The following is a 72,089-nucleotide window of genomic DNA, read 5'->3' as shown; positions in this document are numbered from 1 at the left end:
GATACGTCCCATGAATACCTAATTTATTGAGAGTTTTTAGCATGAAGGTTGTTGAATTTTGTTAAAGGTCTTTTCTGCATCTATTGAGATAATCATGTGGTTTTGTCTTTGGTTCTATTTATATGCTGGATTATATTTATTGATTTTCGTATATTGAACCAGCCTTGCATCCCAGGGATGAGGCCCACTTGATCATGGTGGATAAGCTTTTTGATGTGTTGCTGGATTTGGTTTGCCAGTATTTTACTGAGGATTTTTGCATCGATGTTCATCAAGGATATTGAGCTAAAATTCTCTTTTTCCTGTTGTGTCTCTGCCAGGCTTTGGTATCAGGATGATGCTGGCCTCATATAGGGAGGATTCCCTCTTTTTCTATTGATTGGAATAGTTTCAGAAGGAATGGTACCAGTTCCTCCTTGTACCTCTGGTAGAATTCGGCTGTGAATCCATCTGGTCCTGGACTTTTTTTGGTTGGTAAGCTATTAATTATTGCCTCAATTTCAGAGCCTGTTATTGGTCTATTCAGAGATTCAACTTCTTCCTGGTTTAGTCTTGGGAGGGCATATGTGTTGAGGAATTTATCCATTTCTTCTAGATTTTCTAGTTTATTTGCGTAGAGGTGTTTATGGTATTCTCTGATGGTAGTTTGTATTTCTGTGGGATTAGTGGTGATATCCCCTTTATCATTTTTTATTGCGTCTATTTGATTCTTCTCTCTTTTCTTCTTTATTAGTCTTGCTAGCGGTCTATCAATTTTGTTGATCTTTTCAAAAAACCAGCTCCTGGATTCATTGATTTTTTGAAGGGTTTTTTGTGTCTCTATTTCCTTCAGTTCTGCTCTGATCTTAGTTATTTCTTGCCTTCTGCTAGCTTTTGAATGTGTTTGCTCTTGCTTCTCTAGTTCTTTTAATTGTGATGTTAGGGTGTCAATTTTAGATCTTTCCTGCTTTCTCTTGTGGGCATTTAGTTCTATAAATTTCCCTCTACACACTACTTTGAATGTGTCCCAGAGATTCTGGTATGTTGTTTCTTTGTTCTCGTTGGTTTCTAAGAACACCTTTATTTCTGCCTTCATTTGGTTATGTACCCAGTAGTCATTCAGGAGCAGGTTGTTCATTTTCCATGTAGTTGAGCAGTTTTGAGTGAGTTTCTTACTCCCGAGTTCTAGTTTGATTGTATTGTGGTCTGAGAGACAGTTTGTTATAATTTCTGTTCTTTTACGTTTGCTGAGGAGTGCTTTACTTCCAACTATGTGGTCAATTTTGGAATAGGTGTGGTGTGGTGCTGAAAAGAATGTATATTCTTTTGATTTGGGGTGGAGAGTTCTGCAGATGTCTATTAGGTCTGCTTGGTGCAGAGCTGAGTTCAATTCCTGGATATCCTTGCTAACTATCTGTCTCGTTGATCTGTCTAATATTGACAATGGGGTGTTAAAGTCTCCCGTTATTATTGTGTGGGAGTCTAAGTCTCTTTGTAGGTCACTAAGGACTTGCTTTATGAATCTGGGTGCTCCTGTATTAGGTGCATATATATTTAGGATAGTTAGCTCTTCTTGTTAAATTGATCCATTTACCATTATGTAATGGCCTTCTTTGTCTCTTTTGATCTTTGTTGGTTTAAAGTCTGTTTTATCCAAGACTAGGATTGCAACCCCTGCCTTTTTTTGTTTTCCATTTGCTTGGTAGATCTTCCTCCATCCCTTTATTTTGAGCCTATGTGTGTCTCTGCATGTGAGATGGGTTTCCTGAATACAGCACACAGATGGGTCTTGACTCTTTATCCAATTTGCCAGTCTGTGTCTTTTAATTGGAGCATTTAGCCCATTTACGTTTAAGGTTGGTATTGTTATGTGTGAATTTGATCCTGTCCTTATGATGTTAGCTGGTTATTTTGCTCGTTAGTTGATGCAGTTTCTTCCTAGCCTCGATGGTCTTTACAATTTGGCATGTTTTTGCAGTGGCTGGTACCGGTTGTTCCTTTCCATGTTTAGTGCTTCCTTCAGGAGCTCTTTTAGGGCAGGCCTGGTGGTGACAAAATCTCTCAGCATTTGCTTGTCTGTAAAGTATTTTATTTCTCTTTAACTTATGAAGCTTAGTTTGGCTGGATATGAAATTCTGAGTTGAAAATTCTTTTCCTTAAGAACATTGAATGTTGGCCCCCACTCTCTTCTGGCTTGTAGAGTTTCTGCCGAGAGATCAGCTGTTAGTCTGATGGGCTTCCCTTTGTGTGTAACCCAACCTTTCTCTCTGGCTGTCCTTAACATTTTTTCCTTCATTTCAGCTTTGGCGAATCTGACAATTATGTGTCTTGGAGTTGCTCTTCTCAAGGAATATCTCTGTGGCATTCTCTGTATTTCCTGAATTTGAATGTTCTTGCCTGCCTTGCTAGATTGGGGAAGTTCTCCTGGATAATATCCTGCAGAGTGTTTTCCAACTTGGTTCCATTCTCCCCGTCACTTTCAGGTACACCAGTTAGATGTAGATTTGGTCTTTTCACATAGTCCCATATTTCTTGGAGGCTTTGTTCTAAAGCTTCTTAATAAACTTTCACTCCTGCTCTAGAACTTGTCTCAGTCTCTCCTTCTGCCTTACGCCACTTGGTTGAATTCTTCCTTCTGAGAAGGCAAGAACTCCTCAGAAAGAATCCACCTCCTTGTGGGTTGCTGCAGACCCATACATATTCTGTGCCCATAACATGATCATCAGGCTCTGTTCCTCTTTCTGTCACCCCTGACCCACAGGAAGCACTTGTCAGGTTTATCTCCTGGTGCTTGCTCTGCCTTTAACCCTTTCTTCTCACAGGGCCTTTCTTTCTGTCTTTCTTCCTTTTTCAGACGGAGTCTCACTCTATTGTCCTGGCTGGAGTGCAGTGTCACAATCTTGGCTCACTGCAACCTCCGCCTCAAAGGTTCAAGCAATTCTCCTGCCTCAGCTTCCTGAGTAACTGGGATTACAGGTGTGCACCACCATACCCACACCAATTTTTGTATTTTTAGTAGGGACAGGGTTTCACCATGTTGGCCAGGCTGGTCTCGAACTCCTGATCTCTAGTGATCCACCTGCCTTGGCCTCCCAAAGTGCTGGGATTATAGGCATGAGCCACTGTGCTCAGCCTCACAGGGCCTTTCTTAGTGCTGGTTTCCCTCATTTTCCACCTTCTCCATCTTGCTTCTAGTTGAGCTCTTCTGTGACAATGCTGCGGCCACCTCAGGTAACCTGAGTGGAAGAAGGAGGAAAGCAATTCCATCTTCAGTGACGTGAGTAAAGCCGTCTTCCTTAGCCACATGTGGAGAATTGTTCTCATTATGACGATTTGAATGTCATAAATCTTTGTGCTTCTCCAGTGACATAGAGTAAAGCCTCATTAATTAAGGCCTCACTGAATTCAGAATTTAAGGTAATTTGTTCATAGGCCAAGCTGAAATTTACATTTGCACTATCTATGAATAAAAGGTTCATTAAGTAAATCAATAAAGTAAGGAAGATTGTAGGAAGCCTGTTTAATCTAATTAAGAAAACAAACTATTTTCAAGCACTATGTAATACCATCGACTTATAAACAATGTGCTCATTACAAATGACTGTTATGGGATCATTAAAGCATTTTGAGGAAGATTCCTATTTGACACCTTTTTTTTTTAATTGAATGATTACTTCAAGTAAATGTATTTAATCGAAGATAATGAAACTGCTTTTTAAAATAATTTGTGGTTTCAGTCTTTCCTGTAAGTGGACATATCAGTAAGGTATTGGTCAAGAGAGAAGCCAACCTGGGACTCTGGCGTTTGCATGTTGGCTCTCTGACTGTGAACTTGGGCAAGTCATTTCCTTCTATAAGCTATGATTTTGCCTTCTCCAAGCAATTTTGAGAGGATTCAATAAAATATGTAAGGTATTTTTCACTGTCTTAGACATTGAATGATAAGCAACAAAAAGCAGTTGTTTCATCTCAACCCATATAACAGAACCTGAGACAATTGTCATTATTCTCATTTTCCACATGAAGAAACATGGGCTCAGAAACATGGCCTCATTTCTCCAGGTAGTAAGTGGAAGAGCTGGGATGCAAGCTGGGGCCAGCCTGGTACCATGCCTACCTCTCTTGCCTCGGTTCTCTGTGTCATATCCTGTCTGATGGCTCTCAGTGGGGTAACCTGTGTCTCGTACACACCCTGGAGATACTGGTGCTTACTGTTGCACAGGCTAACTCTATTATGTTACTTATTTATTTTTTTTTAAAGAGACAGGGTCTTGTTCTGTCACCTAGGATGGAGTAAGTGCAAGAGGTACTATCATAGCTCACGGTATCCTCAAATTCCTGGGCTCAAGCAATCCTCCTGCTTCAGCCTCCAGAGTAGCTGGGACTACAGATGCACACCACCATGCCTGGTTAATATTTAGAATTTTTGGTTTTTTTTTTTTTTTTTTTTTTGAGACAGAGTCTCACTCCATTGCCCAGGCTGGAGTGCAGTGGCATGATTTTGGCTCACTGCAACCTTGACCTCCCAGGTTCAAGTGATTCTCTTATGCCACAGCCTCCTGAGTAGCTGAGACTGCAGGTGCATGCCACCATGACTGGATAATTTTTGTATTTTTAGTAGAGACAGGGTTTTGCCATTTTGGCCAGGCTGGTCTCAAACTCCTGAGCTCAAGTGATCTGCCCACTTTGACCTCCCAAAGTTTTAGAATTACAGGCATGAGCCGCTGCACCTGGCCATGAAAAAATAAATTTTTAGAGACAGGGGTCTCACTATGTTGCCATGGATGGTTTTCAACTCTTGGCTTCAGGTGATCCTCCCACCTCAGCCTCCCAAAGCACTGGAATTACAGGTGTGAGCTACTGCACTCTGCCAGCCATGATTCTGTAGCTGTTTTTCTTCCTTTTAGTGCAGTAGAAAAAATGAAAACCTTTTTCTGATGCATGTATTTTATTTTCAAATTTTAAAGCATAATTAACTTGACAGTGAGAGGAAGGACAAAATTAAGGGTATCTGAAATGGGGCTTTTGAAAGATGCAGAAAATTTCTGGTATCTCAGAGAAGGGAGGGGAAAGAAAACCAACCATGTCGTCCTGAAGGCACCAGGCTGATCTCAGCCACGCACAAATCACTCAGAGGAGACCAAGAGCCGCTGCTTTTAATACTGAAGCCAGAGCTTCCAAAGTGATGGAAATCTATTGTTGACAAGAGGGAAGAAATATGGATTAAGCCTATAACTCTGTTTAGAGCATCAGGGGATGAATTAGCCTAATTGGAATATTAGTCTCAGTTACAGAGAGTAATCACTACAGGCTGCCTCTGTTTTCATTAGAAATTTAATTAAGTTTATCAATGTTTGGCTTCTCTGGCCTTCATTTTCCAGATTCTCTCTGGACAGCCCTATTGTTTAAGGGGAATTTTCTTTCATTTTTATATGTTTCCTAGGAAGGGAGTTGGGCTGGCATCCGAGCAGAGATTTGGGGATGGAAAAGGGGTTGGAAAGACAGGAGGGTGATTCTTAAAGGGGCTGGCCCTTCTTGGGGAGCTCAGCTGACAGGCATCAATGGTGAGGGCTAAGGGCTTGGTTCTCACAGGTAGCACTGGGGGCTCACCAGCATTAAACAGAACTTAAAATGGAACAGTCTAAGTCCAGGAACCAAGCATTTTCTAAATCTACTTGACAAAATGCCAAAGCATTTCTTTAGATGCCTCCAGTAAGAGCACAAGCATGGGCCTCCATGATTCTGCAATTTAGGCTTTGACAGGCAAATCTCCTCTAGGAAAATAGGTGATTTTATCTAATCACACGGTGTCTGTGTCCACAATTTATAGGAAGCATTGTGTGCACAATGTAAATGCTTCTAAGAAGAATGTGGGTTTTTCAGTTCAGCAGAAAGTGTTCCTTCCTTCTTCCTTCTCTGTTATCTTCCTATTCTTCTCCTCCTTCTCTCTCTACCTTTCCCTCTCCTTCATCTTATCCTCCTCCTCCTTTTGCAATGAGTTTAGGTCTCTTCTCTAATGCAGACATTTCTTTCTGCTTGTTGTTCTCTTCCCACCCTGACCCCAGCCACATCCAAACTTTTATTTTAAAAATGTTCAAATCTATGGATTGTTATTTTAGCATTTTTGTTTCCTTTCTACGTGTGTGTGTATTTATACATATGTGTATAAGACTGTATATTCTTTGTTTTTGTTGAATTATTTGAAAGCAATTTGAAGAAATGATTATACTGTACTCATAAACATTTTAGCATGTGAAAAGTCTTGTTTTGACATGAATTTTGTCATAAATGATTCTGAACATAGAGTGCAAGAACCCTTTCTGTGGAGGAAGAACACTTTAAATAGGGTTCTTTTGGGAGTCAGGGAGAAAGAGGCAACATGGTGGAATTAATTGCTGATGATAATTTGTAACAAACTGACCTAACAACATCTCCATCCCTACACCAAAAAAAGTTTTTTCTCCCACCCCAAAGAATAAAACCCAAGGCTTTTTCAGTATCTTTATTTCTTCTTGCGAATAAATTTATTTTTTTGGATAATTGGTCTGTTTTGTCTTTTTTATACTATTCCATGTACAGTTGTAAAAAGCACTGTGTTCTATATTCAGCTTTTAAGCATAATTCTCAGCTTTATTTGAAGGGCAATGTGACAATGGTTAAGCCATTTAATCTCTCCGGTCTTTAGCTTTCCCTGCTGAAAAATGGGGTGGGGGGTTAAGGATCTTATGGGACCTTTAAAGAATTCAAATTTAGTTATAATTTACATATAATAAAATGAACCGATTTTAAGTATACAGTTCAGTGAATTTTGGCAAATGTATATGTCCATGGAACTCAAATCAATTCAGAACATCTCCATTACCTCCAAAATATTACCTAGGGCCACTTTGCAGCTAATCCCCATGATGCAATCTTGACCCTAGGCAACCTCTGATTTGCTTTAGCATATTTTAGAATTTCATACAGTATATACTGTTTTGTGTTGGCTTTTTTTGCTCAGCGTAATGCTTTTGAAGTTCTCCATGTTGTTGCACCTAGCAATGGTTATTCTTTTTTATTTTTAGTGTTCCACTGTGCAGAATCTGAATGGAATTTCCATTGTATGGCTTTTGCGTTATTCTTGCCACGCAGTTTTCTTCTACATACATTGTAAACTCCACAACATAATGTTGTAATTTTCCTTTTTAATTATATTGTAAAAATATTTTTAAAGTGAAAAAGTAATTTTTAAATTTACCCTAACATTTACCATTTTCAATATTATTCATTCCTTTGCGTAGATTCAAGTTTCCATTTGGTACCATTTTCCTTAACCAGAAGACTTTCACATTTCTTATAGTGCAGGTCTGTAGATGGCCACACTTCTTAGCTTTTGGTTGTTTGAAAAATATTTATCTTTTTCTTGAAATATATTTTTATTGGATATACTAAATTGATCATTTTGTTTGTTTTTGTTCTTTCAACACTTTAAAGATATAATTCCATTTTCTTTTGTCTTACCTTTTTCCTAACAGAAACTCAGTATATAATTCTTATTGTAGTTCCCCTTTATGTAATGTTTTTTTCGCTCTGATTTTAGGATTTTCCTTTTTATTACTGGTTTTAGCCACTAAGTATGGGTTATGTACTTCTATATGTTTCTTTATGTTTATCTTGTTCAAGGTTGAACTTCTTGAAAATTTTTCATCAAATGTAGCTTTTCTCAACTATGGAAAATGTTTAGACCTTTAATTTTTTTCCCCATTCTCTCTATACCTTCTCTCCTTCTGGGAGATATTTACGTGTATGTTAGACTTAATATTGTCCTGTAAATCATAGAGGCTCTGTTTTTTTTTTATTATTGTTGTTGATTTTTCTCTTGCTGATAGTTTGGCACTGTGTCCCCACCCAAATCTCATCTCAAATTGTAATCCTCATGTCTGGTGGGAGGTGATTGGATCATTGGGGCGGTTTCCCTCATGCTGTTCTTTTGGTAGTGATGGTTTAAAAGTATTTGGCAGTCCCACCCCTTCTCCTCCTGCTGCCATGTAAGACGTGCCTGGCTTCCCCTTTACCTTCTGCCATGATTTTAAGTTTCCTTAGGCCTTCCTAGCCATGTGGAACTGTGAGTAAATTAAATCTCTTCTTTATAAATTACCCAGTCTCAGGTATTCTTTATAGCAGTGTGAAAATGGACTAATACACTTGTCAGTTTTAGTGTTTATTGCTATGGTCTTAGATTTACTGGTTATTTCATCTGCAGTGTCTAACTTGTATATCTCATTTAAATTTTTTTTTTTTAATTCAGACATTGTACTTTTCAGCTTTAGAAGTTTGAGTTTTGTGACTTCTAGACTATAGACAGTGCAAGGATTCTTGAATCTGTGAGCAGAGTGGTGCATAGGCTGGATACAGTCTGTGGTGGTAGAATCCAGTTGAGGGTACCACATTGCATTTAGTTGATTTTTTTTGTTTTGTTTCCCTAGCGCTTAGCACAGAGCCTGGCAATAGTAAAAATACAATGAATGTTGGGTGGCCAAGGCAGGCAGATCACAAAGTCAGGAGTTCAAGACCAGCCTGACCCGCATGGTGAAACACCGTCTGTACTAAAAATACAAAAATTAGCCAGGCATGGCGGCACATGCTGTAATCCCAGCTACTCAGGAGGCTGAGGCAGGAGAATTGCTTGAACCCAGGAGGTGGAGGTTGCAGTGAGCCAAGATCACACCATTGTACTCCAGGCTGGGTGACAGAGCGAGACTCCATCTCAATTGAAAAAAGAAATGGAGAATACAAAGGATGATTAGAAGCATTTCATGCTCTCCTCATCCACTTAGAAGACTCAAACTCCTGTGCAGGCAATAATGCTTTGAGTATGTTATCCAAGAGAGAACATGAGAGTTCAATAGAAAACACCAAAAACTAGGAAGGAGAAGGAAAAGAAGCAGCCTGCTTGACTGGGACTGTCCAGGAGCTTGGAGTGACTCTCCAATATGGGGAGAGTATGAAGTGAGAGTCTCTACAGTCTACTTTACCTCTGGGGAATTGTCCAATCTAGGCCATAGGAGAGTACCTTAACCCTTCCAAGCTCTAAATCTAACTTGGGGAGCTACTGGGAGATTGTGAGAAAACACTGCTCCAGGGAGGAGCTTGCCCTGGGTCCCACACATGCCCTTTCTGAAACCTAACTGGTTACAACAAAATGCCATTTTGATCTTAGCTTTTAATAGCATCTAAAGTGTTCTGGAATCCAATAAGGTTGGTCCTACACATTAAAAAAAACCTGAGCTGTTGTTTGCAGAACTGGGGCATAAGCAGCAGGTGGGCTTCTACTGCCAGGAAAGAGAAGTGAATGTGTCATGGACTGCAGCCACAAATGCTGGTGCTGGGAAACGAGTGCCACCCCTAGGACTTGAGCAGGATGTGATAATTGCAGAGGCTTGGTCCGGAGCTGGGCAGAAGCTCCTATGGCTCAGGGCTGAGTTGCAGGTTACGTGTGTGCTGGGTCTGACAGATTAGCTAGGTCTGCTGATTAACAATCTGATGATGCACCTCAAGAAACTAAAAAAGCAAGAACAAACCAAACCCTAAATTATCAAAAGGAAAGAAATAACAAAGATTGGAGCAGAACTAAATAACATAAAAACAAACAAAAAATATAAAAGATTAATGAAAAAGTTGATTATTTGAAAAGATAAATAAAATCGCTAAACTACTAGCTAGACTAACCAAAAAGAGGCAAGACCCAAATGAATAAAATCAGAAATGAAAAAATGAGACATTATAACTGATATCACAGAAATACAAAAGATCATCTGAGACTATTATGAATAGTTATATGCTCACAAACTGGAAAACCTAGAGGAAATAGATAAATTCCTGGAAACATACAACCTACCAAGATTGAACCAGGAAGAAATAGAACTCCTGAACAGATCAATAACAAGTAGCAAGATTGAATCGGTAATTTAAAAAACTCCCCCAAATGAAAATCCAAAGACCAGACAAATTTACAACCAGATTCTACCAAACACAGAAAGAACTGGTACTAATACTCCTGAAACTATTCCTAAAAATTGAGGAAGAAGGAAAATTCCCTAACTCATTCTACAAGGCCAGTATCACCCTGTACTAAAGCCACACAAGAGCAATGAGAAAGAAAACTACAGACTAATATCCCTCATGAACAAAGACCCAAAAATTCTCAACAAAAAACTAGCAAATTGAATCCAACAGCACATTGAAATGATAATACACCATAATCAAGTGGATTTTTTACTGGGGATACAAGAATGGTTCAACATATACAAATCAATAAATGTAATACATTGCATAAACAGAATCAAGGACAAAAACCATATGATTTTCTCAATAGACGCAAAAAAAAAAAAAGCATTTGATGATTCAACATCCCTTCATGATAAAAACTCTCAACAGACTAGGCATGGAAAGAACATACCTCGAAATGATAAAGGTTATTTATGACAAATCCACAGTTAATATCATACTGAATCGGGAAAAGTTGATAGCATTTTCTCTAAGAACAGGAGCAAGGTAAGAATGCCCACTTTCATCACTCCTAATCAACATAATATTGGAAGTCCTAGGCAGAGCAATCAGGCAAGAAAAAAGCAATAAAAGGCATTCAAATTGGAAAAGAGGAAGTAAACTTATTTCTCTTTGCTGATGATATGATCTTATATCTAGAGAAACTTAAAAGACTCCATCAAAAACGCACTTAGATTGATAAATGAATTCAGTGAAGTTTCAGGACACGGAATCAACAAATAAAATTTAGTATTGTTTCTATATGCTAATAACAGTCTTACTAAGAAAGAAATCAAGAAGGCAATCCATTTACTATAGCTACAAAAAAGCATAGAATAAATTTAACCAAGGAGACAAAATATTTCTACAAAAAAACCTACAAAACACTGAAGAAAAATATTGAAGATGACACAAATGGAAGACCACCTCATGCTTGTGGATTGAAATAATTAATATCATCCAAATAACTTTACCGCCCAAAGCAACCTACAGATTCAGTGCAATCTAAATCAAAATACCAGTCATCTTTCACAGAATTAGAAAAGACAATCTTAAAATTCATATGGAACCAAAAAAGTTACAAGTAGTCGAAACAATCCTGAGCAAAAAGAACAAAGCTGATGACATCATGTTACCTGACTTCAAATTACATCACAAGGCTATAGTAACCAAAACCACATGGTATTGCTAGAAAAAGACATATAAATCAATGGAACAGATTAGAGAATCCAGAAATAAAGCCACATATTTACAGCCAACTGATCTTTAGCAGAACCAACAAGAACTTACACTGGGAAAAGGATAACCTCTTCAATAAATGGGGCTGGGAAAATTGGATTGCCATATGCAGAGGAATAAAAGGACTCTTATCTCCCACCATATACAAAAATCAACTCAATATGCATTAAAAACTTATATTTAAGACCCAAAAGTATAAAAATAATAGAAGAAAAGCTAGGAAAGACTTTTGTGGACATTGGACTAGGCAGAAAAACTATGACTAAGACCTCAAAAGAACAGGCAACAAAAACAAAAATAAACAGGACTTAATTTAACTAAAAGTCTTTGCACAGCAAGAGAAATAATCAACAGAGTGAAGAGATGAACTGTTAAATAGGACAGAATGTTTGCAAGGCATTTATCTGACAGGGGACTAACATCCAGAATATGGAAGAAACTCACAGACTCAACAACAACAAACCCAAATAATTCCATTAAAAAGTGAGCAAAGTACACGGATAGACATTTTTCAACAGAAGACAGGAAGAGGGCCAACAATGTATGAAGAAATGCTCATCACTAATCATCAGAGAACTGCAAATCAAAGCCACAATGAAATATCATCTTACATTAGTTAGAATGGCTATTAATAAATGACAAAAAATAACAGATGTTGGTGAGAATGTGGAGAAAAGGGAACTCATACACAGTTGGTGAGACTATAAATCAGTATAGCTTCTATGGAAAACAGTATGGAGATTTTTCAAAGAATTAAAAATAGAAATACCATGTGATCCAGCAATCCTACTACTGGGTATCCACCCAAAAGTAAAGTAATCGTTATATCAAAAAGATACCTTCACTCATACATATGTTTATTGCAGCACTATTCACAATAGTAAAGATATAGAATCAACCTAAGTGTCAATCAACAGATGAATAAAGCCGGGTGTGGTGGCTCAAGCCTGTAATTCTAACACTTTGGGACGTCAAGGCGGGTGGATCACTTGAGGTCAGGAGTTTGAGACCAGCCTGGCCATCATGGTGAAACCCTGTCTCTACTAAAAAAAATAACAAAAATTAGCAAGGTGCGGTGGCACACGGCTGTAGTCCCAGGTATTTGGGAGGCTGAGGCAAGAGAAGTACATGAATCCAGGAGACGGAGGCTGCAGTGAGCCAGGATCACGCCACTGCACTCCACCCTGGGCCACAAAGTGAGACTGTCCCCCCCCCAAAAAATAATAAATCAACAAAACACCAGATGAATGGATAAAGAGACTATGGCACCCACAGTAGAATAAAATTCAGCCATCGAAAGAATAAAATCTTGTCTTTTACAGCAGCAACATGGATGGAACTGGAGATCATTGTCTTAAGTGAAACAAACTAGACACAAAAAGACAAATAACTGCATATTCTCACTCATAAGTAGGTGTTAATAAATGTATTCTTGTGGACTTACAGAGTTGAATGATAGATAATGAAGACTCAGAAGGGTGAGGGAGTGGGACAGGGGAGGATGATGAGAAATTGGTTAATCAGTGCAATGTATTTTATTTGTGTGATGAATACCCTAAAAGCCCTGACTTGGCTACTGTGCAATCGAGGCATGTAACAAAATTGTACAGATAAGCCCATAAATTCATACAAATAAAAAGGGAAAAAAGGCAGTTTTCTTTTAAAAAATCAACTTTATTGAAATATAATTATGTACAATAAACTGCATCTATTTAAAATATACAATTAAATATATATTTTCTTCTATATTCATGTCTTTCTATTCTTAATTATATTTCTAATAACTATTTTAAAGTTCGTTTCTGTTAATTCCTTTACCATTCACTGTTATTTCTAGGATGCTTCTATTGATATGATTTTGTTCTGGCCATGGGTCAAAATTTCCTGCATTTTTTGCATGTTTAGTAATTTTTTATTGGATTTTAGATATTTTTATGTCGTTGAGTATCTGGATTTTTTTTTTGTCTTCCTTTAAATAACTTGAGTTTGTTTCGATAGGCAGGCAAGTTATTTGCATATGATTTGATTTTTTTAAAAAATACTCATCTGTAAGTTTATTAAAGGCTGAAGTGTAGTATTTGCTCTGTGGCTACTTTAACCTTACTACTAAAGCCTGATTGAGTATCTTTACTGAATGCCCTGGATGTTAATGAGATCTCTTTTTTTCTGACTGGTGGGAACTTGAATGGTATAATACTTCTTTTCCCTGCCTCATAGAGTTTCTGTCTATATATGCATAGCTTAGTATTTAGCACCAGTCTTATGAGGTTTTCCTAGGCAATTTTCTGGGTCTCATTTTTTGCATAACTCTCTCCTTGCCACTACCATGTCTCACAAATTTCAGCTGCCTCAATCTCCCTGAACTCCCATCTCCATCTTCTCACCTTCTTAAGACTTCTGTGCTCTGTCTGCATTCCTCTTCCCTGAGAAACAGACTAGAAAGTGCCATAAGAGAGAAAGCAGGGGCAATTATAGGACTCACCTCATTTGTTCTCTTTTCTCAGGGATCACCATTCTGTGCTGCCTGTTGTTCAATGTCTGAAAACTCTTGCTTTATATATTTTGTCCAGTTTTCTAGTTTACAAAAGGCAGAGTGTCTGGTGATAGTTACTCCATCATGATCAGAAACAGAAATTTTCCTAATCCTTTGTAATCTCCAAATTCCACCACTTCTAGACCTAGTCATATGGATTAGTCTTCATATCCTGCAGAACTTTATTTTTTGTTTGTTTTTACAAAAAATATAAGCAAACACAAACAAAAAGTCCCAAATATAGAATCAAGCTTCTGGAATGAAGAAACACATGGTAGCTTCTGATGTTCCCAAAATCTTTTCTCCCAGTTCTTTTTTTTGCTGACCTGTGTCTACTCTTTTCTCTAGTGGCCTATTAAGATTTATGTCCATATTTCTGTATCAATAACCATATCTAAATTTGTATCTATATTTGTTTCTTTATTTGTATTTCTATATCTACATTTTATTCTTATTTATGTGTATATCTGTTTGAACCTGTATTTTTACCAATTTTCCTTTTCATCTATGTTAATATGAGATGTAGAAAGGCCGTCTAGTCTGCTATTTAAGAGCAAAGACACAGGATCCAAACTCCCTGGATTTGAATCTTATTCCACCAAATGTTGTGTGTCTCTGGGCAAGTTATCTGATATGGTTAGGCTTTGTGTCCCCACCCAAATCTCATGTTGAATTGTAATCCTCATCATCCCTATAATCCCCACATATCAAGGGAGATACCAGGTGGAGGAAATTGAATCACCGGGGTGGTTTCCTCCATGCTGTTCTCGTGATAATGAGTGAGTTCTAACAAGATCTAATGGTTTTATAAGTGTTTGGTAGTTCCTTCTGCGTGCACCCTCCTTCCTGCCACCTTGTGAAGAAGGTGCCTTGCTCCCCATTTGCCTTCTGCCATGATTGTAAGTTTCCTGAGGCGTCCCCAGCCATGCTGAACTGTGAGCCAATTAAATCTCTTTCCTTTATAAATTACCCAGTCTTGGGCAGTTCTTTATAGCAGCGTGAAAATGGACTAAATAAAACATTATCTAATCTTTACGTGCTTAAGTTACTTCACCTGTAAAATGGGGATAATATTAGCATCTACAAGTCTGTAGCAAAGAGTAAAAGAGTTAATATACGTGAAGCACACAGAATAGTATCTGGTATATGGTAAGTGCTATATAAGCTGTAAATATTATTAGCTATGTCTGATTATGGAGAAAGGTCTTACTGAGTTCCTGGGCTAAATGCTTACTCGCGTTTTTTTTGAACCTGCAGCACTTGGGCTTGCTTTCAGAAACATTTGGAGGTAAATTTGCTTTTTCCTGAAATGAATAGAAATGAATGTGACTTGGAAAAAAAATGAAAATTTCTATTCAAATCAAGTCATGTCTTCTCAGGAGCAGTAGCCTTTCTATGTAAGCAGCCTGGTGCCTAAGAAGAATCATGCCAGAGGGCATGTAGAATACCTAATAGTGATTCTATAGGGCTTTCTGAGGCCCTTTTATTTACAACCTGATGTGGTGGAATTCATGGTGTAACCCAGGAATCATTTGCCTCTTCCTGAAGCCTCTTTTCTCTCTCCACACCAGGCTTACCACTCAGCCACTGCAATTTCAGTTTGTGCCTTACATGGTCTTCCCCAAGGCCTCTCAATCTATTACAATTTGCTTATGCAGAGCAATTTATCTCCTTTCCTGTTCCTATTTCCTCATTTACATGTTCTCCCTGGCCACATTTCTCATCAAAAAGGCTTCTTTAATGTAAAGTGCCACCTTCCTTTTAGCTCAGTGAGGAATGATTAATAAATAGGTTTTTAAAAATTACATTAGTACATCTATTTCAGAAATAATAAAATTATTAGGAATAACAATTCCTGAAGGAAGAAAGAACATAATCAGGGTCACACAGCTGGTATTATAGGTTGCAGAACAGGAATTGTATTTCAGCTTGCTTGTCTCCAGATCTGAGTGTTTTTCCCCCACATCACACAGTTCAGATGGTTTCATTAGGCCTGGAGGAATCCATTCATCTAGGAGAATCCAAAGAAGTTGAACCCTACTTTCAGCCTTTGTGTGGGTGTGTGACAACTTTTTTTTCTCACCACCTGCCTCATGTAGAAGTCACATTTGCAGAATCATATTTTCTTTGTTTCTTCTGGTTACTATAAAGAGAGGAAGTTAGAGTTTTATATTTCTCTCTGTCCTTGAGTCATCAGAGTGAATGCCCAAGGCAATGGAAATTGTTTCTCCTTATTAAGGCTGCTGGACACCAAGTAAGTGGCTATTTTCTTCTAGTGTCTTAATTTTGGTGCTGGTACTCTCAAGATACTTTTCTCTTAGTTGAACCTCACAGAAGAGAATAAAGGGATGGGAAAAAAATGTTAGAATTTTTCAATCCATTGCCTGCAGATATTTAGAATCTTGAATATTTTTTCCACGTTACACTGAGGACTTGAAATACAGCCCATTTTCCTCTCTATGATGTGGGTTGAACATATGTGTATTAGAATCATGCTATTTTTAATGCAGAAATCAACCCATTCTGTGCTTTTTCTGAGGGTTATAGGGTTTTGCTTTATGCAGTCACAATGGTGAGAAACAACTGGAAATTGGACTTGTCCCAAAATACAGAAAGGTGACTGCTGGGCCCTGACAGGTTCACTGTTGCTTTCAAATCCTGTAAATGACATCGCTTATGTATGGGGTTTGTAAATGTAGACAATTAAATAATAGCTAACATTCCCCTATTTTAAAATTAGAGCCCATGATTGACTGTCTTGTGTCTGACTTTGGCCCTGCCAGGGACCAGAGAGGGAACTAATGTGAATTGCATTTAGTGTTTGTCAGATATGGTAAGCTGGTCTTGGTTGAAAAGGTAAAAGTGTGTGTCTATTTTATAGTAAATGCTTTACTGTAAGCAGATATTAAAAGATGACGTTGTTGATCGATCTTCCTGGTTCTCTAACAGTAGGACATATGCATCATTGGGATTCATCTTGTTAATGTTGGGGTCTGAGGGTGGCACCTTACTTTATCATCACACCTTAAAAACCTAATACATATGCACAAATATGTGGCATTGCTTAGCATTTGTCATTAGAGCAAAGGGGCCTGGCAGTGGCTATATGCCCTGATGCGTTGTCTAAACTAATCCATTGAGGGATATTGAATCACTTAATCACAACACAGACTTGCTGCCTTGGTAGGCACGCTCTCCCTTCATTAGATTTAATATATTTCTCATTATACAAATCTGCCGCTGTGACAATAAGTCTTGTTCACAAATCAGTTTGCCCTTTTGCTTTGCAGATGTGGAGAACTTTCATCAAACAAGACATAAATGGGGCCTGTTAGACAGGAGGTCAGAGCAGTCACTGTCAGATATTAATATCTATTCATTAAGATGATTTTTAATATCATGTTTTAATGGGCAGAGGTAAAACAATTATGATTCTAACTTCTTGCTTGCATTGTAAACAAGAAAAAGGAAATGTCATGACAAGGAATACTTGGAATTCCTCAGATAAGTCACAAAACTTCTTCCCCTCATTCCCTCTGAATGCAAACCAAATGCATGGGGACTCCATTTGTACATGTGGTCTTTCAGGTTACTGCTGATTTGAGTCTAGTTGATTTAAAAACCAAGGCATAAAGAACACTATGCATATAAAGATAAGCAAAGTGTTTGGAAATCAATTAAAAATGGATATTAACCAGTGGAGCTAAAATTATAATTATTGATTTCAGAAAAATATCTACCTTTTTTCTTTTTTTGCTTTCTATGGTAGTATAGTGCTTGGTAGAGCTGAAAGTTTGAATAGCATTTTTGTAAGTCAAATTCTAATTTATTGCACATTTAGTATATATCCTGGCACATTATTTACCTCCTTTCTTATTTTCTTGATTGTATTCTCCAAAGGATTGTCTCTGTTATTGATCTTTCCCGGAATATGTTTTCTTTCCCATTGATCCTTTCACTTGTTTTCATTTTGTTATTATTTTATTTTGCTAATGTCTATTTTTATCTTTATTAATCTTTCTTCCTCTCCTTTCTTTGGATATTGTTCTTTTATTAACTTTTGTGAGTTGAAAGTTTATTTTTTAATTTTCTGTTTGTTTTCTCTAGATTTCAGATGCACAGAAGTGAATTAGTCATAGTTTTTGGTTCACGACATACCGTCAACTCATATTTCTTTGTTGATGCTTATTTAATGTGAAAAGAACACATAAAACTACCATTCAAAACAAAATGTAGAACCGTGACATTATCTTCATTTAATCATATGGACTCCTATGCTATTTTTCTTTCTCCCTCTTGCTGTTGACGTAAACATTATCTTGAGTTCCAGATCTATCTTTCCTTTTTATATAGTCTTCTTGCATCTATATGTAAACCTAAAATTACATATTTTAACTTTAGTAGTTGTATACTTTACGAGAAGAGTATCATGTTGTATGTAATCTTTTGGGACTTTTTTTTCCACTTCATGTAAGAATACGTATCAACAATGGTCTGGATACAGTGCTTTGTATGTATCAATCAAATCATGTGTATCAATACTATCATTTATACCTTTTCTACTTTCAGTGACTTTTTTCTTCTTAATCACTTACAAGAGAGGTGTGTTAACATCTCTCACTCAGATTATGGGTTTGTCTACTTTACTTATTTTTTTTACTTTATGTATTTTTAGGTTATATTATCATATGAATGCAAATTCAGAATTGTCAAATTTTTCCAAGGTAAAATGGATCACGTACCATTAAGAAATATCTCTTTATTATTTCTGGTAATTTTTTGTCATAAAATCTACATTGTTTGACATCCATATAGCAATATTAACTAAAAAAAAGACCGAAACCATGATTTTTAAAAAGTCAAAAGACATAAACATTTTACAGATAAAGCAAGGCAAATATCATTTAAAAATATGAAAAGATTTTAACCTCGTTCATAAAAGTAATGCAAATAGAAATTCCGCTGAGATACCACTGCTCATCTAAGATACTTTAAACAATTCAAACACTTACAAAACAGTGTGTTGACAAGACTATGGAGAAACAGGCACTGCTACATGGCAGGTGATAATCTCAAAAGGTAAAGTACAACTCATGTGGTGGGGGATTTAGCAATATCTAACAACATTGCATATGTATTTATTCTTTGATCCATGGGTCTACCAGTCTATCCTGAGACTACTCCCAAAAAATATAAAGAACACATGCAGAAAATTATTTACTACAGCATTATTTGTAGTAGCAAAAGATTAGAAACAACACAAACCTCCATGAATAGAGGGCTGTTTGAATAAACTCTATTATATGGCCAAAATAGAGTGCTATGCAGCTGTTAAAATGAAAATGAGGAGGATCTCCTGAGCTCATGTCTAGTGATTTCTAGGAGAGAGAGAGAGATATATGTGTATCATATAATATAAATATATAAATATAAATTAATATATTAATTTATAAATATACTATATAATTATATATTGTATAATTATATGAAATTATATAATACATAAATTATTATATATAATATATTATATCTATTATATATTAATATAAATATATAATAGATATATTATGATTTATAAATACATTACTTTATAAAGATAAATAATAAATATATGTGAAATATATGTTATATAATATATAATATAAATATATATAAAATATTTATTTTATATACATATAAACATACATTTTTTCATTTCATTCTTTTTATTTTGTTTTGATTTTTGGGACATGAAGTCTCCCTCTGTTGCCCAGGCTGGAGTGCTGTGGTGTGGTCATAGCTTACTGCAGGCTTCAACTCTTGGGCTCAAGCAATCCTTCCGCTTCAGCCTCCCGAGTAGCTGGGACTACAGTTGTGCACCACCACACCTGGCTAATTTTTAAAATTTTTTAATTGAAATGGGATCTCACTATGTTGCCCAAGCTGGATTCAAACTCCAGGTTCAAGTGATCCTCCTCCTTTGGCTTCCCAAAGTGCTGGGATTATAGGTGTAAGCCACCATGCTTGGGTGAAGATTTATTATTAAGGGAGAAAAGCAAGATATAGAGTGAAGCATATGTTATGCTGCTTTTTGTGTAATAAAGGAGGGGAAATATGAATAAATATATAGATTTAGTCATTTTCCCCCAAAAGAAACACAGCAAGGATAAATTAGCAACTAATGAAATGGTTACCAATACGGAGTTGAAGGGATGTGGTAGAGGGGCTGAAAATTGGCTGAGCCTTCTGGAGAATCAGTTTTGACTTTTGAACCATGTGTGTTTTATATACTCAAAAACTTAACTAAAATCAAACATAAATAGAAGAAACATCTATATCAAAATGATAAAGGGGAAATAATTATTTCAGGTAACTTCTGAATTCACTCCTTTGTATACCTTTAGTAGAGCATATTTTAAAGTACAAAAGGACTGCCAAGAAATCTTAAATTTTACACTGGAGTTTATTGTTAGCAGTAACAATTGTAACTTGGAGGCTATTTTTCATTTTTATATTGTAGGCTAAAGTAAATACATAATTATGTTGAGGTTTTTATAGGAGAATAAAATGTAAAATTAAAAAACCCTGTAATCTGAATTCAAGTTAGAAATATCAATATAAAATTGTATTTAAAAAACCCCACATTTCCAACCTTTGCCATTGAACATGCCTGGGAACAATGACCTTTGAGTAGCATTGAGCACACCAAACGTCTAGATTTGGGTTCTAAATGTCATTCTTCATTAAAAGCAACCAAGGCTCCTTGGAGAAATGGCTGATTTCTCATCTGAGCTGGGAAAGAAAAACGCCGTCCCAGGACTTCTTCTTGTGCTACCAAATAAGGAAGTGCTCAAACGCTAATGAGATTATGTCTAAGGGACACAAAAGTCAGCTTGAAGGACCTCTCACTGAGTACATTTGCGATGATATGAACATAAATAAAGATTATAATTGATTATGATACATGAAATGAACAATATGTCATGAGTTGATTATGATGGAATGGGGTAAGGAAAGGGGGAGGGGTGGTTCTGACTCAATTACAAAGGAATGTTAGTTAATAAATGTAGAAGTTATAATAGAATTAGAAAATCGCCATTTTTCAATTCCCAATAAATGATTCACTGATTCAGGTGAGACTCAGCAATCAATGCTAAAGCCATTAGACAAAATGTTGTTTGGAAGTGGGAATATTCACAAATGGCTGAAGTGTCACCGCACAGATTAATCACCTACTATAGTATAGCAAAGGAAAAAATGCACTTTTACAATACAGAGAGCTAGTGGTTATTACTGTAACCAAATAAACAAAGCTACCGTCACTCATAGTGGTGTGAGCTCTGACTGTGTGAGCTTCTTGATCTTATGCAATGCATATCCCACCCTTGTGAGATGCACTTGCCAAAAATGTGTAACCTGAATCTGTTCAAGGGTCCAAACATAATTTTTAATTAAAGGCAAAATTTAATAACACCATGAGAAAACAATTAGACAAATACAGGCTATGAGACATCCTGAAAGACAATGGGTTTCAACTTTTCAAAAAGTCAATGAAAAAGTTTAAAAAAAGGGAAGATTGAGGTACTGACTGTTCTATGATAATCTGATAACCAAGGCAATGCCTGAACCTTACTGGATCATTTTTTCTTTTTAAATAGCTATAAAAGACATTTTGGGTACAATTGGAGGCATTTAAAAATGGACTGGCTATTAGTCAATATTATGGAATTGGAATTATTGTTTATTTTCTGAAGTGTAATAATTGCATTGAAGCTATTCTTAGGAGATGCATGATGGAATATTTATGAGTAAAGTGTCATAATGTCTGCAACTTCATGTGGCTGGAGAAAATATATATATATATGTATATATATATAGAGAGAGAGAGAGAGAGAAAGAAGTGGAAACAGAGAGAGGGAGGGGGTCAGAGGAAGTAGGAGAGGAAGAGATGGGGAGAAGAGGAAAGGAGGGGTGAAGGTTGGGGAGAGGCAGGAGGGACAGAGAAAGAGAGAGGAGGTTTGTGGGTATAGAGAGGGGATAGAGGGGTGTGAGGTGTAGACATGGTAAAACATTAATAGTTCTTGACTGTAGTTGGTATGAATACAGATTCATCATATTATTTTTCCAGCTTTTGTGTGTTTCACGTTCAGAGTAAAATTGGGGAGGCACAGGGATGCAGCTGAGAAAGAAAACACACTCGCACAGCCCTCTTGAAAGCAGCAGCTGTATACTTGAAGTGTATCCCAGATACCAGGGACTAGAATCTTGGTACACAAAGAACAGACTGAGAATCAGCAGCGTCAGCAGCTTCTTGGAGTTTATTAGAAATGCAAAATTTCAGGCTCTACCCCGTACCTTCTGAATCAAAATCAGCATTTTAACAGGCTCTCCAGGTGATTCACTTGCCTATGAAGTTTTGAGAATACTAGTGAATAAGGCAAAATAACCATTGAATTTTCCATGAAACACATCTTCTAATTGTCCAACTACTTTCTTGATGCCACAGCTATTACTATCTGAATTTACACTGTCTTTGTAAACTTAAACAGCAGGACATAATATAACCCCTGGATCTTTTAATTTTTTTTCTTCTGTGGAACATAGGATAATTGCTCCATAATTATATTTGTCTCAGGGCAGGTGGCCTATGAGTCAATAAACAATAAGGCTGCAAAGATTCAGATTGTCTTCTGCTCCATCTACTTCTGTATTTCCTCTCATCAGATACAATTATAGGAAAATAAAGAGACTTCCTAAAAGGCAGAAAACAAATGTTCCTAGGATTCTGTTTTGGATTTCCTCTGCCAGCTCAGTATTTGTGGACTGCGTTTCAACACTGATATGGTTTGGCTGTGTCCCCACCCAAATCTCATCTTGAATTGTAGCTCCCACAATTCTCACATGTTGTGGGAGGTAATTGAATCATGGGGGTGGGTCTTTCCCGTGCTGTTCTCATTATAGTGAATAAGTCTCATGAGATCTGATGGTTTTATAAAGAGGAGTTCCCCTGCACAAGTTCTCTCTTTGCCTGCCACCATGTAATATGTGACTTGCTCCTAAGGAGCAAGGGCCTTCCACCATGATTGTGAGGCCTCCCCAGCCATGTGGAACTGTAAGTCCATAAAACCTCTTTCCTTTATAAATTACCCAGTCTTGGGTATATCTTTATCATCAGTGTCAGAACAGACTAATACAAACAACTTCTCTGCTCTGTCTGGATTAGAAGCCTGACAAGCAAAACTGGATTGTCAACCAGTGAAACCCCTTCTTCAAAAAGAGTGACTGAATAATGGCTATGGAAACCCAGGGCCTCAAAAAGGTTTTCTCAAACTCTGATTTATGAGGACTTTTACTCTTGTTGTTCCTTATCCACCTGAGGAGAAATGTTTTACCATCTCCTTTTTTTAAGATCTATTTGCCCTGAGATGTCTAATTTGGGCTTTCCAAATCTGTAACACTTCTTGGGTATAATAAGATCTATGTTAATTCAGGGTAACAAGCATCACTATTGTCTTCTGCTTATTGTTTCTGATCTACACATGAATCTAAACATAATTTGGTGCATTTCTGCCCATTTTCTGGCCCAGGCAAAAAATGGGTGTGTCTTCATCCCTTGAGTCATTTATTTCCAGATAAATATGGTCCAGCTGCTGAAGTTTTCTGTGTTTTCCACACTTCATATAAACCACCCAGACTCCCCGAGAGATTTGGACAATAGTTGCCTAGCGCAGATGATAAGACTAGTAAATAGCTCCCTATTTCTGACACTTTTGAATGCAATTAAGAAGTGATAGCTCATCTGAGCATGGGTAACACTCTAGGGTTTGATGGTGAATAAGCTCTAGATGCTTTGCTTTTCATCTCTCATATCTTTCTTGCTTCCTGTCTTAATCTGGCTGTGGTTTTCTAAGGGATCTTCGTATGAATTATGCCCTTGGCATTCAACTCTTCCCTATTTCTTGCTGCAAAAGGAAATTGGCCAGATGGGATTTGATGCCCCCTCCCAATGAACAGCTTACTCCTCAGTATTTGTACTTTTGAATACACATAGAAAGTACCAGATGTCCTTTTTCTTTCCCTGGGAAAAGAGGCAGGGTAGTTACACCTGTTTCCCTCTTTTTTTTTTTTTTTTTTGAGGTGGAGTCTTGCTCTGTTGCCCAGGCTGGAGTGCAGTGGCATGATCTCAGCTCACTGCAAGCTCCGCCTCCCAGGTTCACACCATTCCTGCCTCAGCCTCCTGAGTAGCTGGGACTACAGGAGCCCACCACCACACCCGGCTAATTTTTTGTATTTTTAGTAGAGATGGGGTTTCACCGTGTTAGCCAGGATGGTCTCAATCTCCTGACCTCGTGATCCACCCACCTCAGCCTCCCAAAGTGCTGGGATTACATGCATGAGCCACTGCACCTGGCCACCTGTTTTCCTCTTTTTCCTTTGTCTTCTTCTACAGTCATTATTGGTTCTTTGACCTTGTGAAATGCCCTCTTCTCAATTGAAAGCCTTTGGCATCCTGAGTGAATTTAAGCTACTGAATTATGCGTATGGAAATCATAGCATAGCAAAACAAGATGGAAGTCATAGATTCAAGAACTGAATTTTTCAGTATTCTTATAAATTTTGGAAATTTAATTTCTTGGTGCTCCAATTTTCTTGTTTTAAAACTGGAGTGGATGAGGCTTCCTGGCCTACTTCCCAAGGATATATTGAGGAGCTAATGTACTTGAAAGTAGACTGCTCTTTTATAATTCTTATTTTGAAATAATTGTAGATTCACATGCAGTTGTAAGAAATAATACAGAGGTATCCTCTGTATCTTCACCCAGTTTCCTCCAGTGATAATTCTTGTGGAACTAAAGTACAATATCACAACCAGGAAATTGACATTGATACACATCTCACCTTATTCAGAGTTTGCCAGTTTTGCATGCATTTATTTGTGCACACGTGTGTATTTACTTCTGTTTTAATTTCTCAGGGTTGCTCTAATGAAGTACAACAAACTGGGTAGCTTAAAACAATAGACACATATTCTCTCTAGTTCTGAAGACTAGAAGTCTAAACTCAAGGTGCTGGTGGGGCCATGTTTTCTCCAGAGCCTCCAGGAGATGACCCATCCTTTCCTCTTCTAGCTTCCAGGTGTTTCTTGGCTTGTGGCAACATAGCTCTGATCTCTGCCTCTGTCATCACATGACCCTCTTCTCCCTGCGTGTTTTCACGTCATCTTTCTTCTTTGTGTGTGTGCCCCAATTTCCTCCTTCTTATAAAGACACCAGTCATATTGGATTAGGGCTCACACTATTCCAGTCTGGCTTCCTCTTAACTAATTACATCTGCAGCAGCGCTATTTCTAGATAAGGTCACATTCTAAGGTACTGGGGGTTAGAACATCAACATATCTCTTTGGGGGTCACAATTTGCGCAAGAAATTCTATGCAATTTTATTACACATGTAGATTTATGTGCCCACTACTACACTCAGGACATAGAACAATTCCATCACCACAAGGATCTTTTTATAGTTGTAGATACCTTCTTCCCTCTCCTTTGCCCTACTCCCACAGATCTTTGGAACACCACTCATATGTTCTCCATCTCTATGATATTGTAATTTGAAAAATGTTATATAAATGGGATCATACAGACCACTTTGTAAACTTAACACCCTGCACTCGTATACATGTATATGGTGGTGTAGTTGTACACAACTGGATTTTCTACATCATCAAAGGGCAGGTAATGTAGAGTTTGGTTTTTCCCAGTTATGTTTTTCTGAGCTCATTTTTAATTCCTTTTTTTTTTTTTTTTTTAAAGAGACAGGGTGTCACTCTGTCATCCAGGCTGGGATGTGCAGTGGTTTGATTGTAGCTCATTACATTCTTTACCTCCTAGGCTCAAGTGTTCCTCTTGCCTCAGCCTCCTAGGTAGCTGGGATTACAAGTGTGAGCCACTACGCCTAGCTAAGTTTTCTTTTCTTTTTTTTTTTTTTCTAGAGTTGGGGTTCTCACTATGCTGCCCCAGTTGGTCTCAAACTACTGGCCTCAAGCAACCCTCCTGCCTCACTCCTGGCCTCAAGTGACCCTCCTGCCTCAGCCTCCCAAAATGCTGGGATGACAGGCATGAGCTACCATACCTGGCCTCTTCTGGGCTCTTTGTTGGCTTGTATAGAATGTTGGCCAGCACTTTTTTCTTCCTCACCTTCTTCGCCAAAGAAGGGTTGGAGACTATGGGAAATGTTTGCTCTGAGTGCATTGGGCCTCTGCTGTGACCCTGCTCCTCCATGGGAGACCTGTGCTTATTGCAGCTGAAACTCAACTTGTATTTGCAACATGCCGAAATGCTGTAAATTTTAAGACATGAGCGATCATAAAATTCCCAAGGGCTATTGATAGACAAATATGTAATGTACCAGAAATTGAATCCTACAATGTTAGAGTTGTATGGGAACCTGAAAGCCATTTTGTTCCTCCTCTCACCTTTAGGAAGGATGTGCTCAAACAGATACAAATGAGACACATTGTGTTGCAGCATAGTCAGTTGTTCTCCAGACTATACTTGAGACCTAGGAATGTTCTGAAAAAGTTGACTGCTCTTTATTTAGGTTTTTTCCCCAATGTTGTCCTTTCACATGACTTGGCTGTTCTGACTGCCTACCAGTGTATTTTTCCTGAATTAGGACAATTCATATGTATTTGCCTTATTTCTAGGAATTAAAATATAATTGGAAGCTAGACAATGTACTTATTCAAACTCAGAATGTCTAAGCATAAGGAATCAAATTATATTTCTAAAGTGAAAGCACTAAAGCAATTTTTGGATGCCTCTGAATGAAGCCAAAGGTTGATCACTCATGTAGTTCCGAATTGCCAAACCATTTTCTTACTGGAGAGGAAGTGGGACCTCTCTCAAAGCTTCTTCATTGTCCGACACAAAAGAGCTGTCCCATATGGCTATTTTTGTCCCTTGCAAATGTTGTAGCAATTTAGCAATCTATCGACTTGACTTTTTTCCATAAACATGCTGCCTGTTAGATGCATAATTCAAATTCACACACAAACGGTGAGATGTTTGCTTAGCAAGAGCTATAATTTAAACGTAACCTCTGTAGAAAGCCATTCAGCAGTGCCTGTGTATAAAGTGCAATTTAGTCTGTAGAAGCAATCTTCCCCTCTACTGTTCTAATATGTGCGCTTGTTTGCTAAATAATCATTGTAGCGTTTTGCTCAAAGCGGTGGTTTTATGTATTTTTTCCTCGCCACTCGTAAATGTTGCCAAGGTAAATGAGAGTTCTTTGGAAACTGTTACTGTCATGTAGTTTTCATTTGAAAATGTCACAATAAAGCAATGTTCTTTGATGCCAAGAAGCATGGAACATTGGAACATGATAAACATAGTGCCTAAATATAATAAAATAACATACCACAGTGGCTTGCTTCTCGCTTAAAATGAGAGGCTTTTTGTTGTTGTTATTCTAAAGGGTCCAGTTTGAGGGACAGAGCTGGAAGTAATACGGAATGTATAAGGAGTTACTAAGGTGAGAGTTTAGAGGAAATTATTATTATTTGCATCTTGGGCCAAATGGAAAGGAAAAGAAATTTGGAAGAAAAATGTACTCCAAATAGGTGAAATGGAGATTACAGTCCAAAATATGCCATTAACACCAAGTTACAAAAGTCTTTTCAAGAGCCAGGTAGAGGCACAAAGTCAAAGCAAAGTTTTAAAGGTGTAATTTGAATAGTCAGGGGGGAAAATACAAATAGAAAAAGAAAGATAGAAATAAAGAAGAAAGATACAGAGGCAACCAGAAAGGGGAAGGACATTATTTTCTAAGTGCATGTTCGATATCTTTTTCTTGTTCTGCCTACTACAATGTTAGTGAGTACCAAGCATAATTTTTTGTGTTAGAGTCCTAAAAAATGTCTAGGCAGTAAAATTTGTTAAATCTCAGTGGTAAATCCATTGATGATTGTTACATTATTTTTTGCACTTTTGTATTTTAAAATTATGACAATTTGTAAATTATGAGATTGGGAATTCAAGTCCATTAAGGAGATTATAGAAATGGCAAACAAATGACATCATGAGATAGTAATATGGGAAATGCTAGTTGCATTACTTTCATATATTTGAAGGCATAATTATAATGGAAGTGATCTGTTATATTCTCATTCTTCAAAAGCTTATTGAAGTTGGGTGTGGTGGTGCAGGCCTGCAGTCCAAGCTATTCAGATGAGATTCAGGAGGTTCGCTTGAGCCCAGGAGTTTGAGGTAAGCCTGGGCAACATAGTGAGACCCTGTCTCTGATTAAAAAAAAAAGTTTATTGAGTGATTAGTATATGCCAATCACCATGGTGGGCATGAGGCATTTAAAAATGAAAGATTTTGCTTCTTGCTGTGGAGGACCCAATATCCTGCAACATTATTATGGTATGTTTCAGGGGGGCCCAGGAGGCCTTATTTTCCTCCCGAATACTTCCATGTCTAATGTGTTTAAACTTATTAAGACACAACTTTTCTCCTTATCATTTGTCATCATTTCATGAACTCCAAAAAAATTAATCTTTTTCAATTATAGTGCATCTTGCTTCTGATTACTCACCTTGGACAAAAGTTATTCATCATCATGCCCTGTGATTGCTTCCAAGCACCAATTGCCGCTATAGGAAGCTTTCAACCTTTAAGGAATTTTGAAGAAATGGGCCTACTGCTCTCAAGCCAATTTTAAAGCAAAAAATTTTTAAGCAATGACAATGTTTCTAGAATAAATACATTCATAATCACCACTTTGAAGAGAAAAAAATTCCTTTAGGTGCCGATGTTCTGATGTGTTTCCCTTTAAAAAAAAGTGTCTTTTCCACATGCACACGTATGTTTATTGCAGCACTATTTATAATAGCAAAGACTTGGAACCAACCCAAATGCCCATCAATGATAGACTGGATAAAGAAAATGTCGCACGTATACTCCATGGAATACTATGCAGCCATAAAAAGGAATGAGTTCATGTTCTTTGCAGGGATATGGATGAAGCTGGAAACCATCATCCTCAGCAAACTAACACAGGAACAGAAAACCAAACACTGCATGTTCTCACTTCATAAGTGGGAGTTGAACAATGAGAAGACATGGACACAGGAGGGGAACATCACACACTGGGCCCTGCTAGGGGGTGGGGGGAAAGGTGAGGGAAAGCATTAGGATAAATACCTAATACATGCGGGGCTTAAAATCTAGAGGGCGGGTTGATAGGTGCAGCAAACCACCATAGCACATGAATACCTATGTAACAAACCTGCACATGAAAGTTCACCTACCTATGGGGATTATCCCTGGTTACCATTTAGCTGTGTCTTAGTCTGTTTGGTCTGCTATAATAAAATACCATAAACTGTGGCTTATAAGCAATGGAAATGTGTTTCTCATGGTTCTGGAGGCTGAGAAGTCCAAGACTTATGGAGCCAGAACCTAAACTAAAATAAATAAATTAATTTTAAAAAGAGTCTTTTCACTTTAATCACATTTTGTGCATGTGTTTACATACTGAAAATTCAATGGATGGGCCAATATTCACCACTAATATACTTTAGCTTAAGACTGTCTCTTATCTAGTAGTTAGTGAGAGAACCAAAACACAAGGAAAAGTTACAAACTTTAGTTGTGGACCATTTAATTTACTGGATCCCAAAACTCATGACCATGAAATCTATAGTATAGCACTGTTTTTATTAATGTAACAGATTATCATTCCAATTAATATTGCATTGCAGTTATTTTTATACTTATTGCTTTGTTTTATTTATTTATTCATTTTTGAGACAGGGTCTCACTCTGATGCCCAGGGTGGAGTGCAGTGGTGCCATCATAGCTTACACAGCCTTGAACTTCTGGGCTCAAGAGATCCTCCCGTCTCAGTCTTCCACAGTTTCAGGATCACAGATGTGAGCCACTGTGCCAGGCCTACTTCTTGTTTTAGACTGCAAGTTTCTTGAGGACTAGGACTATAGCCTTTAACACAGTGTAGATCTTTAATAAATATGGATTAAATGTGTTCTTGTTCACTTGATACCTGAATTTCAGTTCTCCAATGATAGGCTTACATTTTGAACTGACAATAGCCTTTTCTCCTAATTGCAGAAGCTAAATTGTGTTCAATGTTACATAATAATTAGAATTATTTCACGAAAATATCACCGTGGTGAGGATGACTGTGTGACTTTGGGCAACTTACACATGAGACAATATCAAGATGAGTTTAATAACAAGCATAGAATACTGGGCCAGAGCAAGAAATAGGCTCAGTGAACTAGATGAAGGCTGTGATACTCCAACAGTGAGGAGATACTAGGGGAAGGATTTAAATGTAACATATGCAAGAGATGCCTATCAAAGACTCAAATTCCTTTTCAGATGAATCTTATTTCTTGATACTCAACCCTCTTAGAAGAATTTTTCTACCAGGCTGACTTCAGGAGGCAATGTGCAAACATATGGTCTTCTGTTTCTTCAAAGGCAAGTTATGATAACCACAAGGTTATATCACAAGGTCTCATACTCTCAAAGTGTATACAGAGTTTTTCAAAGGCCAGCTGTTGTTCCTGATGAAGAACACATGCTCTAAGGTTTTATTATGAGCTGTTTACATTAAATTGGCTGCATCTATTAGCATGAGAGTCTACCCTGTCCTATGTCCGCCGTTGGCTGAACTCCTAAAATCTTCTTGATATGGGGCCAAAATGTCTTATCTTAAGTATCTCTGAATCTGGTCAGTGATTTCAGCTCTTCTAGAAGAGCCAACAGCTTTAGCAAATCAGGAATTGTTTTCCTTAAATTAAAGTAACTTTTTGAGTGAAAAGGGACATTACTAATACTTTTTCTAGGAGCATGATTATAAACTGAAACAGTCCTAGGCAAAGGAGGATGAAAGTTCACCTACCTATGGGGATTGTCCCTGGTTACCATTTAGCTATGTCTTAGTCTGTTTGGTCGGCTATAATAAAATACCATAAACTGTGTGGCTTATAAACAATGGAAATGTGTTTCTCATGGTTCTGGAGGCTGAGAAGTCCAAGATTCATGGAGCCAGCAGATTCAGTTTCTGGTGAGGGCCTGCTTCTTGGTTGGTAGACATCTGTTCACTGCATTCTCACATGGTGGAAGGGGCAAGGCAATACTCTGGGGTCTCTTTTATAAGGGCACTAGACCCATTCATGAGGGCAGGCCCTCATGACCTAGTCACCTCCCTAAGTCCTCATCTCCCAATGCTTTCACAGTGGGGATTAGGTTTCAACATGTGATTTTTGGGAGGACACAAACATTCAGACCATAGCAAGCTGTTGCTGGACACACAGAGCTTCACCTAAAAATTCAAAGGTTGTCTTGGGGGATAATAGGCACTCTTGTGTGGTGGCATTACCTTTTGGAATTCCCAGGGTGGTCTTGCTCACCACTCTTCATTTCCAGCTTCCTTCTCCCAAGTGAGTTAGGCCATTGCTCCAGGCCTCCTGATGGTCCGTTCCCATTGCAGCACTTTCCTGATCAACTTCCTTTTCATTCAAGTTGCTCTCGCTGTGATATGGTTTGGCTGTGTCCCCACCCAAATCTCATCTTGAACTGTAGTTCCCATAATCCCCATGTGTCATAGAAGGGAACCAGTGGGAGGTAATTGAATCATGGGGGCAAGTACCTCTGTGCTGTTCTTGTGATAGTAAGTGAATTCTCATGAGATTTGATAGTTTTATAAGGGGATTTGCCCCCTTTTGCTGGGCACTTCCCCTTGATGCCACCATGTGAAGAAGGTTGTTTGCTTCCCTTTCTGCCATGAATATAAGTTTGGTGAGGCCTCCCCAGCCATACTGAACTGTGAGTCAAACCTCTTTGCTTTTTAAGATACTCAGTCTCAGGTCTGTCTTTATTAGCAGTGTGAGAACAGACTAACACACCCTGGCTAAGGACTCTAACCTGACTCTAACATTGTTGCCCTGGGCTTTTGAAGCTGTATCCCAGCTGATTCCTAGAAACTAATTCTCCCAAGGATATTGGTGCTTCTCAGGAATGAGAATGGAATTTTGCCCCAGAACTTGGAAATGCTTTCACAGGAGCAGTAAATGTCTCTCTTGTATAAATAAAATTGCCTGGGCTTTGCACTGCTCTCAGCTCATTTCCATTTTGCCTCCTCTGTGACTAGCTCCTACTTATTCTCAGAGTATCCTAGGGACGGCATTTTGTCGTAGCATACTATTATTTTCTCTGAAGGAGGGTACATCAGAAAAGGGTTACTTTGAGTCACAAAGTATACACAAAAACTCCAGTTACCTAAAATACTCTTGGAATGGGATTTTCTCATTAGTAGAAATTTCTACTTAGAGTAAGACAAATTTATGTCTATTATTATCAAAATATAAAGCAATCTTCAGTAGTAATGTAGTTAATAACAGCAAACATTTACCAGGCATCTACTATATGCTAGGCGCTGTCATTACATTTACTCCCAATCTCATTGAAGTCTACCAACAACTTTAAGAGGCAGAATGGTAATTAATCCCACTTTATTGATGAGAAAACTGAGTCACATAAAGGTTAAATTACTCGTCCAATGTGACATAGTTAATAAATTAGTAAGAGGCAAAGTAGGTATTTGGACCCAGGAATGTTACACGTGAGAACCCAGGCTTTAGGTTTATGATATTACCTCCACACAGACAATAGGCAGTCTCAAAAGCTTCTGAGATGAGTTTGTGTTTGTAAGAGTTTACTTTTCAAGGATATCCTCCTCTTTTCATATTAACACTCTCAAACCGCTCCTTGTATACCCTCTTATACAAATCTCACTCCTTTGAGGTCCTTGTTATTCAACTAAACTGTCATCCCTCTCTAGTGACTGTCTAGTCCCTCTCCTTCACCATCCCAAGGGGAATAAATCCAAGTGAGTAAGTTATCTCCTGTCAGATCCTTAGTCTTCTTGTTTCCAGTGAGAGTTGCAGTACATTTTGCAGTCTACTTTGCAGTCAGATGAGACCCAGTGACTGGGTTCTGTTCAGTTGCACTCAGGCCATGATGATGTAATGTTGCCTCCAAGCCAGGGCTGGAAAATCACCCAAACACTCCTTCTTGGTCTCTTTCTTTGTTCTTTGGCTGGCCTCATGCCATGGGCAGTGGTCACTAAGGGATGGTTTACCCAGGCTCTGCACTCACTGTCTCCCTTCCATCACGAGGTCTTTGTATGCTCTCCTCCTCAAAAACTCCCTTCTTCCCTCTTCATCCAGGTGAAAGCTGTTCTCTCTTTGGCCTACAGCTTCCTCAAGAACACCCTTCCTATCCTGCTAATTAGGTCACATTAACCAGTATGAGTTATCAGAGCACCATGAGCCTCTCCTTCTTAGCTGTTACAGTAGTAGATGATCCTTTAATTGTACAGTTTTACTTTAAATGCCCAAAGGGCAGGGTTTGCTTCTTTCTATTTTGCCCACCATTAAATCTCTGACATCTAGTACAGTGTCTGATACAGAGCAGGTACTAGTTATGTATTGAATGAATGAATGGAGGAATAAGTGAATAAATACAAAATTTTCTTTTTAAAAAATTTTCCTTTTTAAGAGATCAGAGTCTTACTCTTTTGCCCAGGCTGGAGTGCAGTGGTGCAATCACAGCTTACTGCAGCCTCAAACTCTTGGGCTCAAGGGATTCTCCTGCCTCAGCCTCCTGAGTAGCTAGGACCACAGGTGTACACTTCCATGCCTGGCTGATTTTTCTTATCTTTACTTTCGTAGAGATGGGGTCTTGCTATGTTGCCTAAACTGGTCTTGAACTCTGGATGTCAAGTGATCCTCCCACCCCAGCCTCCCAAAGTGCTGGGATTACAGGCATGAGCCACTGTGGCTGGCCACAAAATTTTATTATTATATATTCTCCTATTTCCTGAAAAGGAGGCACACAGATATATTTTCTCCCGCAATTAAAAATATGGATAAGACAGAATTTTGTATGGTTCCCCTCTTGGGATCTTAGTTTTATGTGAATTATTTTGCAATGTTTACTCTTAATTTTTCTAAAGTTTTCTTTTCTACTAAACTAGAATGTATAGTTAGAAGTTTGGTCTCACAAGGATTTCAAACACAGCAGGGTTGTGTTTTTGAAACTATAGGCAAAAAAGCATCCCTATATTCCCTGATCATGTGAAATAATATGTTTTTTTGTTCACTGCTACCTCTTTCAGTGTATCTTAGTTCTCCGGAGTCCATGAAATTGTAGAGAAAAAGGGAAGTTATTTACACTGGTTTATTGCAATTTTTTTTTATTTTTTCAGTGGAATAAACAGTAGTTGCCAGGATGCTTTATTCCTGAAACTAGCCTGACAAAGTGTGAAATTTCATGCTCATATACAAGTTCTTCATAATGATTTTTGTAATTTACATTCTTTTTTGTCTAAGACTTCAGGCATTTAGCTTTTTGCTGCAAAATTCTGAGTTCTTAAAGAGTTGTTAGTTTCTGCTTGTGATGTTAATTCCTAAAAAAAAAAAAGAAAGAAAGAAAGAGAGAAAAGGCAGTTTCTTTAGAACTGGCCACTTGATTAGTGAGAAAAGTACAAAGGTGGTAATCATTATGAGTAAGACTCAATGATTGTACGAGCCTATAAATGTGAAGTTGATGATTGCACAGACATATGTAGAATAAATGGCCCTGATAATATAGAGGGACTTGAGCATTCCTGATTCAGTATATTTCCTTCCTATTCTTTCGTTTGGAATCCTGAATTGCAATAATCTGTCTTGAAGGTATTTCCCAGTTCTGTGATTCTAACCTGCACAGGTGAGCACTAGCTATACATTAGGATATGAAAGTAGATTAAATTTGTAACCCTGTGAAGCCTTATCTAGTAACTCTAAAAGCACTTACGTTTCCTTCTGTTCTTCTTCTATTCAATTTCTATCACCCACCCTTTTTTTGGCCCTGTCATTAGGAGCCATACAAGCACCTTGTTGTTCCTAGTCTCATCTTTTTCCCCACTCATTAACTCTTTAGGATCCTAACTTGATTCCAAGGTATTAGGAAAATACACACACACATGCACACACACACACACACACACACACACATATATGTTTTTAATTTTTGTACACAGTAGGGGTATATGTTTGTGGGATACATAAACTATTTTGATACAGGCATAGAGTGTATAATAATCACATCAGGATAAATAGAGTATCTATCACCTCAAGCATTTATCCTTTCTTGGTTTCACAATCCAATTATATTCTTTTAGTTATTTTAAAATGTACAATAAATTATTGTTGACTGTAGTCATCCTGTTGTGCAAATACTAGATCACACTTATTTTATCTAATTATATTTTTGTATCCATTAACCATCCACACTTCACTCCCCCCAACCCTTCCCAGCCTCTGGTAATCATCCTTCTACTCTCTATCTTCATGAATGCAATTGTTTTAATTTTTAGCTACCACAAATAAGCAAGAACATGTGAGGTTTGTCTTTCTGTACCTGGCTTATTTCACTTAACATATGACCTTCAGTTTCATCCATGTTGTTGCAAATAACAGGATATCATTCTTTTTATGGCTGAATATACTCTATCATATATGTGTACCACATTTTCTTTACCTATTCATCTGTCTATGAACACTTATGTTGCTTTCAAATCTTGGCTATTGTGAGTAGTGCTGCAATAAACATTGGAGTGCAGATTTATACTGATTTCATACTGAAATCAATATACTGATTTCCTTTCTTTTTGTTATATACCTAGCAGTGGGATTGCCGGATCATATGATAGCTCTATTTTTAGTATCTAGAAGAACCCCCCAAAATACTAAAAATACAGCTACCATATGATCCAGCAAAAAAGAACATTTAAAAATTTTTAAAAATGTTCCTTTTCACAAAAAAACCCACCATGCTATTTGCAAATAAGGAAACTGGGGCCCAAAGAGGTAACATCAATTGTCCAGTTATAGAATCAGTTAGTGAAAGAGCCAAGTATATATGACCAGCTCTTAACTTTTAGCTTGATATGTTTTCTAGTACATTATCTTAATTATTTCCATCGGGCTAACAGTTATCTTAGCCTCACAATTAGTAATGGAAACCAAATCAGCCTTGGGCAGAGGAATTACCTATGTTACTTTAGAATTAAAATATCTCTTCTAAATTGTAGTAAATAATTAAAAAGTTATTTTTCTTGTGTAAATAAAAAGGAAAAAACTTGGGAAATTGGGAGAACAATACAATATAGTCCAAAGGACAGGGGAGGGAAAAATAAAAAGGGCATGGAGAATGTGGAAGTGATGTTTCCTGAGAGGAGCAGGAAGGAAGTTGGAAGGTGAGAAATAGATAAATTTCTGACCCTGTGAAACTCATAGTCTGTCAGACAAGACATGATGTGAGATAACTTGGATTTTAGTGAATTATTTTCTTCTAAAAGAACAGTTTTAAAAAACAAATACTCCATAAATGTTACTGATATGCAGGAAGCAGCACTAAAGTACTGGCAAAATTATCTTGCTCAGTCCTTCCTACATTCACCTGAGAGGTAGATGCTGTTTAATCCCTATTTTACCTATGAGAAAACTGTGGCTGAAAAAGTTTTAGAGACCTGTTCAAGGTCACATCACTAATAAAGATTTAAAGATTATCTGAATTTCTTTCTGGTCTTTTAAACATGATCCAACACAGGCAAAGATTCATTGACCTCTCAATCTCAAAGGTAGTTTGCATCACTGTACATTTTTATCATCACAGATAACCCTATTGTATCAATTAGAATCCACGAGATCATGTAACCATACTTAGTAATTCTCCAAGGTATCATTATTCTTCATTGTACAAATTGAGTTCTTACTGTGAGCTAGGCATGCACGGTGCATTGGGAAATCAAAGACAAATAACACATAGTCTCGCAGGAAAGAGAAAGCTGAATTCAAGTTATCAGCACACAGTATACTAAACACAGTGATGGAAAAACCTCAGAGACACCTGTGAGAGACCATGTGATAAAATCTCTGCTGAGTTGGGAGGCTATGAAGAGAATATCAGTTTTCTGGGGCTACCATAAAAATAAAATACCACAGTCTGAGTGGCTTCAACAACAGAAATGTATTTTCTTACTGTTCTGGAGGCTGGAAGTACAAGATCAAGCTATGGGCATGGTTGGCTTCTTCTGAGGTTTCTCTCTTTGGCTTGCAGATGGCCACCTTCTTGCTGTGTCTTAGCATGGCCTTTTCTCTGTGTGGGTGCACCCCTGGTATCTCCCCTGTGTCCTGATATTTTCTTACAAGGACACCAGCCATACTGAATTAGGACCCACCCTACTAGCTCACATTAACTTAATTACCCCTTTAAAGGCCTTATCTCCAAATACCATCACATTCTGAGGTATGGGGATTGGGACTTCAACGTAGGAATTTCAGGTCTGTAACAAAGGCCAGCTGAGATGTTAAAGGAATTACATGGCTCTTGGAGTTGTGTACTAGGAGAAGCAGGCCTCCTGACCTACCCCTTGCTCAGAGCAGTTCTTTTCTCATATGAGCATTCAAAGAATCTCTTGGAGGCCTCATGAAAACAGATTGCTGATTAGTTTCTGATTCAGCAATCTAGCTTGGTCTAGGGTAGGGGCTGATAAATTGCATTTCAAACAAGTTCCCTGGTGCTGCTGTTGCTGTTGCTAATCTGGTGATCACACTTCCAGAGTCACTGCTTTAGAACACAACCTCTGATCCAGCCCATACCAGAGACCCTGCTGACCCCTGGAGGGTGTTGGAGCAAATTCTGGAATGAGCTTTGCAAGGACTGGCCTGGCATTTTCTCTTTTTTTAGGCTGGTTGTAGAAGCTCCTTTTTTTTTTTTTTTTTTTTTCTGACTGACATCTTTAAAAAGCTCATTTTGTTCACTGGAGATAAATATTGCCACGGCTTCTGCCTCTCCCCACCTCCTTTCCCTGCTATTTTTCTGAGCTGTTTGCTTCAGATAGGCTCGTCATCTGTCTGAATTGTGGCTATGTATTCCCCTCATAGCATGGTGATTTCTGGCCATGCAGAAGACAGTAGCTCTGGGATTTTTCATAGTTAGGCATGTTTTATATTTCCTTAATATGCCTAGTTGCCTGTGTCCTGAACTCTGCGTATGTGTATGGAGTAAGGCGGAGGAAGCAGGTTTGTCTTATTTAGGGAGTTTTTCATCATGGGACTCCAGCATATATTTACCCTTAAAGAATGCTTGTTGAGGGTTGTAGCCTTTCAATGCTGTCTTGAAGCTGGGTAGTTACAATTTAATGCTAACTACGACCAATAATCATAAAATTAAAAAACAAAGAAATTACGATTATAACATTCTGTTCTCCAGGCACTAAGTTGGCTACAAAGGCATTCATTATCATTATGGATATTAGTGTTAAGTGGGCACATTCATATTTTATTTTGTATTATCACAGTTGAATGATCATAAACACTAGCAGGAAGAGAACTGAGAATGTAAGGCATCTTTTATTCATTACTCTTTTGCCTGTATGTCCACTTATGTGATGTGCACATGGGTCAAATCAGTCATTTCAGCCAGCTCCGTGATCCGTTTGGATCTCTCCATGATCAATCTCGCCCAGACAGTTGGTAGCAGAGAGGGGGACAAAGGAAATAAAGGATCCACAGTAGCTTGTTCAAATGCCTGCTGGAGAGATATCACTTCTGTCTGCCTTACAAACTTTGTTTCAGAGTGTCACATAACAGAACTGACACTGTGTGTGTGTTTGTGTGTTAACTACATATGTCTGTGACAGTGAACAGCATAAACTCAGAGATTACACAATTGTTTAGAGCAGGTACAAGAGCAAAAGAAACAAGTGAAAAGGGAATCATTTCTTTTCTCATTAACCCTTCATTGGTCTGGATTGTTGAGATGCCAATCTTCCAAAAATGTAAGTCCTTCTTGAAATGATTATGCTGATCATCCATTCACTCAGCACACATTTACTAAGTGCCTCTATGTGTCAGACATTTGTATTAGCAGCTGTGAACAGAGCAGTCAATAACACAGACATAGTCCCTCTTCTCATGGAGCTTCCTATATACTGAAAGAGATAAGTAATGCACAGACAAATAAACAATGGAATAATGACAGAGTCTTGGGAAATAAATGGATGATGTGTTAGAAGGGGTGGTTAGGGAAGTTTGTATGGGAAGTTGACTTTTAAGGTGAGACAGGAGAGATGAGAAAGATCTATACTTGCAAGGGGAAGAGAGCCATGTGGGCAGAGAGGATCACATGTGGGAAAACCTTCAATTACAAATATCATAATCAGATTGTCTCCTAAGATCTATGTGATTGAAGGAATGTGTGTTTTCAGTGATGAGTAAAAGTCAAAGGTAATTTTGGATATAAATTAGCATTAGGTGAAGCAGAATTTGGTGGGCAGTTGGTGGCCACTGGGAAAGCCATAGCCAGGAGGTGGAATAAATGAAGTGTGGCAAAGACACATTTCTGTATTTAGCAATTCTGTGTAAAATATTTTGATGCCAATAGGAGGCTGTGTGCTACAGAAAATTTGCCCCAGAACAGCGTCCTCGGAGAAAGGGCAGCATTCCTTAACTCTTGGCCTCTTCACATTTGTCTGGCTAAGTGTGATGGCATACTCATGGAGACAGGTGTTGCCTCACCTGCTTGCCTGAGCTGTGAGCACGGTGGGCTAGGTTCCATCTGTATAAATAATCTAGGCCTATTTAGAATTGTCCATAAGCTCTGCACTGCACCTGCACTGGCTGTTCAGCAAAAGACAGGAGTCCGGTCTTGTGCTCTATATTAGGCTCAATGCAGCAAAACCACCCAGTTGAAGAGTGAAAAATTTATTCAATCAACCCATTGTTTAGTGTTCAAAACATTTTAACAGTTTGGGCATTTAACTAAATTGGCCATAATTTGAATGGGCATCAAAACTGTTAAAACTAGCCAAAGTGAAATGGAGGATCAAGACAATTATTCTGGTCTAATCATTCATTCAACAAGTAATGAAAGCCTAACACATGAAATTGAACCCATTTCATGAACCTGGGGGAGGGAGAGTTTTGAGAGTCAGAAATGCTGTTATACAGTTGAGTCTGCTTGACTAGGGGAAACTCATCTCAGACTTAATCACATTCCTTTGTCACCTTAGAGATGGAGTTTGCAAAGGCATCACCATATATGCCCACAGCACAGATTCAATTAAAGCCTGATTTTTAAGTGTTTTTCAAAAAGTATTAATGATATCTACTATTTATTAAGATAAGTGGAATTTTGCAAACTAGTTAGGAAGCTGTCTAGACAGACAAAAATATATTTTGGGTCTTGAAGTTGGGGAAAAGTTTAGTATGTTCAAAAATGGTGATTCTTTCTCTATGCTATTACACAGGACCAGTGAGAAAGAATGATGAGAAAGCAAAGGTAGTTGGAGCAAGTTTACAAAGATGTTTACAAACACCATTGCTGAGAAGCATGAACTTATTTTTTAGGCTAGTAGTTCTTAAAGTTTAGTGTGCTTAAGGATCATGAGGCATGCAGGATTGCTTAAAATGCGAATTCCTAAGATTTACTTTCTGTGATGCCAATTCAGTTGGTCATGAGTAAGACTTGAGTGAGAACAAGTCTTTTGAACTTGTGTTTCATGTGATTTGGATGGAGGAGGTCCAAGAATCACCAAATCACCATCTGAGATGTATCGCTGAGGGTGATAGGAAGCTTTTGGAACGTTTGAATCCAGAGAGTGTCTTATAAGGTTGCATTACTCTGATCTAGTTGAATTCTTCCATTAAAGTGCTAATTCTCAGCGTTACTGATGCTATGTTAGATACCTGGTTTTGTGTACTTCTCCACTGTCATGTGGTACCCACAGGAGATTAATATTAATGATAACAAGAAGGCAAAGGTTCTTCCGTGCTATAATGTACAATGGCCTCCCATAAAAAAATTCCATGAATTGAAATATATAGTCATGATTCAATTTAGAAATCTCCCCAACCAGAAGTTGGGAAGATTTAATTTTATCTAAATTTGCGTGGTGGTTTTTTTATGGTATCTAGCACTTTGTGGCAATTCATTGGCGAATCCAAATGTCTTTGTCAATCTAATTTCCTGCCACTAAGGCCATTCAGAGTCCTCTGGGGTCTGTGGGAGTAACCTTCACCATTCATTACTGCAAGAGCCTCTTAGCTGATCTCTGACTCCTGTCTTCTGCTTCTCAAATCCATTTTTCATATTATTGCCAGTTAATTTTCTAAAACTTGAGTAAAGATCATGCCACTTCTTTTAAGAACTTTCAATTGTTGTCCTGGCTGACTACTTGCCATTCTTAGAACAACCGCACAGTTCAAGTTGGTTTTGTTTAACTTGCCAAGTTGCCTCTTTCTTGAATGTCCTTAAATGGTGGGAAACCTACTAATTTTTGTACCTCCTCCAGGAAGAGTTTCCAGATTCTCCCAGTCATAAATAATTGCTCTACTTTTGTTTCCACAGATTATTTTTTTGCTTTTGCTATAGAGCTAATCTAATTTTGCCATATGACATGTAATAACATATATCACCATATTTTATAGTTGTTTCTCTGTTCCTCATCTTCGCTCATCCCTCTCCCCAAAATTATATAGTATGCTTCCTATTAGCAGCTAGGAATATAAAAATGACTTAAGTTTTGGCCTTCTTCAAGCTAATTACAGTGCAGTACAATTAACATAGATATTTCTCTTACTAGTTTGTATTCATCAGGGTAGCCTCAGAGCTGTAATGAGCAACTCCCAGTTCTCAGTGAATTAATAAAATTTTATTTATTTTTTTGCTTATGTCATGGTCCAGTGCAGATCGGTGGAGAAGTTCTGCTCTACACAGTCACATTCATGAACCCAAGTTTCTTCTTTCTAGAGACTCAAGCATTCTCCAAGATCTTGAAGTCCTCTGGAATTTTTTGCATCAGACTGGCAGGCAGGGGGAGACAAAGACAAGAAGGATTGCATGGGCTCTTTTATAAGCCAGGCTTAGTTGTGACAAGAGCCCTTGTACCATGTCCCTTTGTCCAGAGTCCTGTCAAATGCCCCCTTCTAATTGCAAGAGTCGTGGAAATGCAATTTAGCTGTGAGCCCAGTATAAGAAGAAACAAGTTTGATGAACATTTTGTTAAATTCTTCCACACAGACCATAAACAGCATGAAATTTCCTTAAAAGCCATGTTGCAGCACATAGTTCAAGAGGGGATGGACTTTCTTGGAAAACCAATGGTATAAGTCAAGTCACTGAGATGTAACAGAACATCTCAGGCATAGGAGATTGGCTAATAATATTCAGTAATAAGCATATGCTGGTTACTCTGATGGAGCCAAGATCCCAGTCTTACCAGGCCGGACACTCAGACCCAAGCAAGGAATCTGTTTCTTCAGTCATGTTCCGAGAGCACAGGACACTCAGTTTGGCCATGAATTGAAATGTTCCTCTTTACAACTGAGTGGCCCAGGCTTCTGCTTTCATTGGAATGAGATTCATGGGCCTGCCTCCTCTATGCAGGTGGAAGCTGAGTGAGGCAGCCCCTGTGCTGTTTTGTTAAAGGTGGAGAGGGACACCAGGGAAGTCTTACAGTTGATTGATCAAACCGGTTTTCTTCAGAGTCTCATCTGACACACCTGTCTCTTGCTTCTCACTCAATCCTCCTCTTTCCCTAAATCCTTTACACCATTGGGCATTTTTGAGTTTGACAAATTGCACTGTCTGCATGGAGATAAATGCGAGGAGCCTGATTCTTATTTAAACCCAGCGAATCTGTGGGAACCAGATGTGTGTCCCAACAGACAGCAACACCTGGAGCCCAGCAGAAATCAGATAGGAATGGGGGAGGACTAAGAATGAGACGGATGCAGAGAGCAGCCCAGAGGTGTTGAAGAATCATTTTTTGAACATTCTGGGGAAAGGGATGGGATTAGTTCTGATACGCTAACATCTAGAATTTCCAGTAATGACAGCAGTTCATTTGGGCCAGATCCAGCCCAGTAATACTGTGGAAATGAATTTTTTGTTTTTTTCCCTTATAGAACACAGGGTCTCTTGAATGTCCTCATTTCTCACATTTATTTGTTTAAAAGAAGGAGTTTGCTGACAGTGCCCCCATTAAGATGACTCTCCTTATCTATCAATCCTGCCATGCTCCCTGATAGAAAGGGGGTTTGGTGCTTTTAAAAATAGGTTTTCTTCCCAAATGAAGCAAAGCATGGAGAAAGGGGAAAGAAAAGTAAAATGTGAGACTTGTCATGTGAAAGCCAGTTTCATTATTTGTCCTTTAGCTGCTTTTGTTTCCCCTCAGGGAGTGTTTGGGTCTCTCTCCAATTTGCTAAAGATGAAAGCCCAGTTGTCCAAGCATAAATGACAGAAAAGGACAGACGGAGGAGAGGATTTTTCCAATACTAATCCTTGGTCTTCAGACTGAAAATAGGATCTGGGGACCTGTTGTTGCTAAGTATGTGTAGGAATGTGCCAAATTAGAGTTCTCAGGCTTTGTCTCCCAGAAAGGTCTGTTAGACACCTAAAGTTCCTGCTGGTGAAAAAACAACATATTTTAATAGAGATTTTATATATGATTCTTATTTTATATTATTATTGATACATAATAGATGTTTATATTTTGGGGGTACATGTGAAATTTGATACTTTCATATAAGGTGTGAAGATCAAATCAGGGTAATTGGAATATTCATCAACTTAAATAATTATTCTTTATGCCAGAAACATTAGAATTATTCTCTTCTGGCTATTTTGAAGTGTATAATATATTATCGTTAACTATAGTCACTCTACTGATTATTAAACATTAGGTTTTATTTCTTCTATGTAACTGTATATTTGCACTCATTGATAATATCATTTGTATAGACGGTTTTTTTTTTTTTTATTTATTTTGAGACAGGGTCTCGCTCTGTCACCTAGGCTGGAGTGCAGTGGTGCAAATCTCGACTCACTGCAACTTCTGCCTCCCAGGCTAAAGCGATTCTCCCACTTCAGCCTCCGCAGTACCTGGGACTACAGGCACACCACCATGCCAGGTTAATTTTTGTATTTTTTGTAGAGACGGGGTTTTGCAGTGTTGCCCAGGCTTAGATTTTTTTTTTTTTCAAAGTTCCTTTTCATCTCTAATCTTGCTTATTTAGGGCAGTTTTCAATTCTGAGCTCAGACCTTCTTACTTCTTTTTTCCATGAGACGCCTCAGAGACAATAACCTGCCCACCATCTCCAAGCCCCACTCATTCTGGGGACACAGTCACCCATGTGGGAATGGGATGGAGACCAAGCTAGAAGGATGGACCAATGTCTGCTAAATACTGACATAGAGTTTTGCGGTAGATGTAGCACTGGGTCAGAAGGGAATGGAAACCCATGGATGGGTCCTGCCTTACATATTCCCAACTCTATGGTCATAGATAAAGTGTTCCAATAATTTGGACCTTATTTCCTAAACTGTAAAATGTGGCTAAAGTTCTGTTGGTTACTTTACCTCTATGGTTCCTTTCTGCTTCATGAATATGGGTCTGCAAAGTCTTTTGTATCTGAACACTCCTGGCATTTATAGTGATTCAAATAAAGAAATTTGGATAATTTGTTAGCCCTCAGACAAATATGGCCTACGTTTTCTCATCTTATTTAATTTAATTTTTTTAATTTTAATTTTTATACACTTAGAGGTACAAGTGCTGTTTTGTTACATAGATATGTTGGGTAGTGGTGAAAAATTTTTTATTTTAAAAAATGAGAACAATAATAGCATCTACTTCACAAAGGTGTGAGCATCAAATGACAAAAAATTTGGAAGGCATTTACCATGCCAGCTATATTGTCAACAATCAATATATACTAGATATTATTTCTGCATATTCTCACGAGTAAGTGGGAGCTAAACAATGTGCACACATGGACATAGACAGTGGAATAATAGACACTGGGGACTCAGAAGGGTGGGAGAATGGGAGGCAGGTGAAGGATGAGAAATTGCTTATTGGGGCAATGTACACTGTTTGTGTGATTGTTATACCAAAAGCCCAGACTTCACCATTACATATCATTTAACAAAATGGCAATTGTACCCCCTAAATCTATAAAAATAACAAGTACATGCTAGGCCAGGCACAGTGGCTCACACCTGTAATCCCAGCATTTTGGGAGGCTGAGGCGGGTGGATCACTTGAGGTCAAGAGTTCGAGACCAGCCTGACCAACATGGTGAAACCCCATCTCTACTAAAAATACAGAACTAGCCAGGCGTGGTGGCATATGCCTGTAATCCCAGCTACTTGGGAGGCCGAGGCAGGAGAATTGCTTGAACCCAGGAGGTGAAGGTTGCAGTGAGCCAAGATCATGCCACTGCACTCTAGCCTGGGTGACAGCGCAAGACTACATCTCAAAAAAAAAAAGAAAAAAAAAAGGACATACTAGATATTATGATCCCTCCACTTCACAGTCATAGGAAATAAATGATAATTTTGAGGTATGTTATCAGTGTTTCTCTTGCAAGTAGAGTCTGTGTCATTGGCTACACAGGATTTCAGGGCAGAAGTTACATCACATAGGGAAGGGAATGCATTACTTTTGGAGGCCATGGAATATCTCGCTCCTGGGTGAGGCCTGTGAGGGGAGGCTGAGATGTGTTTGGCTTATTATAACTCTTCACACCCCAGAGCTCCATCTGTGAAAACTAGCTGTGGCAGAAAGGGAAGGTCTAGGCTCCTCTGTCAATATCCTTGGTATCCATGGAGAGCCGGGGGAGCCCCAAATGGATCATAATTTTAGGTAGTTTTAAATGGAAGACCTGGGAACAGGTTTTAGAATGGGGGGCCACAACCAAATGGGCTTTGACAACCCCATGATGAACCATGCAGCTTCTCAGATGCAAGCATTTTCCCTTTCATTTGGGTCTATTTGTGAAACCAGAGTGATGACGAGCAAGGAGATTATTATTAAGCATCGACTGGGTGCCAGGCACTTAATACATGTGATTCCCTTGTCTTTCCAGCTCTTCAGCCCAGTCCCAACAGGTAGAGACCTGCTCAATCACTTCCTCCAGTTAAGCAGGGAAAGTGGAGTAAGACAGGACCCCTGCCTTGCCACTGTGCGATGGTGTCCCTCCCCAGGGGTTCAGACTCCCTCCCTGGTTTTAGGTTAGCTATACTAAATAAATTGACTAGGATATGGCATTCTATTTCTCTTGAATTATAGATAAAGATTTGATTAGGTTGTTGATTAATGATTTAGTAAAGCCGCATGTTTTCAGAAGGCTGATGAGGTCTCCTCAGGGTGCTTAATGTTTAGCATTTTCAGAAAACCCAGTTGTCTCACAATCCCTGTATTTAAATATGCTTTCAAGTGATCCAAAACCACAGATAAAAGATACAAATGGAAAAAAAATTAGCATATTTTCTTTCAAGTGTAGGTGGGCACATATGTAAATGTGTATTCTGCTGCTCTCAATGTGTGTTAACATAGGAGTGTGTGAGTGAGTGATGGATGAGAGAAACAGTGACAGCAATTTAATTAATTCTACTGACATTGTTATGCCTTCAAATGCAAGTAAGAATGGAGATTGTAGCAACCTAGAAATCTCCATGGCTGCTATTGATCTTACTCTTCTGTTCAGTAAAAATAGAGCTGCAAATTAACAAAACAAACCAACCCCTGGCAACTGATGGCTTACTGATGATGAAATCTCCAAGGAAGTTTGTGGAATGACCTTCTTGTTCAGAAAGGAGGGACTTCTCAGCCTCTATCCCCCTGTGCAAAAAGAGTAACAAGGCTTTTCAGCTCAAGGAAAAGGAGAAAGATTGGCATTGTGGGAGTCACCTATTTGGCTTCATATATCTCTGTCATGTCACCATTGCTAATTAGTGAAAATGCATTTCCTGACAACTACTATTAGAAACAATTTTATCCACGAAAGTTCTGAAGAATGAAACCTTAAAAAAAATGGAAGGATACAAAACTAGGTCAACTTGCTGTGTTTTATTTGACTTGTCTGCATATGTGAATGAAGCTTTGGAAACTAATTAATACCCCTAGAAAATGTTTAGTTTTTAAATCATTTATTGTAATGGTCCACGGAGATGGTAGGTTTGTATATAGCCGTTGACAATGCCACTAACTAGTTGAACTTCAGCAAGTCACATGATCTCTTTGAGAGGTACTTCCTCTTTTGAAAAGTTAGATTGCAGGATTGAATAGGTTTTAAAGTCCTTGTCAGTGCTGCGTTCCATAATTCTCCCTCTATAGGGCAATAGTTCCTAAGTAAAGGGGAGAGGGACAGAGGGGAGTGCTTTGTCTCCCAGGGGAGATTTGACAATGAGTAGATTTTTTTTTTTTTTAAACTTTCATTTTAGGTTCAGGGGTCCTTGTGCAAGTTTGTAATATAGGTAGACTTGTGTCATAGGGTTTTGGTGTACAGATTATTTTATCACCCAGGTAATAAAGATGGTACCCAATAGTTATTTTTTCTGATCCTTCTCCTTCTCCCATTCTCTACTCTCAAGAAGGGCCCAGTGTCTCTCGTTTCCCTCTTTGTGTCCATGCATTCTCATCATTTAGCTCCCACTTATAAGTGAGAACATGCAGTACTTGGTTTTCTGTTCCTGCATTAGTTTGCTAATGATAATGTCCTCTAGCTCCATCTATGTTCCTGCAAAGGACATGATCTTGTTTTTTGTATGGCTGCATAGTATTCCATGGTGTATATGTACCACATTTTCTTTATTCAGTCTGCCGTTGATAGGCATTTAGGTCGATTCCATATTTTTGCTATTGTGAATAGTGCTGCAATGAACATACGTGTGCATGTGTCTTTATGGCAGAACAATTTATATTCCTTTGGGTGTATACCCAGTAATGGGATTTCTGGGTTGAATGATAGTTCTGTTTTTAGCTTTTTGAGAATCACCACACTGCTTTCCATAATGGTGGAACTAATTTACATTTCCACCAAGTGTATAAGTGTTCCCTTTTCTCGTGTGGAGATATTTTTGGTTGTCATAACTGAGGTAAGGGAGATGAGCTGGGGAACTGCTACTTGCATCTCATCAGTGGAGGCTTGGGATGCCACCAACTACCCTACCAATGCACAAAACAGGCCCCCACAATAAAGAATTGTCTGGCCAAAATGCCACTAGTGCTGAGGTTGAGAAATTCTGCTCTAGGAGCATAAACAGTTAACTTATATCCTTGATCCCTCTACCATTGAAAAATTATAAACAATTCAATTTCCTGATTGTATTAGTTCATTCTTATACTGCTAAAGGACATACTCAAGACTGGGTAATTTATAAAGGAAAGAGATTTAATTGACTCATAGTTCTTTGGGTTGGGGAGGCCTCAAGAAACAATCTCTGTATTAAGAAATACAAATCATGGTGGAAGGGGAAGCAAACACATCCTTCTTCATATGGTGGCAGAAAGAAGAAGAATGAGTGCCCAGTGAAGCAGGGAGCCCCTTGTAAAACCATTAAGTCTCCTGAGAACTAACTCACTATTACAAGAACAGGGTGTGGGAAATCAGCCCCGTGATTCAATTATCTCTACCTGATCTCTCCTAAGACACAAGGGGATTATGGAAACTACAATGCCATATGAGATTTGGGTGGGGACACAGCCAAACCATATTACTGATGATTGACATCCAACGTTTCATATGCTGGTCTTCAGAGGCTAAACTTAGATCTAAAGACAGATGGCAGCGGGGCATTCCCTCAAGATAAAAGCGTGGTGCTCAGGGCTTGGGAAGAGACTGTGCAAAAGTCTTGAATAGTTTAGGATTGCATTAGATAAAGGTATTCCCAATCATCTCTTATATTTAGTGTTGTTTTCCATGATGCACTTATTGTATAAAAGGGGTAAAAGATAAAATAATAACTAGTTCTTCAACCTGCTGATAAGCAAATGCTTCTATACCTGAGCTGTTTGTACAAAAACTGATAATCAGGTATCCTTTACCATCAAAACAGATTTTCTGTTGCTGCTTAAATAAATTACCACAAATGTTGTGACATTAAAAAATACATTTATTATCTTAAAATTTGATGGGTTAGGAGTTCAACACAGGTATCATGGGCTAAAGCTAGACTGTCAGCAGGACTGCATTCCCTTCTGGAGGCTCCAGGGAGGAATCCACCTGCTTGCCTTTGTCCAGCTTCTGAGGTTTCCTATATTCTTTGTCTTGTGGCCCCTTCCTCTATCTTTTAAGTTAGCAACTTCTGTAGTCACATCTTCCCTTGACTCTAACCTCAGCCACAAAAGGTTTGTTTGTTTGTTTGGTTTCAAAGAATGCATATGATTAGGTTGGGCACCCTGAACCCAGGTTCAGGATAATCTCCCCATCTCAAGCCCTTTAAACTCAATCACAATGGCAAAGTCCTTTTTGCCATGTATGGTACAATGTTCCCAAGTTGTAGGGATTTAGATATGGGTATTTTGGGGCCACTTTTCTTTCTGCCACAGCAGGACTGTCTGTTTTGGATGCTGTTGTGCCATCGAGATCCACCTTCAGAGCTAAGGTGCCCATTTCTTCAGTTGCAGGGAGTGTGGGCCTTTGACAACTTTCTGCTGAGTTGCTTTCTGGGGATGTCCTCAACTAAAGAAAACCACCACACTCAAACTCAAGCCTCATCCCAGAGGCAGCCCATAGCCAATGACTGGTCGATGCAGGGATGTAAAATTATTGGTCCCTTGTCTAAAAACATGACAACTTTGATGGGCCATTCCAGCTCTAGAGCTTATAAGAAGATGGGCTGAAGCCTTTGCTCTGAGTGCATCAGAGTTCAGCTTCTCTCCATTCTCAGTCTTCCTTCTTATACCTTTTATTGATGTTGGTTCCTAGGACACTTCCCAATAAGCTTCCTGCAAGAAAATATTCATCTCGGAGTCTGTACCTGAACTGTTGATGCCAATAGTTGTATGATGAGGCATATTCTATAATAGGCCTTTGGAGCTGGCAATGAAGACCCAATCACTGTGGAAGGTGGAACATGGATAGCTTCCTGCATGATGTGGTGTGATTGTAAAAACCTACATGGGGGATGTGGGTGGGGGCAGGAATTGCAATCAGGTACTGGTGGAAAGTCTTAGTGGAGGCAGTGTCTGAGATGTTTGGGAAGTTTGAGAGGGCAGTGATTAAAAAGACTGGAATTTCTGGAGGCAATCTATGTATTAAGAAATACAATAGGTTGAGATGACTGATAACAAATTAAAGGCTAAGTGTGAATGCCGGAAGGCCTTCCTTCTTTGCAACATGTAAGGAGTTTGCTCCAGCCAGAGGATAGAAAAAGCTGGAGATCATGCCCAGGATTTAATTATAAGTGTGGCAGAGCTCCAGAGGAGGCTGAATTTTCAGCCTCAGCAAATTTCCTCTGCATGAGCAGGGCCTTTGTCAGACTTGAGATGAGGACATCTGAGTTAATGCACTTGAAACTTAAATTTCCAGATCCCTCTGACCTGTCTAGGCCCACAGATGTGACCTATTCCTCCTCACTAAATGCTAATCTTTTATTCTTGAAGATAACGCAGAGGTCTCTGCCTTGCAAAGCATATGCATCCCACTCATTACCTACCTCCTCCTCCCATCCTGATCACCAGTCCAATAAATAACTAGGATTAAATCAGAACATAACTTGGCCAGGGAAGTTCTGGGCCAGCTAAGAGAGGTTGAAGGATTTGCAGGACCTACATACTATGTACTTACATGAGCTGGAACATGTATGGACCGGGTCTGAGATGCTGGATCAAGATACAAAATGAAATACCAGGTTGGATAAGGGAGAACTTATCAATATGGAAGAACCTCATGATATAGGATTTAACGAACTGGTAAGGACCTTAGGGGATGATATTAATGTGCTGCTAGGTTAGTATAATGTTGGAAGCTTGGAGAAAGTGTTAGGTTCCCTAAATAAACTAGAAATGCCAGAGCTGTTGAGAAAGATTGCAGAAATGTTATCAAGAGGCTCAGATAATTTGGTATGCTAGATTAAATATAGTGTGTAACCCACCAGTCAACTCTGTTTCCTGGGAGAGTCTAGGAGACACTCTGTTTATCAAAGTGGTGAAGAGCTAACTGGTCAGAGGGCTTTCACATTTGTTGTGGGGCTCAGCAGTGACTGATCTCCACAGGCCAGGGACAATGGTAATGGATGCTGTGCCAGAATTTAGCTTATTGAGAGGAAAAGAGATGATACAACGTCGAAAAAATAGAAGCCAGATGTCAGTGCATAACTGCCAGAAGCAAGATGGGCACAATTATCATAGTAAGTGGCACTGTTGGAGTGGTGGCTGGAAGGCCTGTCCCACCAAGAACTATGAAGGTGGTTAAAAGAACACAGTATTCCTAGAGACAATATAAAGGGGAAGTCAACAAGATATTGTTTGATCTATAGAATTAAAAGGAAATCAGAGAGATCAGGAGATTGAAGGCAGGCATTCCAGTTAAAAGTTATGATCCTTTGACCAATTTTCTGGCCCAGAAACCACTGATGGAAGGAGAGACCAGTTCCCTAGGAAGAATGAACACCATAGTAATTATATATAGTAATAATTCTTCTAGTAGGTTCCCAAATGGGTGTATGATCATTTACTTGGATAACATTAAAGAAAAAAAAGATATTCAAACCTATCAAAGATCTGAGTTGATATAGATGCCTGGGGACCTAAGGTGTCACCATGGGCCCCCATGTGGCAGCATGTGGGGGCCATGTAATAAATGGTGTCCTGGGCCAGGTTGGCCCACAGCCAACCAGTGGTCATTTTTATAGGCCTGAATATTTAATTGGGTGGGTATACTTTGGAATTGGCAAAAGCCCTACATTGATTCCATGGCTTGTGGGGTGAGAGTAGAGAGGAAGACCAAGTGGAAACCTCCTAAATACCTCATAAACCAAGAGAGTAAATAAAAAGCAATATTGCAATATTTATGGCAAAAAAACAATAAATAAAGTAAATGGCAGAAATTATGGGCACTCTTTACATTGTAAAAGGATGTAGAGATGATGGTCCACATTAGATGACCATTTAGTTTACTATTTTGGCCCTTATAAAAATGATACAATTAGCTGGGCATGGTGGCATGGACCTGTAGTCCTAGCTACTTGGGAAGCTGAGGCAGAAGAATCTCTTGAGCCCAGGAGCCTGCTTCTTGCTGTAGGAAATTAATCTCTCTGAAAACAGGCTTTTGTGTGCCACAGGGGTCTGGGAGAAACAGAGTGCCTGATCACGGGATACCAACTGTCCTAGGTAGTCAGAATTGCCCCTCATGACCTGGATTCTGTCAGATCCATCAAATCATAAGATTGGTGAACCTGGTAGCAATCTATCACAGGAAGGAAGTGGTAAATTTGGGATCAGGCATGAGCAAAGCCAGATGGCTCAAGTCAGCTTCATGTGCCAGACCCACATGTGTTCCATCTCTGTCAAAATGATGTTTCTCCCTCTCCTAAAATCTATGACCACAGGATGAGCCAACAACTACAGCTTCCACTTACTAAACTCCATCAAGCTACCATTTCTGCCAGTAGCCCAACTTGCTGGCCACAGGACCAAAGCTTAGCCCCCAGTATGACACTAGCTTTCAAAAAGACTGACTGGTGATAAGGAGACAATGGCCATTATATGGCAGTATGTTATTTGTGGGTCATATACACAAGTTTAGAAATCAACGGGTAGAAGTTAGATCTGAATGTGTAACTGTCTTGATAGACTTGAGAAATTTTCATTGATTATTTTATTAATTAAGTTTTCTAAAGTTTTTGATCTCCCTCACCACTTTGGAATACTGATAATTCATAAGTTCGGTCTCTTTACATATTCCCAGATGTCTGGAAGACTTTGTTCATTTTTTAAAATTCTTTTTTCCTTAGATTTGTCTAACTGAATTATTTCAAAAGACCTGTCTTCAAGTTCTGAGATTCTTTCTTCTGCTTGGTCTAGTCTATTATTAAAGATTTCATATATAGTTTGTATTTCCTTTAATGAATTTTTTATTTCCAGGCTTTTTGTTTGGTTTTTAAATTTCAGATAGCTATCTTCTTAGTAAATTTTTTATTTATATTCTGAATTGATTTTCTGATTTATTTGTATTGGGTTTCAGATTTATCTTGCCTATCATTAAGCTTTTTAAAAATCAATATTTTAAATTTTTTATCTGGCATTTTGAGGAATTCTTTTTGATTGGGATCTGTTGCTGGAAAATTGTTGTGGTATCATATGTCCCTGCTTTTTCATGTTTTCTATGTCCTTCCCTTGGTATCTGCTCATCTGTTCTAGCAGTCACTTGCTTCAGTTTTTTTTGAAATTGCTTTAGTAGGGGAGAATTTTTTCCTGAGGATGTATGTGTATTGTTAACTGAGCAGGATACTTTGGCTGTGATTTTGGGTGCTGAGATAGTGTGATCTTTGTATGATTTCTTCAAGAGTACATAGGGTTGGTGGTACATGTGATTTCCTCAGTGACTTAGGGTACAGCCATTAGTCGAAGTTGTGATGAAGTTCAGCTGAGGACTTGGATTCCATCTCAGTTAATCTTTGGGCCCTGGTGGTGGCAGCAGTGGGGTGGATGTCCCTATTTTCAGGGCTCAGAGAAGTTTACACTGGCTCTGGTATTAGTGAGACCTAGAGGGCTGACTCTTGGGCCTCCAGGTGGCTTGCTTAGAAGCTAGCAGTGGGAATGGTGGGCCACGTGTGTGGGCAGGTTCTCAGTCCCCTGGGCATCTTGTGTGGTGTGGATGATGGCAGTAGTGGTGATGGAGCAAGCCACTGGGGCCCAAGCAGTCCGTGCTGGTATTGCTGGTAGCTATGATGGGTTGGGTAGGTTAGTTTCTAGTCCCACAGCCACCCATAGCAGGGTGGTGGGTATTGTCCTAAGTGTGTTTAGGAGAGCTTGGTCTCCCCTCTTCCTCCCCTGGCTAGGTGGAGGCTGCAGCCACATCTCTCAAACTCAGCCTGACGGTGGAACACAGCTCAACGCTAAATTCTCAAAATTGGTTCAGTTGTTGGCTTATGACCAGAGATGACAGAGTCCCTCTCAAGTGAGAAGCATGGACAAGAAGCTGTGGGCAATGCTGTCTACTGGAGTCTCAGTCTCACAGCAGCCTGTAGCAGGGTGGTGGGTATTGTCCTATTTATGTATAGGACAGCCTGGTTTCCCTGTCCCTCCTTGGCCAGGCAGCGGCTACAGCTACATCAACTCAAACTTAGCCCAAGGGTGGGCACAGCCCAGTGTTAAGCTCTCAAAATGATGCCTTGGACCTGGGACCAGGGAGGGCAGGGTCTCCCTAAGGCAAGCAACATGGGCAAGAAGCTGTGGGGATTGCAGTCCGTTCATGTCTCAGTCTCAAAAGCAGCCCAAAGCAGGGCAGGGCAGTAGGGACTCTCCCATGAGTGAGAGGGAGGGTCCAGTCTCTCCTCTCCCTCTTTGGAGCAGTGCGGTGGCAGCAGCCATTTCTGTAGATTCCCAGGATCTAGGCTCTCAAAATGGCACCTGGCTGAGGCTGCACTAGGCTTGGATGCTGTGAATTCCATGTAGGTTCCCTTCCTGGCGCAATGTCTCTGTAGTCTTTAGGCAGCTCCATATGTCAGGCCTGAGGTCCTAGTGGTTCAAGGGTTTCTTCCATAGCCAATATTGCAAAAGCCCATTTCAGTGCCCTGGGGATTTCTCTTTTACTGTTTCCCCGTATCCAGGTGCCTTTCCCAGCTCAGTCTCCAGCTGGATAAATGCCTTCCTTACTTATTTCTGGTGCTTCCCATCTCTTCTCTGATGAATCCCAGCATTCTCTCCTGGACAATCTGGTCAAAATGGAAGAGTCTACTTGGTATTTTAGTTTCCTTCTGTGGAGGAGGCATATGTCACCTGCCATGTCAGCATTTTTTTTAAATAATAGACTATTTAATGAGTGCCTTTGATAGACACTCAATAATTTTGCATGTAGTATTTCATATAGTTACTGTAATTGTCCCCATTTTACAGATGAGAAAATGAAAGTTTAGAAAAGTTAATTATATGTCCAATGTCCTATTACTAATCAGGGAAGAAAACCAAAATATCTTGAATTCAGGTCTAGTTAAAAACCATTCTGTTATTTGACAGGTAGAACCCTCAAATCTTAGTAACATAAATCTAGAAATTTCAACCAATCCATTATATAGCAGTAATAAATGAAGTAAGAACTAATTACTCCTTAAGAATTTATGGCTGATTTCTAGAGAAACTTGGCTTGATGATAACAAATCTCAATTACCCTAAACCTACAAAATTATCTATTACTTAAATGATTTTATGTGACATTCTATATATAGCTTTCTCTTCAATTAGTTAAAATTTTTTTTTCTGGTTCATTGAAATTTATTGACATTACAATGTACTGCTCAAAGAAATCAGAGATGACACAAACAAATGGAAAAACATTTCATTCTCATGGATAGGAAGAAGTATCAATATTATTAAAATGGCCATACTGCCCAAAGCAATTTACAGATTCAATGCAATTCCTATCAAACTACCAATGAGAGAAGAAGGGTGGAGAAAGATGGCAGAATTGAAGTCTCCACTGATTATTCCTCCCATCCGCAGCAAAGACAGGAACTCTTTGCCAGTTCCTATGTCCAGAATGCTATTGCCTAGGTTGTATTCCAGGATTTTTATAATTTTGGGTTTTGCATTGGACTCTGTAATCTATTTTGAGTTGATTTTTGTATATGATGTAAGGAAAGGGTCCAGTTTCAGTCTTCTGCATATTGCTAGCCAGTTATTCTAGTACCATTTGTTGGAGTCCTTTCCCCATTTCTTGTTTTTGTTTTTTTTTTTTTCTTTTTGTCAGTTTTGTCAAAGATCATATGTTGTAGGTGTGTGGCCTTACTTCTAGGCTCTCCATGCTATTCCATTGTTCTATGTGTCTGTTTTCGTACTAGTATCATGCTGCTTTTGTTACTGTAGCCCTGTAGTGTAGTTTGAAGTTGGGTAATGTGATGTCTCCAGCTTTTTTATTTTTGCTTAGGATTGCCTTGGCTATTTGGGCCCTTTTAGGGTTCCATATGAATTTTAAAATAGTTTTTTTTTCTAGTTCTGTGAAGAATGTGAAGCTAATTGTTAACTTGGTATCCTTGCAGGTGGGGAACAATTAGTGGAGCCTTCCATTCTGCCATATTGCTCCACCCTTCTTCTCTCATTGATAGGAATTGCAGTGAATCTATAAATTGCTTTGGGCAGTATGGCCATTTTAGTAATATTGATTCTTTTTATCTATGAGCATGGAATGTTTTCCCATTTGTTTGTGCCATTTCTGATTTCTTTGAGCAGTACTGTGTAATTCTCATTGTAGAGATTTTTCACCTCTCTGGTTAGCTGTTTCCTAGGTATTTTATTCTTTTTGTGGTAACTGTAAGTGGGATTGTGTTCCTGATTTGGCTTTTGGCTTGCCTATTGTTGGTATATAGTAGTGTCAGTGATTTTTGTATACTGATTTTGTAACCTGGGACTTTGCTGAAATTGTTTATCAGCTGAAGGAGTTTTTGGGCTGAGGTTTTGGGTGTTTTCTAGATATAGAATTATGTCATCTGCAACCAGGGATACTTTGACTTCTCTTTTCCTATTTGGATGCCCTTTATTTCTTTCTCTTACCTGACTACTTTGGCCAGGACTTCCAATACTATGTTGAATAGGAGTGGTGGGAGAGGGCATCCTTGTCTTGTGTCAGTTTTCAAGGGGGGAATTTTTCCAGTTTTTGCTTATTTAGTATGATGTTGGCTGTGGGTTTGTCATAAATGGCTCTTATTATTTCAGGGTATTTTCCTTCAATACCTAGTGTATTGAGAGTTTTTAAGATGAAGAGACAATGAATTTTATTGAAAGCCTTTTTTGCATCCATCGAGATTACCATGTGGTTTTTGTCTTTGGTTCTATTTATGTGATGAATCACATTTGTTGATTTGTGTATGTTGAACCAACCTTGCATTCCAGGAATAAAGTCCAAAGCCTGCTCGATTGTGGTGGATTAGCTTTTTCTGATGTGCTGCTGGATTTGGTTTACAAGTATTTTGTGGAGGATTTTCGTGTCAATGTTTATCAAGAATATTAGCCTGAAGTTTTCTTTTTCTGTATGTGTGTCTCTGCCAGATTTTGGTGTTGGGATGATGCTGGCCTCATAGAATAAGTTGGAGAAGACTTCTCAAAATTTTGGAATTGTTTAGTAGGAATGCCACCACCTCTTCTTTGTACATCTGGTAGAATTCAGCCATGAATTCTTCTGGTCCTGGGTTTTTTTTATTGGTAGGATATGTATTACTGATTTAATTTCAGAGCTCATTCTTGGTCTGTTCAATGAATCAGTTTCTTCCTGGTTCAGTTTTGGGAGAGTGTGTGTCCAGGAATTTATCCATCTCTTCTAGGTTTTCTAGTTTGTGTGCATAGAGGTATTCATAGCAGTCTCTTATGGTTGTATGTATTTCTGTGGGGTCAGTGGTTACATCCCCTTTGTGATTTCTAATTGTGTTTATTTGGAACTTCTCATTTTTCTTCTTCATTGGTCTAGTTAGTGGCCTGTCTTATTAGTTTTTTTTAACCATCTCCTGGATTTGTTGATCTTTTGTATGGTTTTTCATGTCTTGATCTCCTTCAGTTTAGCTCTGATTTTGGTTATTTCTTGTCTTCTGCCAGCTTTGAGGTTTGTTTTCTTATGCTTCTCTTGTTCTTTTAGTTGCAATGTTAGGTTGTTAATTTGAGATCTTTTTAACGTTTTGATGTAGGCATTTATTGCTATAAATTTCCCTCTTCACACTGCCTTAGCTGTGTCCCAGAGATTCTGGTATGTTGCCTCTTTGTTTTCATTACTTCCAGAGAACTTCTTGATTTTTTGCCTTAATGTTATCATTTACCCAAAAGTCATTCAGCAGGAGCTTGTTTAATTTACATGTAATTGCGTAGTTTTGAGCAATTTTTACATATTTATTTCTATTTTTATTTTGTTGTGCTCTGAGAGGGTGTTTGGTGTGATTTCAGTTCTTTTGCATTTGCTAAGGATTGTTTTATGTCCAATTGTGTGGTCATTTTTGAGTGCGTGCCACATGGTAATGAGAAGAATGTATATTCTGTTGTTTTTGGGTGGCAAGTTCTGTAGAAATCTATTAGATTCACTTGGTCCAATGTTGAGTTCGTGTCCTAAATATCTTTGTTAATTTTCTGCCTAGAAGATCTGTATAATACCATCAGTGGAGTGTTGAAGTCTCCCACTGTTAAGGGAGTCTCAAATCTCTTTGTAGGTCTCTCAGAAATTGCTTTATGAATCTGGGTGCTCCTGTGTTGGGTGCATATATATTTAAGATAGTTACATCTTCTTGCTGAATTGAATATTTTACCATTACATAATGCCCTTCTTTTTTTAATTTTTGTTGGTTTAATGTCTACTTTGTCTGAAATTAGGATTGCAATTCCTGCTTTTTTCTGATTTTCACCTGCTTGGTAGATTTTCTTCCATCCCTTTATTTTGAGCCAATGGGTGTCACATGTGACATGGGGCTCCTGAAGACAGCATATCATTGGATCTTCCTTTTTCTCCAGCTTGCCACTCTGTGCCTTTAAAATGGGGCATTTAGCTCATTTACATTCAAGGTTAGTATTGATATGTGTGGATTTAATTCTGTCACTGTGTTATCAGTTGGTTATTATGCTAGCTTGTTGGGGTGGTTGCTTTATAGTGTCACTGGTTTGTGTGTTGAAGTATGTTTTTGTATGAGCTGGTGGCAGTATTTCCCTTATATATTTAGTGTTCCTTTCAAGATCTCTTGTAAGGCAGGTCTGGTAGTAACAAACTCTCTCAATCCCAAATAAGAAAAGGATCTTATTTCTCTTTCACTGAGGAAGCTCAGTTTGGCTGTATATTAAATTCTTGGTTGAAGATTTTTTTTAAAGGATGTTGAATGAAGGCCCCCAATCTTTTCTGGCTTGCAGGGTTTCAGCTGAGAGGTCTGCTGTTAGCCTGATAGGGTTCCCTTTGCAGGTGACCTGCCCTTTCTCTCTAGATGCTTTTAATATTCTTTTTCTTCATTTTGACCTTGGAAAATCTGATGACTATATCTTGGGGATGATTTTTTGTGTAGAATCTTGCAGGGGTTCTCTGTATTTCCAGAATTTGACTGTTGGCCTCTCTAGCAACATTGGGAAAGTTTTCATGGATGATATCCTGAAATATATTTTCCAAGTTTTTTTGCTTTCTCCCTGTCTCTTTCAGAGATGATAGTGATGTGTAGATTTGACCTCTTTACATAATCTCCTATTTCTTGGAGGTTTTATTTGTTCCTTTTCATCCCTTTTTCTTTATTTTTGTCTGCTGTCTTATTTCAGAGAGCCAGTCTTCAAGTTCCAGGATTCATTCCTCAGCTTGGTATATTTTGCTGTTAATACTTGCAATTGCATTGTGAAATTCTTGCAGTGTGTTTGTAAGCTCTATCAGATTAGTTAGGTTCCTTTTTGTACTGGCTATTTTATCAGTCATCTCCTGTATTGTTTTATTTTGATTCTTAGTTTCCTTGTATTGGGTTTTGCCATTCTGCTGAATCTCAATGATCTTCATTTCTATTCATATTCTGAATTCTATTTCTGTCGTTTCAGGCAACTCTACCTAGTTAAGAACCCTTGTTGGAGAATTAGTGCATTCATTTGGAGGATTAGTACAGTCATTTGGAGAATATAAGACACTCTGCCATTTGAGTTGCCAGAGTTCTTGCATTGGTTCTTTCTAATCTCTGCATGTGGATTTTCCTTTAACTGCTGGGATGCCTCTGATTGAAGTAGTTAGGTGGGGCCAGGATAGTTGTGCTGCAGTCCCATGTTGGGTGGCCCTGCCTAGTGAGGAGGCATGAGGACTGGGACCCGCATGGAGAACAGTTCACCCACTTTTCCATGAAGTGAGTGCTCTGTGCTGGGGTCTGAATCAGCTCCTGGTCCTCATGGATTCTCCAGAGTCTGGAGACAGCAAGGGTGGGGCCATGAGACTGCAAAATGGCAACCCCCACTCCTACTAGGAGCTCTGACTCAGGGAGTTGCAGGGCTTCTACTGGAGACCCGGGCTGTGAGATCCTACCCAGTGAGGAGATATGAGATCAGGGACAATTGTATCTCCTCAGCAAAGTCTGACCGCTTTGCTGCAGGGCTGCTGCATTATGTTGGTGTTCTGCTCCAGTCCCTAGCCACCTTAGATTTTTCCAGCACCTGAAGGTATCAACTATGAAGGCTGTGAAATGGCAAAGTCAGCAGTGTGCTCCTCCCTCTGGGAGCTCCATCCCAGGGAGGTACATATCTGTTTCCAGCCTGAACACACTGGCAGTGGTAGTTGTAGACCTCGGTCAGGAGATCCCACCCAGTGAAGAGAAATGGGATCTGGGACCCACGTGAAAAAGCAATCTGGCCAATTCTCCATGGAGCTGCTGTGCTGTGCCAGGGGGACCACTCCAGTCCCTAGTTGCCTCAGATTCCCTAGATCCCGAAGGCAACATTGACAAAGGCTATGAAACAGCAAAAATGGCAGTCCATCCTTCCCCCTGGGAGCCCTGTGCCAGGGAGTCTTGGAACCACTGACAGCTGGAAAACACTGGCAAAGGTTGCTGGTGACCCTGGTCAGGAGGTCCCACCAGGTGAGAAGAAGCAGGTTTGGGGATTCACATTTAAAAAGTGGTCTGGACACTTTTCCACAGGGCAGCTGCACTGAAGGCAACAACCACTAAGGTTGCAAAATAGAAAAGATGGTGGCTCACCCCGTCCTCTGGGAGGTCTGTCTCAGGGAGGTGTAACGTTGCTGCTGGTGGCTGGCTGCAGTTCCAAACTAGTGGGTCTTACCCTGAAAGGTGCATGGAGGCAGGGCCTGCAGACCATCACCGCTCAGCCCCCTGAATTCAGCTCCTTTTCTAGCGGTATGAATGGGAGTCTAACCTCCCACTTTGCCTGAATTGTAGCCACTTTTTCTGGGAAGTGCAGATATCTAAAGCTTTTGGGGCTCCTCGTGTGCCTGAGTAGCCAGCTGCTTCGCCGAGACTCCATGTAGCTCTGTGTGTCAGACTGCAGGCCCTCGTGGAATGGGTTCATGAGGGGATCTCCTGACCCAAGGGTTGCAAAAATCTATGGGAGAATTGTGGGTCCCTGGGGTTGCTCATTCACTTACCACTTCCCTGGGTGGGGGAGGCTCCCTTGGCTCTGTGTTGCTTCTGGGTGGGTGGTTGTCTTGTCTTGCTTTTCTCCATTCTCTGTGGGTCAAGGAATTTTCTTGATGAATTTCAATGTGTGCACCTGGGAGTTTCAGTTGAAGGAACTGAATTTACCCACCTCTTCTATTTCTTTCCATGAGAGCAGTGCACAGTAACTGCTCCCAGTAACTGCTTCCAGTCAGCCATCTTGGTCAGCCTAAAATTCATTTTTAAGAAAAGCTGTGGAAACATCATTTTAAAGCTGAGGACATTTGGTTCAAAGCTCTATCATATCTGTGTTTTTGAAGGGCAGAGACTATATCCCCCCAAATAAGCATAGTGTCAATAACTTAGTTTTATCAGCTCACTGTTGTATGCCTGGTGAGCTGCACAGATATTACTTACCTTTTCCCAAGGTTGGATAGTATGTTTGTGCCAATGCAAAATTGAGTCCAGTTTTGTAATTACTTCTTTTTCTAAGATCTTTCCTCTACATTTACTATTCCTTGGTTCACTGAGAGATCAAATGTAAATAACCTTAAGATATGAGCTCTACATTAACACTTAATGTGAAAAATGGTCTGTTTTCACCTTGGGTTAATGGAATTCCATGAGGAAAATAGATGACTTTTGGCTTTTGGCTAAATGCAAGAGGATCTTTCAGGTATCTCCAAAATACTGCCTCCCTGATTGGTGATTTCTTCATTTGGCTTACCTGTGAAAATCCCTGCATGCTTTGGTGGTGGTGCTAGTGGTCTTGGGGGAAAAGCCCAGGAAAAAAGGAGAAAACAGGTGACTGATCTTTTACTGTGTGCAGCATAGTGATGGTTCCAGCTCCTGTCCCTTTTGATCTACTGCAACATCCATGCCAACCTCATGTTTCTGTGGGCTGCTCCCAGCTGATAAGTGAAGACGGCAAAGATTTTATGGCGGCTTATTTTGGCAGTATTAAAGAATTCTTCCAGCAAAAGACTTTGGCTTTTGGACATCCATCAGGATTTTTTTTTTCTTTCAGTAGTGCTGTTGTTGAAGTTTCTTTCTGCTAAGTTCTCCTTCCATAGCTGTCAGACCTACATTGTAGTCCAATAGCACCTTGTCCCATTTCTTTCTAATAAACCCTCTGCACTCCTAACCCTGTTTTGGTGCTTGCTCCTCAGAAGACCCAACCTAATGTGTTAGTGAGAGTGCTCCAAGACAGCAGGTAGTAAGGTGGAGATTTGGAACTGGCTAACCCACTTCCTGGGGGCAAAGAGAACATCATCCTGAGTGGTGGGTTGGCCATAGATGCCCGTGGTACAAGGTAGTAGTCTAATTGCAAAAGAGTTCACTGGTGAGACTGAAAAATGTTTGGGTGCTGGGGAATACGATTACACATGTGAATGACAGTGAAGGTGACTGATAGCTGCTAAATTCTATTAACCCATTTCCCGTTTGCCCTGAGAATACTTGTGTCTAATCCTAATGTTACATCACATAATTTCTGTTACATTAGGATTAGAGACACGTTCTGTTTAGAAAGCACTCCAAGAACAGTTTTTATATTTTATTTTCACATTGAAAATCAGTCAGATTTGCTTCAGCCTCAAAGAGTGTGCTTATGTAGAATCAAATGAGCACTGGCAGCAAGCTGCACTTTTTTTTTTTTTTTCTAAATGGGAAACGGGTTAAAGCCTTGAAGAAGGGTAATGAGAAATAGAGGGCCATGGAAAAATAGCCCTGAAAATAGAAGAGGAACCAATTTTGTGATTAGTTAAGAATCATAGAAACCAAACCAAACACAAGTTTACCAACCACACCACTTTGTACCTAACAATGGGTTTTTGTTTAATTAGCTTCTGTATGTATGTGTATTTGTGTATATATGCAACCCACATATGTATACACAGACACGCAATCACTTCTCAACTTACATAAATAGACTTACTTCCCACTAAACCATCATATGTTGAAAACATTATAAATTGATAATATGTTTCATACACCTAACCTACTGAACATCATAGCTTAGCCTAGTCTACCTTAAAGGGGCTCAGAACACTTAGATTGGCCAAGAAAATTACCTAACACATTTTAAAATAAAGTACTGAGTACCTCATGTAATTTATTGAACACTGTACTGAAAGTGAAAAACAGAATGGTTGTATGGGTAGTTGAAATACATTTTCTACTGAATGAGTGTCACTTTTACACAATTGTAAAGTAAAAAAATTGTTAAGTTGAACTATCCTAAGTCAGGCACTTCTGGACCCGAAATTAAGGCTGGCAACAGAAGGTAGGAAGAAATGGACATTACATTTCTGTATAACACTAGCGTCTCCTAGACAGGGAGGTTAGTTCACTCAGTGGTGAATTGCACTTGTTTCTAATCTTAAAATGCACAGATGGCATTCATTTACATCTTAGATTTGCATAGTATTTTTCCTCCAAATGATTCAGAGCCTGTACAATATAGAAACGCATGGCTCACTTTGCTTAAAAACTTTGCTAGAAAAACTCACTGATAATTAAAGTATGGTTATGATAAAATGGGTGATATGAAAGTGGCAAGTTTGGTGTAAAAGAAATGGGACTCAGGACATCATATGTTGTGTTTTTCATGTAGTATTTTGATTCCATTTTCCTTTGATTGAATGATTTCTAGTCTTTACTTTCTCATTCTTTCTTATCCTCTGCCTAGATTGAGCAAAGGATATTTCCTCTAATCCTGATTGCTCTTGTTGCTGAATTATTTTCTCAACTGCCTGAAAATGTTTTTTTCCTTTGTTTTGGAGACAACTCTCTTTTTGTTGTCTCTTTAGTACTGAGATCACTGATATAATTTTTTTTTCAGAGTACAACAACATTTATTTTTCATTTCTTCTTTTTAAACTTTTTATTTTGAAATAATTATAGATTCACAAAAAGTTCCAAAAATAATGGTACAGGAGACCCTGTACCCACTTCACCTAGCCTCCGCCAGTGGTAATATCTTACATAACTATAGTGCATTATCAAAACTGGGACATTAACATTGGTAAAATCCACAGAATTTGTTCAGATTTCACCAGGTTATATACACTCACTGTGTATAATTTTTTTGTAATTGTATCATATGTAGATTTTCTTTTTATTTTATTTTATTATTATTATACTTTAAGTTTTAGGGTACATGTGCACAACGTGCAGGTTTGTTACATATGTATACATGTGCCATATTGGTGTGCTGCACCCATTAACTCGTCATTTAGCATTAGGTGTATCTCCTAATGCTATCCCTCCCACCACCCCCACCCCACAACCGTCCCTGGTGTGTGATGTTCCCCTTCCTGTGTCCATGTGTTCTCATTGTTCAGTTCCCACCTATGAGTGAGAACATGTGGTGTTTGGTTTTTTGTCCTTGCGATAGTTTGCTGAGAATGATGGTTTCCAGCTTCATCCATGTCCCTACAAAGGACATGAACTCATCATTTTTTATGGCTGCATAGTATTCCATGGTGTATATGTGCCACATTTTCTTAATCCAATCTATCATTGTTGGACATTTGGGTTGGTTCCAAGTTTTTGCTATTGTGAATAGTGCCGCAATAAACATATGTGTGCATGTGTCTTTATAGCAGCATGATTTATAATCCTTTGGGTATATACCCAGTAATGGGATGCCTGAGTCAAATGATATTTCTAGTTCTAGATCCCTGAGGAATCACCACACCGACTTCCACAATGGTTGAACTAGTTTACAGTCCCACCAACAGTGCAAAAGTGTTCCTATTTCTCCACAACCTCTCCAGCACCTGTTGTTTCCTGACTTTTTAATGATCACCATTCTAACTGATGTGAGATGGTATCTCATTGTGGTTTTGATTTGCATTTCTCTGAAGGCCAGTGATGATGAGCATTTTTTCATGTGTCTGTTGGCTGCATAAATGTCTTCTTTTGAGAAGTGTCTGTTCATATCCTTTGCCCACTTTTTGATGGGGTTGTTTGTTTTTTTCTTGTAAATTTGTTTGAGTTCATTGTAGATTCTGGATATTAGCCCTTTGTCAGATGAGTATGTTGCAAAAATTTTCTCCCATTTTGTAGGTTGCCTGTTCACTCTGATGGTGGTTTCTTTTGCTGTGCAGAAGCTTTTTCATTTAATTAGATCCCATTTGTCAATTTTGGCTTTTGTTGCCATAGATTTTGGTCTTTTAGAGATGAAGTCTTTGCCCATGCCTATGTCCTGAATGGTATTGCCTAGGTTTTCTTCTAGGGTTTTTATGGTTTGAGGTCTAACATGTAAGTCTTTAATCCATCTTGAATTAATTTTTGTATAAGGTGTAAGGAAGGGATCCAGTTTCAGCTTTCTACATATGGCTAGCCAGTTTTCCCAGCACCATTTATTAAACAGGGAATCCTTTCCCCATTGCTTGTTTTTTTCAGGTTTGTCAAAGATCAGATAGTTTTAGATATGCAGCATTATTTCTGAGGGCTCTGTTCTGTTCCATTGGTCTATATCTCTGTTTTGGTACCAGTACCATGCTGTTTTGGTTACTGTAGCCTTGTAGTATAGTTTGACATCAGGTAGTGTGATGCCTCCAGCTTTGTTCTTTTGGCTTAGGATTGACTTGGCAATGTGGGCTCTTTTTTGGCTCCGTATGAACTTGAAAGTAGTTTTTTCCAATTCTGTGAAGAAAGTCATTGGTAGCTTGATGGGGATGGCATTGAATCTGTAAATTACCTTGGGCAGCATGGCCATTTTCACAATATTGATTCTTGCTACCCATGAGCATGGAATGTTCTTCCATTTGTTTGTATCCTCTTTTATTTCCTTGAGCAGTGGTTTGTAGTTCTCCTTGAAGAGGTCCTTCACATCCCTTGTAAGTTGGATTCCTAGGTATTTTATTCTCTTTGAAGCAATTGTGAATGGGAGTTCACTCATGATTTGACTCTCTGTTTGTCTGTTATTGGTGTATAGGAATGCTTGAGATTTTTGCACATTGATTTTGTATCCTGAGACTTTGCTGAAGTTCCTTACCAGCTTAAGCAGATTTTGGGCTGAGACGATGGGGTTTTCTAGATATACAATAATGTCATCTGCAAACAGGGACAATTTGACTTCCTCTTTTCCTAATTGAATGCCCTTTATTTCCTTCTCCTGCCTGATTTCCCTGGCCAGAACTTCCAACACTATGTTGAATAGGAGTGGTGAGAGAGGGCATCCCTGTCTTGTGCCAGTTTTCAAAGGGAATGCTTCCAGTTTTTGTCCATTCAGTATGATATTGGCTGTGGGTTTGTCATAGATAGCTTTTATTATTTTGAGATACGTCCCATCAATACCTAATTTATTGAGAGTTTTTAGCATGAAGGGTTGTTGAATTTTGTCAAAGACCTTTTCTGCATCTATTGAGATAATCATGTGGTTTTTGTCTTTGGTTCTGTTTATATGCTGGATTATGTTTATTGATTTTCGTATGTTGAACCAGCCTTGGATACCAGGGATGAAGCCTACTTGATCATGGTGGATAAGCTTTTTGATGTGTTGCTGGATTCGGTTTGCCAGTATTTTATTAAAGATTTGTGCATTGATGTTCATCAAGGATATTGATCTAAAATTCTGTTTTTTGGTTGTGTCTCTGCCCGGCTTTGGTATCAGGATGATGCTGGCCTCATAAAATGAGTTGGGGAGGATTCCCTCTTTTTATATTGATTGGAGTAGTTTCAGAAGGAATGGTACCAGTTCCTCCTTGTACCTCTGGTGGAATTCGGCCATGAATCGATCTGGTCCTGGACTTTTTTTGGTTGGTAAGCTATTAATTATTGCCTCAATTTCAGAGCCTGTTATTGGTCTATTCAGAGATTCAACTTATTCCTGGTTTAGTGTTGGGAGAGTGTATGTGTTGAGGAATTTATCCATTTCTTCTAGATTTTCTAGTTTATTTGCATAGAGGTGTTTATAGTATTCTCTGATGGTAGTTTGTATTTCTGTGGGATTAGTGGTGATATCCCCTTTGTCATTATTTGATTCTTCTCTCTTTTCTTCTTTATTAGTCTTGCTAGCGGTCTATCAATTTTGTTGACCTTTTCAAAAAACCAGCTCCTGGATTCATTGATTTTTTGAAGGGTTTTTTGTGTCTTTATTTCCTTCAGTTCTGCTCTGATCTGAGTTATTTCTGCCTTCTGCTAGCTTCTGAATGTGTTTGCTCTTGCTTTTCTAGTTCTTTTAATTGTGTTGTTGCATTTTAGATCTTTCCTACTTTCTCTTGTGGGCATTTAGTGCTATAAATTTCCCTCTACACACTGCTTTGAGTGTGTCCCAGAGAGTCTGGTATGTTGTGTCTTTGTTCTTGTTGGTTTCAAAGAACATCTTTATTTCTGCCTTCATTTCGTTATGTACCCAGTAGTCATTCAGGAGCAGGTTGTTCAGTTTCCATGTAGTTGAGCGGTTTTGAGTGAGTTTCTTACCCCTGAGTTCTAGTTTGATTGCAGTGTGGTCTGAGAGACCGTTTTTATAATTTCTGTTCTTTTACATTTGCAGAGGAGTGCTTTACTTCCAACTATGTTGTGAATTTTGGAATAGGTGAGGTGTGGTGCTGAAAAGAATGTATATTCTGTTGATTTGGGGTGGACAGTTCTGTAGATGTCTATTAGGTCTGCTTGGTGCTGAGCTGAGTTCAATTCCTGGATATCCTTGTTAACTTTCTGTCTCGTTGATCTGTCTAATGTTGACAGTGGGGTGTTAAAGTCTCCCATTATTATTGTGTGGGAGTCTAAGTCTCTTTGTAGGTCACTCAGGACTTGCTTTATGAATCTGGGTGCTCCTGCATTGGGTGCATATATATTTAGGATAGTTAGCTCTTCTTGTTAAATTGATCCCTTTACCATTATGTAATGGCCTTCTTTGTCTCTTTTGATCTTTGTTGGTTTAAAGTCTGTATTATCCAAGACTAGGATTGCAACCCCTGCCTTTTTTTGTTTTCCATTTGCTTGGTAGATCTTCCTCCATCCCTTTATTTTGAGCCTATGTGTGTCTCTGCATGTGAGATGGGTTTCCTGAATACAGCACACAGATGGGTCTTGACTCTTTATCCAATTTGCCAGTCTGTGCCTTTTAATTGGAGCATTTAGCCCATTTACGTTTAAGGTTATTATTGTTATGTGTGAATTTGATCCCGTCCTTATGATGTTAGCTGGTTATTTTGTTCGTTAGTTGATGCAGTTTCTTCCTAGCCTCGATGGTCTTTACAATTTGGCATGTTTTTGCAGTGGCTGGTACCGGTTGTTCCTTTCCATGTTTAGTGCTTCCTTCAGGAGCTCTTTTAGGGCAGGCCTGGTGGTGACAAAATCTCTCAGCATTTGCTTGTCTGTAAAGGATTTTATTTCTCCTTCACTTATGAAGCTTAGTTTGGCTGGATATGAAATTCTGGGTTGAAAATTCTTTTCTTTAAGAATGTTGAATATTGGCCCCCTCTCTCTTCTGGCTTGCAGAGTTTCTGCCGAGAGATCAGCTGTTAGTCTGATGGGCTTCCCTTTGTGGGTAACCCGACCTTTCTCTCTGGCTGCCCTTAGCATTTTGTCCTTCATTTCAACTTTGGTGAATATGAGAATTATGTGTCTTGGAGTTGCTCTTCTCGAGGATTATCTTTGTGGCGTTCTCTGTATTTCCTGAATCTGAATGTTGGCCTGCCTTGCTAGATTGGGGAAGTTCTCCTGGATAATATCCTGCAGAGTGTTTTCCCAGTTGATTCCATTCTCCCCATCACTTTCAGGTACACCAGTTAGATGTAGATTTGGTCTTTTCACATAGTCTGATATTTCTTGGAGGCTTTGTTCATTTCTTTTTATTCTTTTTTCTGTAAACTTCTCTTCACGCTTCATTTCATTCATTTCGTCTTCCATCTGTGATACCCATTCCTCCAGTTCATTGCATTGGTTACTGAGGCTTGTGCATTCATCACTTAGTTCTTGTGCCTTGGTTTTCAGCTCCATCAGGTCCTTTAAGGACTGCTCTGCATTGGTTATTCTAGTTATCCATTCATCTAATTTTTTTTCAAAGTTTTTAACTTGTTTACCATTGGTTTGAACTTCCTCCTTTAGCTTGGAGTATTTTCATCATCTGAAGCCTTTTTCTCTTAACTCGTCAAAGTCATTGTCCTTCCAGCTTTGTTCCATTGCTGGAGAGGAGCTGCGTTCCTTTGGAGGAGGAGAGGAGCTCTGATTTTTAGAGTTTCCGGTTTTCCTGCTCTGTTTTTTCCCCATCTTTGTGGTTTTATCTACCTTTGGTCTTTGATGATGGTGATGTACAGATGGGTTTTTGGTTTGGATGTCCTTTCTGTTTGTTAGTTTTCCTTCTAACAGTCAGGACCCTCAGCTGCAGGTCTGTTGGAGTTTGCTGGAGGTCCATTGCAGACCCTGTTTGCCTGGGTATCAGCAGTGGTGGCTGCAGAACAGCGGATATTGGTGAACCGCAAATGCTGCTGCCTGATCGTTCCTCTGGAAGTTTTGTCTCAGAGGAGTACCCAGCCGTGTGAGGTGTCAGTCCGCCCCTACTGGGTGGTGTCTCCCAGTTAGGCTACTCCGGGGTCAGGGACCCACTTGAAGAGGCAGTCTGCCCGTTCTCAGATCTCAAACTGCGTGCGGGGAGAACCACTACTCTCTTCAAAGCTGTCAGACAGGGACATTTAAGTCTGCAGAGGTTATTGCTGTCTTCTGTTTGTCTGTGCCCTGCCCCCAGAGGTGGAGTCTACAGAGGCAGGCAGGCCTCCTTGATCTGTGGTGGGCTCCACCCAGTTCGAGCTTCCTGGCCACTTTGTTTACCTACTCAAGCCTAAGCAATGGTGGGCGCCCCTCCCCCAGCCTCGCTGCCACCTTGCAGCTTGATCTCAGACTGCTGTGCTAGCAATGAGTGAGGCTCCCTGAGCATAGCACCCTCCGAGCCAGGTGTGGGATATAATCTCCTGATGTGCCGTTTGTTATAATCTCCTGGTGTGCCAGGATATAATCTCCTGATGTGCCGGGATATAATCTCCTGGTGTGCCGTTTGTTAAGCCTGTGTGCCATTTGAAAAGCGCAGTATTAGGGTGGGAGTGACCCAATTTTCCAGGTGCTGTCTGTCACCCCTTTCTTTGACTAGGGAAGGGAATTCCCTGATCCCTTGTGCTTCCCAGGTGAGGCGATGCCTTGCCCTGCTTCGGCTCACGCATGGTGCGCTGCACCCACTGTCCTGCACCCACTATCTGGCACTCCCCAGTGAGATGAACCGGGTACCTCATTTGGAAATGCAGAAATCACCCATCTTCTGCGTTGCTCACGCTGGGAGCCGTAGACTGGAGCTGTTCCTATTCGGCCATCTTGGCTCCACCCCCACTGATATAATTTTTTAAGTGGTGACTTATATATCTTGCTTTTTATTTATTACCATTTGACCTTTTAAATTTTTGTCTACATAATAAAAAAAAAACTTTATCAGAAATGTTCCACAAAAATCTAAGTATAAATAGAGCAGTCTTAAATTATTGCCACAAGAGTGGTTCTTATTGATAAGTATAGGAAGCAAAAGACTTCTGGTCAATGTCAGAATGTTGGATGTATATTCTAGTTCACACTTGTCCTTTTGTTAATAAAAAAATTGAAGTCTAGATATGTTAAAACTTGTGGTCAGCTTTATCCAGGAACAAAAAGAGAAAATTTCACCATTTGGGGCTCTTACCTTACTCTTTTTAGTAGAATTATAATATAAAATTACAGCTAGATAGGAGGAATAAGTTATAGTGGTCTATATCATTGTAGGATGACTATAGTTAACAATAATATATTTTATAGTCTCAGACAGCTAGAAGGAGGATATTGAACATTCCTAACACAAGGAAATGATAAATGTTTATGATGATGGATTTACCGATTATCTTGTTCTGATCAATATACATTATATGTATTGAAACTTCACTATGTACCTGATGAATATGCACAATTATTATGTCGATTATAAAATGAAATTGAATTAAAAATAAAAAGATTATGGTTAACATTTTTAAAAAATGGAACTATGAGTTTAACACATTCCATAATGTACCTCTCTTTTGAAAAGAATCAGTTTAGAATTCTGTAACCTTTTTTTTTTGTGGTTTTCTTTTTAATTATCTTTAGTCTTGTGATCACACATAATTTTAAAATTTGTGTATATCTCCGTTACCTTAATCCTTTTAAGTTGGCAAAAGCACCATTCCCAATCACATATACCCAGTTCTACAGTTTTATGTTTCTGAATGGCTGTTTAAAGACAATCCTAAATTATAACTTAGTTTGACTTAGATTGTAAAGAATTCAAGAGTGAAGTTTAACTTGCTACTATTTTAAAAGCATGTGACCTTAGAGATCTATAAGATGTGAGAGGTGTTGAATAATATTTAATATTACACATAAACCACACTAAAATGCCTTTCAATAAGTAAAGGGAACCATTTTAAATACATGGAATTATAATTAGATTGGCATAGTTCAGGCCAAAACTATAGGCATTGCTACCATATTTATCTTCAACCCTTGCCTTTAAGAGGCAAATAAACACAAAACACAGGTGAATCTTGCTTGGTTCTAAGACAGTGAAGGAATTTCCCCAGTATTTAAATATATTCACATAACCAGTTATATAAATCTAAATATAAAACCAATCTCCAGTATAAGTTTTAAGATGGCACTCACCATCTTTGTGAAAAGTTGAACATTACTAATGAAGTCTAATCATATCTTTAAAAGGGGTAAACAGTGATAGCATTTACTGAATTGGAGTTACTATTAAAATTCAAAAACTGAACATATTCATTTAACCACAAGCCAGGCTTAGTTTTAAATCAGGACTGCCCAATAAAATATTCTGTCAGTCATTCATGATCTGAATTCTGGTGTATGAGATCTATTAAAGGATGGTACACATAAAAAAGTCATGAGACATTTCTGTCTTGTAATAAATAAGGCAGTGGCCAATTATTACTCATTAGTAGCTTTTTTGAGATAAGCTCTCAAGTCTGCCCTTTCTTCCTTCTTCTTAATGCTGACAAAGATCATTTTTGTTCCAGGAATGTACTTCTTGGCATTCTCCAAATACTCCATCAGTGTATCCTCTACCCAGATGATGCATTTGTTCTTATTGGAGGCTGTGTAAGAGTATCCAGGGGCCTGAACTGTCTT

General features: G+C 38.9%; 1 protein-coding gene across 1 annotated transcript in view; it reads right to left on the bottom strand.

Annotated features, from left to right (window-relative positions):
* Positions 1 to 71,789: 71,789 nt before the first annotated feature.
* LOC129524120 (cytochrome c-like) overlaps positions 71,790 to 72,089 on the bottom strand; it is a 445-nt gene continuing 145 nt past the window's right edge. The window contains exon 1 of the mRNA XM_055348670.2: positions 71,790 to 72,089. This exon is cut by the window's right edge and continues 145 nt beyond it. Coding sequence (XP_055204645.1) covers positions 71,889 to 72,089 — 201 coding nt within the window. The 3' untranslated portion in view covers positions 71,790 to 71,888.

This window comes from Gorilla gorilla, chromosome 7, assembly GCF_029281585.2.
Source record: "Gorilla gorilla gorilla isolate KB3781 chromosome 7, NHGRI_mGorGor1-v2.1_pri, whole genome shotgun sequence".
Lineage (NCBI taxonomy): Eukaryota > Metazoa > Chordata > Mammalia > Primates > Hominidae > Gorilla > Gorilla gorilla.
Note: the sequence above shows the minus strand (reverse complement) of the source record. Positions and strands in the feature narration are given on the sequence as shown.